This window comes from Vanellus vanellus (assembly GCF_965231255.1).
Source record: "Vanellus vanellus genome assembly, chromosome: 4".
In the NCBI taxonomy this organism is placed as follows: domain Eukaryota; kingdom Metazoa; phylum Chordata; class Aves; order Charadriiformes; family Charadriidae; genus Vanellus; species Vanellus vanellus.
This window is the reverse complement of record NC_138909.1, coordinates 43715084-43769970: the sequence shown is the minus strand read 5'-3', so window position 1 is coordinate 43769970 and position 54887 is coordinate 43715084. Positions and strand designations below refer to the sequence as shown.

General features: G+C 61.3%; 2 protein-coding genes across 3 annotated transcripts; one reads left to right on the top strand and one right to left on the bottom strand.

The window, feature by feature from the left end:
• Window positions 1–2439: 2439 nt before the first annotated feature.
• Window positions 2440–23378, bottom strand: SIGLEC1 (sialic acid binding Ig like lectin 1; the record flags this gene model as incomplete). Its single annotated transcript, XM_082483078.1, has 22 exons — window positions 2440–2973; window positions 3359–3431; window positions 3535–3634; window positions 4503–4799; window positions 5266–5520; window positions 5720–6019; window positions 6419–6670; window positions 7029–7334; window positions 8480–8734; window positions 9325–9627; window positions 10626–10880; window positions 12001–12300; window positions 13185–13439; window positions 14126–14428; window positions 15330–15584; window positions 16568–16867; window positions 17414–17668; window positions 19032–19295; window positions 19807–20103; window positions 20191–20547; window positions 21322–21481; window positions 23328–23378. 22 exons carry the CDS (start codon window positions 23376–23378, stop codon window positions 2956–2958), a joined length of 5211 nt encoding a protein of 1736 aa, XP_082339204.1. The 3' UTR covers window positions 2440–2955.
• Window positions 23379–40219: 16841 nt separating this feature from the next.
• Window positions 40220–53410, top strand: HSPA12B (heat shock protein family A (Hsp70) member 12B). 2 transcript variants are annotated; one of them, XM_082482113.1, is made up of 13 exons: window positions 40220–40326; window positions 40638–40699; window positions 43811–43911; window positions 45237–45361; window positions 46127–46313; window positions 46691–46795; window positions 46998–47105; window positions 47633–47804; window positions 49943–50029; window positions 50672–50776; window positions 51984–52242; window positions 52450–52553; window positions 52749–53410. In XM_082482113.1, the coding sequence occupies exons 1-13, from the start codon at window positions 40235–40237 to the stop codon at window positions 53390–53392; spliced, it is 2151 nt and encodes a 716-aa protein (XP_082338239.1). In that variant the 5' UTR covers window positions 40220–40234; the 3' UTR covers window positions 53393–53410. The 2 variants fall into 2 exon arrangements, with proteins under 2 accessions (XP_082338239.1, XP_082338238.1); XM_082482112.1 differs by having other exon boundaries at window positions 46989–47105.
• Window positions 53411–54887: the final 1477 nt, after the last annotated feature.

The following is a 54887-nucleotide window of genomic DNA, read 5'->3' as shown; positions in this document are numbered from 1 at the left end:
GAGGGGGATGCCTATTGCCACCACCATGCCTGCCACCCTGCCTGCCACCTGTGGTCCCATCCCATCCCATCCCATCCCAGTCCCCAGAGCACACACAGACACAAGCCGAGGCCAGGGGAGCAAAGCCAGCCCCTCACTCTGAGAGCCCGGGGCCTTGTGGAGCGCTCAGGGGAGTGCACCCAGCGGTCACTGTATAGGGCAGACCTCCCCCCCCCCCAAACTGGTGTGTCCATCTCCCGGTGCGGAAACTAGGCTGCATGAGCCCCTGGCTGGTGTAAACTGGTGTTGCGTGCCTGTGGTGGAGCAGGTACCTGCTGGCACAAATTGCTTTTGGAAAGCTTGTGCCAAATGCTCCCAAATGGCTGCTCCAAAGCCAGGGCACCTGGTCACCAACTGGGTCTCCAGCACTGTCTACTACAGCCACAATTGAGTCCCCAGCCAGTGCCAGCCCCTCAGCTCCCCATCCCAGTGCTGTGCGCAGGAGCAGCTCTGTTGGGGTTATTCCTGCCCGGCACCAGGTCTGAGCTCCTCCCCTAGTTCTGGTCCCCCCACCATCAGCATTGCCCCTCATCACAGGCCTGGCTCTGGGGAGGTTTTGGCTGCCTGGATGTGGAGATTTGGGGCCCTTCCAGCTCAGGAGAGCTCTGTGGCATTGTGCCCCGAGTCCCATCACCAGCCCAGGTTGTAACCTCGGGATCTCCCGAGGTCTCGGCTCCCACCCTCTGCTAGGTTTCAGATACCCCAGGGACAGAGGCAGCACAGCCTTTCCAGACCTCAGTTCCCATGTCAACAATACTCACAGTGAAGGGTTATTTTTCCTTATATCAAATCAGCCTTTTGATTTCTGCAGCTTGTGTCCTTTGCCCCCTGGTCCTGCCACTGTGCTCCCCAGGGAAGGGTTTGGCTCCATCTCCTCCCTAACCCACCTTCCCCCAGCTGCAGGCGGCAGAGACGTCCCCAACTGTCCCCATTGCTACTCAGCCCCCCTCTCCCAGCCCCTCCATCACCTTGTGGGCATTTATCTGGGGCTGGGACCCTCTGGTGGGACAGGGAGCTGTGAGGCCAGCCCCAGTGCTGGGCAGGGGGAGGCATCGCTGCCCTACACTGACATGGGAGACCCAGCCCCATGTCCCAGCCTTGTCCTGGAAGGGGCTCCCCTGGAGCTTCTCCTTCTGGGCTGCTGGAAGGGGTTCCTTGGCTGCTGGAAGGGGTTCCTCACATGTCCCCTCTGTGCCATGTCTGGCTGTCACCAGCCCTGGTCCTGCCACACCCCCCCCCCCCCCTTCCCAGGGACCGTGGGAGGGATAGGGATGGGGACAAGGATGGCAACAGGGACAGCATCTACACGCACAGCCCTCCTGCCAGCTAAGTGGAGCCCTGCTCTCACTTTGGGCACAGGCACAGGGGGATATTGTGCATCTGCTGGTGAAACTCCTTCCCTGGATTCCTGCTGTCCCACCAGCCCCGCACCCATGGGACCGTCCTGCCTGGCTGGCCCCGCTCACGCAGGGGAAGAGAAGTCACCAGGAGCACCGGGAGGATGCACCCGAGGAGAGTGAGGTCCTGTGCCATCCTGAGAGCTGAGCAAGAGGGAGATTAGCTAGAAGTATGGCTGGTAGCTCCGTAAGTTTGAGCGCGGGGAGGTGGGGGCATGGCTGGCGTGGGTGGGTGGTGGTTGTCTCTCCCACCGGAATGGCAGAACGCTGCTTTCGCGCGCTAACAGGAGCAGCAGAACAGGCAGATAAGGGAGGCTTAAGCTCCCGTGTGAGGGGAGCATCACCCCCGACCCCTCCCCGGCCGTGCTCGGGAAGCTCCAGCTCCATGCTCTGAAGCACCAGCCGCCTGTACACCCCTGGCCAAGACCCCGTCCGGCAGCGAGGCGGCCACAGAGTGACATCTAATGGCAGTGGGCAGGGAGGGGACAGGGTCCAGCAGCCGGCCTTCCTCGCTGGGCGCTGCGGCTTCTGCAAGCGAAGCCCTCCCGTGGCCCCCAACTCCTCTCCGGCAGCATGGAGCTGGCAGACAGGGGTCCTCCTCATCCCCCACCTCCTCTTCCCAGGCACCGAGGGGACATGTTTGGCCTGGGGGCAGACACCTCTGCCCTCTGTCCAACAGGCTGACAAGACAGATGGCAGGAAAATGGGGTGCTGTGACCACGGGCTGTCTCTGAGCATCACGTCCCCCATCTCCCACCTGCCCCACAGCCCTGTCCTCGGACCGAGCCATCGCTCCGCAGTGGCCGCAGACCAGCTTTGGGGGATAACGCGGAGGGGAGAGCAGGGAAGGAATCACACACCAACATGGGGGAGTCTCCAGGAGAATCAGCCCCTGCCCAGTCCCACAGCTGCCTGGTTCCTCCTGGCTCTCCACACCCCAAAGCAGGGCAATAAAATCCTTCCCAGCTCATCCCAAGAGACACAGGCTGCATGTTGCTCCGGGTTTTATTCAGAGGAATAGCAAAAGGGGATGCCTGACACAGGGGCTGCAGAGCACCGCACAGGCAGCACCCTGGGGTGGTGGCTTTGGAAGAGGGGGGGGGACACAGGAGGACGGTGGCGAAGGAGAGGCTACACCCAGGCTTGCACCGCCACTGGGAGATTATTTTTTCCTGGGATTTTGCTGCTGGACAGCAGCTCTGAGCCATCACAGCTTGCTGGTGCCTGGCACATGTGGCGCACCACACGTGGCAGCGAGCACAGACTGCCCGGCATGAGAACAACATCCACAGTGGGGAGACACAAGGGGCACAGCAGGGCAGGAGAGGGACAGAGGGGGCGGGGAGGGGATGGAGACAGGGCTGGGTTGTCCCCAGGGTGGTGGCTGCCAGCCCAGCTGTGGCTCTGCCTCCCTGGGGATGGGGAGTGACGGTGCGGGCTGCCTGGATCCAGCCAGGATGGGGCTGTGCGCTTCCAGCACCAGCTGCTACAGTTGCTCCTGGGCCAAAGAGCCACCGGCTTAAGATGCTCCATCCACCTGGAAAAGGTTGGGGGCTAATTGGGGAAACCCTGCCCACAGTGAGGCCTTCGGGGCCAGGGGAACAGCCAGACCATCTCCCAGAGGGGCCAGCACCCACGTGCGCTGTGAAGCCCCTCTGGGATGAGCCTGCAAGGGGTAATTTTGGTCCTCACGATGCTCTGCCCCTCCTGCCCTTTCCCTGGCTCTGGCAATGAGACACCAAGGCTGCGGTGGCAGCATGTGGCTGGGCTAGATCCTGGCCAGTGTGTGAGCCTGGACCCGCATCCCCCAGCCCCACACTGAGATGCTCTGCAGCACAGCGCACCCCATGGACCCTCCGTGGGGACCCCCCCGAGCTCAGGGTGGGGGAGGTCCTCAAAGCTGGCCCCACCGAGGTCCCTACCTGCACCTGCTCCTGTTTGCTCCTCAGCTCGAAGGTGTCCTCAGCACCGGAGCAGTCCCAAAACTTCCTCATCCTGGATGGGAGGATAGGAACCTGCCACTCCTGCTTCCCCCCATGGGCCAGCTCAGCCAGGGGTCCCTGTCCCCCCAACTCCCCATCCCAGCCAGGGACGTTACCTGGGCCACAGCTTCACAGCCAGGAGCACCAGGGCAGCCACAAAGATCACAGCCATGAGCAGCCCGGCCAGGACGGTGAAGGCCAGAAGGTGGGTGAGAGCTGCAGGCAGAGGGGAGCCAGGGCAGATCCCTGCCAGCACCAGGGCTGCCAGCTCAGGGAGACCGGAGGGGGCTCAAGGAGCCCGGCAGGGATGGAGCCCACCCCCTGGCCCTTTTCCCCATGGCTGCAGCCGCAGCACGGCCCTGGTGTGGGGTCAGTGTACATGGGACCCTCCCAGGTCTTGGGGTTCCCCATGAGGGGTGAAAGGGACCCTAGGGAGGTGGCTGTGACAGCCGGCTGCAGACGGGGGACACCCCTCGGCACCACTGCCAGGTCCCCAGGGCTGGGGACAGCTAGTCAGTGGGTCGAGGACACACTGGGGGCGGGGTGTCACAGGGTGGCATGGCACCCCACCGGGAGCCTGCTGGGACCAGGCAAGGACACCAGGTGCTCCTGGCTGCCTGTCCCCTGTACCAAGGCATGTTTCTATGTGTCACCGCAGGCTGGACGGTGTCCCATCCCTTGCCAGCACCTGGGGACAGGCAGGGAGCAGGCAGGGCAGGGGGAGTCACTTGGCACAGTGACACGAGCAGCAGCATTGTGTTTTGCCCTTTGTTGAACCCAAGCCAATTCCTCCTCATTTCTTTGATCATTCTGCAGCATTCAACTCAATTTTCTGTTTCTGTGGGCTTTTTTAACCCTTTCATAGAAACCACCCTGGGATGCTTTGGGAGAAAATCTCCTTGAAAGGAAATACCTAATTCTCCCAGTAAAACCTTCTCTCTTTTCCCATCCACCTAAAGACTCATGGCGGATTCCACCCCACTTCTGCTACTCTGAAATCACCTTTCTGGCACAGTTCCCCATTCCCCGCAGACCCCCCACTGCCTCCGGCACAGCAGCCCAGGGGGGAGGCAGCCCCACTCACTGTGTGTGTCAAAGTAGGCGCCGGCCGTGGCGTTGCCCAGGGGGTTGCTGGCCACGCAGGTGTACTCCCCCGAGTCCTCTGGCCCCATGGCCCCCAGCTCCACCCGGAGGGCATTGTGGGAGGGGGAGACACGGACCCCCGGCATGGTGGCTGCAGCCAGGCTGGAGGCCAGGAGCTGGCCACGGCGGTACAGGGAGATGGTGGAAGCCGGGTGGCTGTCAGCTGTGCACAGCACGATGCCCACCCGCCCGCTGCGGTTCTCCAGGAAAGTGCTGATGGAGACGTCTCGGGGAGGGTCTGCGTGATGGGGAGATGGGGCTGGCGGTGGGCCATGGCGTGGGACCCCCTCCCACGCTGGCCCAAACGCTCGTCAATTGCTGCTTAACGCATCCCTCCTCCAGTCTGGATCAGCTCCAGCCCACCCAGCCCGCGACCAGCAGTTTCACACCCTCTCCAGCCCTTCGCTTTCCCCCACCAGCTGGAGAGCCTCCCCCGGCTCCGAGCATCTTGGCTCCAAATGTGACTTCCAAGGAGTATCTGCAGCCACTGCTAGACAAAACCCTGACGTCCTCTTCCCCGGGTCCAAAGGGAGAGGAGCAGGGCTGGGGGAGGAGGAGGAAGAAGAGGAGGAAGGCCCCCTCACCGCAGCAGGACCATGCGGACGGGACACGTGTGATGCTGAGCTGGATGCACCCGGAGTGTCAGGGGCTCTACGCCCCATCCTGCCCCTTGGCTGGTCCCCGTGGGGCTGGGGGACACTCACAGAGCACGCTGAAGCTGAGTGTGGCTGAGGCGGCGCTGCCCCTCGTCCCGCTCGCCCGGCAGTGGTAGGAGCCGGTGTCGGTGCTGGAGACACGGGTGAGGATGAGGGAGCCAGCAGGTCCCTCCTGCAGCCACCGGCTGTTCTTGTACCACGTGTAGTTGGCCTCTTCCCCCACCCAAGGGATGGCCGAGCAGGTCATGGTGGCTGTGGTGCCTTCAGGGACTTCTGGCGAGGGCTCAACTGTGACTGTGACCCCTGAGGAGGAGGAGGAGGAGGAGGAGGGAGTTCAAAGAGTCAGGGGGTGCCCATGGCTTGGGTTTGCACAGGACAACACCATCCTCAACCCCCCCCCCCCCCCCCCCCGAAAGGCTTCTGAAACCCACAGTCCCATGGGAAGGCCCACCAGGACCCCGACACGGGGTTCACAGTGACCATGGCTCGGGGCTGCCCTCACCTCCCACGTCCAGGCGCAGGGACGAAGATGCAGTGCCGTAGCTGTTGTTGGCCGAGCAGATGTAGAGCCCTGCATCCCACAGCTCCAGCCCCCCCATCCCCACCCGCAGGGAGTTGGGGGCCACCTGGACAGTGACACGTGGGTCTGCCGAGCCCTGCGTGGAGGCCAGGGGCATGTGGCCGGGACCCCGGCTCAGGGTGATGTCGGAGGGTGGGAAGCTGTCGACGGTGCAGAGCAGGACGGCCTGCCGCCCCCCCCGGGGCTCCACCAAGGAGATGAAGGAAGGCTCCTGGGGTGCATCTACAACAGTAAGGACAGATTTTCCCAACCCCCCCGAAAACAACAGATCTGGTGGCACGGAACAAGCCAGTGGGGTTTGGGGGGTGACAGGTTAGCTGCTGGCCGAAGGGACGGGGGGGGGAAGGGGGGCGATGCGAGGCTAAGGAGTACCTGGGACAGCCCCCCCCACCCCCGGGCCGGGGGTTGGGCTGCCCGGCCGGCGGCGGGCTGTCGCGGGATATCACCAGGTGGCGACATAGACCGTCCTCCCAACCGCGGCCCCGCCACAGCGATATCCATCCCTCCCGGGCTACCCTGGGCTCCCTTTGCCCCTTAGGACCCGGTGTCTGCCACCCTCCTCCTCCATCCCACCCACCCACCCCCCACTCCCCCCGGGCAATGCAGCCGCCCCTCACTCACAGAGCACCCTCAGGGCGGCGGGGGGGGTCCGGCGGCGGCGCAGCCCCCTCCCCGCCTGGCAGGCGTAGGCTCCCGCATCCGTGCGGCGGGTACCGGGCAGGGGGAGGGAGGCATCGAGCCCCTCCGCCACCCACCGCCCGTTCTTGTACCAGCTGTAGACGGTGCCCGGGAGGGCCACCGCATCCCGGCAGGTCAGTGTCACGTCGGTCCCCTCGGGCACCTCGGCAGAGGGTCGCACCACCACCCTGAGGGCTGGGGAGAGCGAAGCCGAGCTGGCCCTCACTGCCGCACAGTTTGCCTTCCTCGGCTGCAGCTGGGGAAAACCTTTCCCGGCTCCAAAGCCCCCCCCCCCCTCATCCCTCTTCGGCGGGGTGCATGCGTGGGGTGGGTGCCCACCCAAGTGGGCAGCAGCACCTCACTGCCCTTTCACTAGCCCCACACCTTTCCTGACACACCCCCCACACCCCCACACGCCCCCCCCCCCCGATGCTCTGCTTCCCGATAGCAACGCTTATTTGGGCCATACCCCTCAATGCCCACACCAGCCCACTCGAGGGTCCCCAGCCAGAAGCTCCTTGTTCCGCCCATCCCGTGGTGAAGCCGGACTCACCTTGCACACGGAGGGGCAGGGATGCACGTGTGCTGCCGAGGAGGCTGCGTGCCTGGCACTCGTACTCGCCCTCATCCTCCTCAGAGGCTTCCCGGAGCTCCAGTCTCAGCACGTTGGGAGTGGGGGAGATGCGGCTGCTCTGCCTGGGGTGGTCACCTCCCACAGGGGGGCTGGAGGCCACCAGCTGCCCCCCCTTGAGCAGAGTGATCTTGGATAGGGGGTTGCTCTCCACAGTGCAGAGGATGATGACTGCCATCCCCTCACCGCTCTCCACGAAGGCCTTCATCTGCAGGTTCCTGGGGGGGTCTGCAGGAAGGAAAGGAGGGGATGGGGTGGAAGAGGTGGGCTGTAGGATCAGCAGCATCTCGGTGAGTCAGAGCATCCCCAGCCTGCCATGCTCAGGTCGGGTCGGATGCTCTCACGGTCTGGGCTGTGAGCTGGGGCGGTGATGCTCCGTCACCTGCAACGTAGGACCTGCTCAGGCAGCGCTGCCTCTTTCCTCAGTATCTGCGGTCCCTTTGAACCAAACCGACACTCAAAACATGGCACAGGGTCATTTGTTGAGCTCATTTCTAAACCTGCAGCTCCAGCCACACTGGCCAGGTTGTGGGAGCATGGCAGGGCATGTGACCTGTCCCTGCTCGGTGCTCCTCGTGCACCCTGGACTTGATAAAAAATACCCTTCACGCATCAGTGCATGGCAAACCCCAACAGCGAGGCTTGTGCAAAACCAGCACAACTGTGGGTGAAGCTCAGGCCCGTTAATGCCAAGATATTATTTTTTGCAGCGTCCATCCAAAATCAGGAGGAGGGAGAGAAGCAATAGATTTGTTGCTGGGGTCTCAGGCTCTCTGGAGGACATTTCCAGGAGTGCTCCTCAACACTCACGCCTCACAGCAGATTTATAAGTTAAAGCCGTCTTTTTCTAATAAAAAGGAATAAAAACCTTACATTCTGACTTGTAACTATTTTTTTTTTGCATGTTTTTTTTTAAACAAAGTCTGGTTTTCATTTTCCAAATCAGGGAAAAAAAAAAAATCCTGCAATGTTTCCCGAAAGCCAAAGATTTTTCTATTTCAGTTTGATGCAAAGCATAAGGACAAACTTGGGGCGCTTTGAGAAGCTTCACTGAAACCTTCTGCAGACGACGTGGGGCTGTTCGGGCAGGTCTGTTTGCCGGGGGTCTGACACAGGATGGGGGTATGAAGCTCAGCTTAGTTATCACCTGGGACAAAGGCTAATTTTTATTGAGCTCCCCAAACACTAAGGGAAGCCCCACTACCCCTAACACCCTACAGACCATGCCCCCAGGAGGGTTCCCAGCCAAGGGGACCGGCCAAGGGACAAGTGACACCCCAGGGACCTCACTGCGGCGCGGCTGGGTCCCTGCCCCAGGTGGACACAGGAGACCTCCCCCCATGGTGTGAAGCCCCCGGCCCATGGGGACTCACAGAGGACGTTGAGGGTGGTGGGGGCAGAGCTGCGGGTCCGTGCTGGGGTCTGCACCGCACAGTGGTAGGAGGCGGCGTCGGTGGCAGTGATGCTGGGGAAGGTGAGGACCGGTGCTGAGCCGCTGCTGAACCAGACCTTGTTCTTGTACCATGTGTAGCTCAGCACTTCCCCGCTGCTGCTCTCAACCGCACAGGTCAGGTTGACAGCATCGCCTTCTCGGACGTCCGGGGAGGGGGAGATCCAGACCTTGGCAGCTGCGGTGGAAGGGGAAGGCGGTGATGCTTGGGGAGATTAAGGTAGGCAAGAGGTGATGGAGGGGCACCTGGGCAGGAGGGTGGTGGGAAGCTTGGTGGGAGACTTGGTCCCGCCTGGTACTTCAGCTTGGGGCTCTTTTCCCATCATTCCAGAGAAGAAATGATGATGATGCCTCAGCCCCCTCCCTGCCAACCCCTCCTGGCCCCTGCGGTGGCCGTAGGACAGCCTGGGGTGATGCTGGCTCTGCAAGCACAGCCGGGATGGTGTCATGGATGGATATGGCAAAGCCAGCCCTTTGCATCACCTCCAAGAAGGAGCTGCAGTTCCTTCATGGCATGCGGGGGGATACATGCAGCTCTCTAGGAATATGCTCCATCCCCATAAACACACATCTTCCTCTGTTTCTCCTCTGTTTCTGTGCTGTCCATCCTACCCCAGCTTCTCTCCCCTTCCTTCTCCACAATCATCCTCCAGCAGTGCTTGCCGTCACCTCTTCACCATAACCCCCTGCCTCCACCACCCTCCCTGCTGCTCCAGCCCATCTCCATCCCCTGCCCGTCCCCGGCGGCAGCGCCAGCCCCGCACTCACTGCTCGCCGTGAAGTTCACCACGGTGCTGGCATTGCCATAGGTGTTGCTGGCGGAGCACACGTACTTCCCCTCGTCCTCCAGCAGCACGGGGCGGATGCTGACCCGCAGCACGTTGAAGGCCAAGGTGATGCTGAGCCGCGGCGGGGAGGTGGGCTGGGGCAGCGCCGTGGAGGCCACCAATGTCTGGTCCTTGAAGAGAGCCAGCTCTGCCCGCGGGCTGCTGTCCACTGTGCACTGCAAGATGCCGCGCTGCCCCTCGGGAGTCTCTAGGAAGGAGGTCACCACCGGCGCCCGTGGAGGATCTGCCCAGGCCAGATGTTACACAGAGGGTGAGCAAACCCTGAATCTGTACCCAGAGCCCACTAAGACCGGGTTGCCTGGGCTCTGGCCCAGGAGGTCTCATGTCCCCCTCAGGTCCTGGGTGGCATCATCCTCCCCAGGCTTCCCAGACACCCTAAGGTGTTTGTGGTGGCTCCTGGCACCTCTCAGCCAGCACCGGGGCAGCAGCCCATACATGCAGCAAAAGCGTAAGCCAGACTTTCTCTTTCCGGAATTTTCCCCTCCATCGCAGACAGACAACATTTATCCTAACTGAAGTCTTGAAAAATTTGGGTAATTTCAGGTTGATTGAAACATGTTGTTTTCACAGAACCAAAATATTTGTTCTTGCATTTTTTCCCCCTTTTTATGCAACACGGCAGGCAGGTGAGACACATGGTGGCCACACCGCTTCTCATTGGAAAGTTCTGCTTGAATGGGGATGTGACCGACCAGGGTGGATTTTATTCAGACTAAGGGTTTATCGAGGAGATATACTCCCATAAACTTTCAACTTTTAACTCTTTGGCATTTTCTAAGGGCAGAGGATGTTTTACTACAAAGTGTGCAGAGCTCTGGGTCAAGTCCTGTGCTTGGGACACATTGTTTGGGGACAGTGCCAGCAGCGAGGGTTGTGCAAGGCACCCCCTACATGCCAGCCATAGCCCTGCATGGCCAAACGGCCTTTCTCAGCATCCCATCCCATCCCATCCCCAGCATCATCCCATCCCCAGCAGTATCCCACCCCTGGCACCATCCCACTCCCAGCATCATCCTATCCCCAACACCATCCCATCCCTGACACCATCCCACCCCCAGCACCATCACACTCCTGGCGCCATCCCACCCCGACATCATCCCACCCCGGAATCCTCCCACCCCCAGCATCCTCCCACCCCAGCACCATCCCATCCCCAGCACCATCCCACCCCTGGCCCCCTACTCCCCCCTCCACCTCGATTCCCAGGAGGGTCCCACTCACAGGAGATGCGTAGGGCGACAGCTGGGGACACGCTGGTCCCCGCGGGGCTGCGGGCTCGGCAGTGGTAGGAGCCGGTGGCAGCACTGGTGACATGGGGGAGCGCAAGGACATTGTCGGGGCTCTCCTGGAGCCATTCACTGTTCTTGTACCAGGAGTAGACGGTGTCGTCCTGTGGCTCTCCCACCACTTGGCACGTCAGGGAGACATCGTCTCCTTCCCGCACCTCGTCGGACGGTGAGACGAGGACTCGGGCAGCTGGAGAGAGGACGGTGCCAGCTCAGAGGGCACCACAGCAGAGCTTGGCGCTGCCGGTCCCTGAGCATCCCCAACACAGCACGGAATGGAAACAAAACCCTCATCCCTTCCACAGCGTGCGTCACTGCGCTGCACGTTTCCGTGCTCTTGTTCTGAGCGGGGATGTGGTGGTCCCTGGCAGCCCTGGGGCTGGCACCAGATGTTTATTTTTAAGGAAACACGTTGCTCCCTGTCCCCGTTAGCTGACGCCCCCCAAACTCCATCCCCTGCGGTGCCCAGGGCTGCGGTGTTTGGGTACAGGTGCCCAGTGTGGGGGCAGTGGTGAGAGCCAGCGCCTCCAGAGTGGCAACCGGAGCCCAGGTGGGATCCAGCGGCACTGGGTGGAAGTGCAGACACCGGCTCCCATGTGGACACCTCCATGGAGACACATTTGGATCCAGCAGTCTGAGGGACAGATCCCAACCCAAAAAATGAATTCGGTCCAGGATTCCCGTTAACCCCCAGCCCCCCGGGTAACTCGGGTGCTGCCTCACTCCAGGGTCTGGGTGCAGAGGTGAGGGGGTCTGGGTGCTGGTTCGGCACTGATGCCCACCTACAGCATCCTACAGGTGATGCTCCTGCAGGTAACCTCCTCCTGGAGGACACCACTGGGTCCCAGCTTGTCACACTTGAACCCCTGCACAGGGAACCCACCCTAGCAGGGATGGGGATGCCCCCGTCCCACTCACTGGTGAGCCACTGGGGAAGCGGGTGGAGGAGCGGCCGAGCAAACCACACCGCAAAACAACGGGTGACGGCCACCGCCCTGCGCTGGCTTCTGCCTGACACACACGGTTCAGCACAAAGCGATGTCCCTGCTGTGGCCCGGGGGCAGGATCACACTCAGCCACCGCAGCTCGGTCACTTTGGGTCACCTGGCCGTAGCCCACGGTGGCTCAGTGACATTTCTCTGTCCCGCTGTCACCACGGGACAGCGCCGCAGCGTGCCCTCGCCCTGCCAGACCGCGTCACGCAGGCAGGGACCACACGGGAAAGGTCACATTTGGTGTCACCTCTCCCCCGCAATGTCACCCATCCCCACCAGCGGGGCCCGAGCACGGTGCGGGCACATGGTACTCACTCTGCACGCGGAAGTACAGGCGGCGCGAGGCGGTGCCGTACGCATTGGCGGCGGTGCAGCGGTAACTGCCTTCGTCCGCTGGCGTCACCTCCCGCATCTCCACCCGGAGGGCATTGGGGGCAGCCGAGGCGCTGACCCTTGGGCTGGGGCCGCTGCCCACCTCACTGGTGGCCACCAGCTCCTCACCCCGGTGCAGGGCCAGCCGGGCGGGAGGGTTGCTGGCCACCGAGCACTGGAAGATGGCCAGACGGCCTCTCTCTGTCTCCAGGAAGGCCGTCAGGCGGGGGTCCCGCGGGGGGTCTGCGCAGGGCAGAGAGTGGCGGGCGTGCATGGGACCCCCCCCAGAAAGATGCAGCTGCCCCCGGACCCCGGGAAGAAAGGGAAAAAGCTGCATCGCCTTCCAAATGGGGAAGGGAAGGGAAGGGAAGGGAAGGGAAGGGAAGGGAAGGGAAGGGAAGGGAAGGGAAGGGAAGGGAAGGGAAGGGAAGGGAAGGGAAGGGAAGGGAAGGGAAGGGAAGGGAAGGGAAGGGAAGGGAAGGGAAGGGAAGGGAAGGGAAGGGAAGGGAAGGGAAGGGAAGGGAAGGGAAGGGAAGGGAAGGGAAGGGAAGGGAAGGGAAGGGAAGGGAAGGGAAGGGAAGGGAAGGGAAGGGAAGGGAAGGGAAGGGAAGGGAAGGGAAGGGAAGGGAAGGGAAGGGAAGGGAAGGGAAGGGAAGGGAAGGGAAGGGAAGGGAAGAGGGAGGGGAAGGGAAGATATCTGCCAGACCAGGGGGGACCACACCATCCCCAGAGTGACCACAGTTTCCCCACCCACAGCAGCCACCCCCATGGGCTTTCCGGGGTGAGCTACACCACACCGTGGCCCTCAGACATATACAGGCTTTCCACCCGCATGATCGCATACACCCATGCAGATGTCGAGTGCATGCATGCTCAATAGGAAAGTAAAGATGCTGTAGGTGGTGGCATGGAAGGAGGGACGCCCACAGGAGGAAGCCCCAGGACATAGATATATTCTCAAAGACCCACACGTGCACCTACATCTGCTCTGCCCAAACCCTGGGTACAGCTGCAAGTGTGCACAGAGTTGGGCATGCTTGCATGGACATAAGCTACAAACCCTGGTATAATAATCATTATCATCATCATCACCAACAACTGAGGGTCCCCCTGCAGCCCGTACGTACACAGCACGTCCAGCGAAATGGTGGGGGAGCTCCGGCTGCTGCCGTCGGTGGTGGCTCTGCAGTGGTAGAGACCCGCATCCGTGCTGGCCACTTGCCGAATAACCAGGGAAGCGGCCGAGCCCTCAGAGAGCTGCTCCCCGTTTCGGTACCAGGTGAAGTTGGGCAGAGCCTGGGAGTCACTGCTCAGCCGGCAGGTCAAGTTGGCGGCGTGGCCTTCCAGTACACGGGAGGATGGAGCCACTGCGATACTGGCAGCTAGGGGCAGGGGCAGAGGTGGAAGGCAAAGAGGGTCCGGTATGAGCTCCGCCAGGATGGCCAGCACCGACTCAGTGGCATTAGGGTGAACAACCCCTCCCAAGGCCGGCCAGCTGGCAAGCGACTTTGAGTCTATTCCAGGAGAAGGCAAATGCTGGCTAATCCTGAGCAGCACCCACAGGACCCCAGCGATAGGGTGGCTGGTACCAGCTGAAGGATGATGTGCTGGCAGGAGGGGGCCCATGGGAACCCTCTCAGCAGCGTTTTGCTCAGCATCCCTGGTCCTGCATGGACAGGAGTCAGCAGGGGAATCCCCAGCAGGAGCTGGAGCCCTAGCGCTGGCCACGAGGGAACCCTCCAAACCCACCAGAAGGGGCTGGAGGAGCTGGCACCCCCACCCTGTAGCAGCCCCCACTTTAATCCCACTCAAGCTCCGCCCTGGCACTGGGTGACTTGTGCATGGCAGCTCTTTTGAGACAGATGCTGTTTGACACCCTGAATTTCATGGGCATGTGTCCTACTTCTGCTCATTCTGTCCTTCTGCCACCATCGCCCTTGATCTCCTGAGCTTGTCTCCTTCCCTGGCATTCCCTTCCCAGCCTCCCCTCTCCCAGGATTTTCCCAGGCGCTGCAGAGATGTGTGCCGTCTGGCTCTATCTTGCCCACCACCCCTTCACCACACTCACTCTCAGCCCTGAAGTCCATGTCTGCGCTGGCATTGCCCTGCAAATTCCTGGCCTGGCACATGTAGGTGCCCTCATCCTCCAGCACCACCTCCCGGATCTCCAACTTCAGGCTGTTGTAGGAGAAGGTGGCGTGGACCCTGGGGTTGGGGGCTGTGGGGCAGCCCCATGTGCAGGCTATGACTTCTTCTCCTCTCCATAGGGTCAGGTTGGCCTCTGGGTCACTCTCAACAGTGCACTGGATGATGCCCAGATGCCCGCTCTGGGTCTCCAGGAAGGAGCTCATCACCGGTTGCCTCGGTGGGACTGCAGGGTTAAAACACCTCTGGTGAGAATACTATGGATACCTGAGGTTGGGAGAACCCCAAAAACCTGAGGGGTTGTTGCTTTCCAGTGCCACCTGAGCAGCTCTTCAGCATCCCACAACCAGACCCCGGGGTCCCACTTCTGCTGGCTCTCTGCAAGGGACCTGCATGCCCCAGGCACCTCTGTTGTCACCTCGCCTGAGCTCAGGGTCCGAGTGCAGGTGCCAAGACCTACCCCAAACCCTGGAGCAGATCTGCAGAGACCCCAGGGGTTCAGGCATCTGCTGGGGTCCAGTTGTGACGCACATTTACTACCACAACTACAGAAAAATGCCATTTCGACTGAAAATTCCCAGTGTTTTTTTTTTCTCTTCCTGGTTTGGTATCATAGAATATTTTTATTTTACAGCACAGAAAATATTTGGAAGGAAAAATCCTACCAGAATGTATTTTTCACAGGGATCATTTATTGCTCTGAGAAATTGAATTTAATTTTATGGGACATTTTAACACTCTTTGATCCTTGGGAATTTTGGCTGGTCATGGCCTTGGGCAACCTGGTCTAGTGAGAGGTGTCCCTGCCTATCGCAGGGGGGTTGGAACTCAATGATCTTCAAGGTTCTTTCCAACCTAAACCATTCTAAGATTCTATGATTCTATGAATTTTGGCATTCTCCAAATTTCTCCTCCCACAAATTCACAGACCTACCTGCAAAAGGGAATTTTGCCTGCCCTCTCCGCATTTCTGCCCAAGAGCTCCTTGGCCGTGTTTGGCAGCAAGGGGGGAAATCTCGGAGTGGGAGCAGCAGAGGGGCTTCCCAGCAGGGCCACCCAGCCCAGACCCGGGACCCCCCCTTGCTGTCTTGGCCATTAGCGGGGGAATACCCCCTGGCATCACTTACAGAGCACACGGAGTGGGACGGCCGCCGACGTGTCGCTGCCGTTGCTGGTCTGGACCCTGCACTGGAAAGCGCCTGCGTCCTCACCACGGATGGAGGGGAAGCGCAGCGTCGGGGTTGAGCTCTCCCGCAGCCGCTTGCTGTTCCTGTACCAGGTGTAGAGGGTCTCCTCTGGCGCACCCCGAGCCCCCAGGCAGGTCAGGGTGACGGCTGCCCCTTCCTGCACCTCCGCCGAGGGCTGGACCAGGATGTCTGTAGCTGGAGGAGGGATGGCAGCCCTGTCAGGGAGGGAGGAGTAACCTCTGCCGCACACCTTCGCCCTTCCCCTGGCCCCGTCCAGCCAAAGCTTCGCGCTCAGCTTCCCTCTAAGGCAGGACCTGAGCAGCCCCCTCCCTCGCAGGAGCCCATTGTGTTGGTGGCTGCGTCTGGTGGGTGATGTTCCCTGGGGAAACTGGATGTGAGCTGGGATGTCTTCACCTGAGCCATTCACTGCCGCCAGCAGAGAGAGCAGGGTCTTTCCTGAGCCTTCACCTGCTCTCTCCAAGTGCCCATGTACAGCCGGGTGAACTGCTCCCAGGACAGGCTTGGTGCCCTCTGCCCGCTGGTGGGTGACAAGCTGAGCTAGAGGCATCTTGGCCAGCTTGAAATGGACCCCAGCTAACCACTATGGCACCCAAACTCAGGTTTATTTTCTCTGGAATTGACCCCTGAGATCCATTTTGGTTTCTTTTGACATCCTAAGGGAGGCTCCTCTTGGACATGGTTCTGGGGAGCTTTTCTCTCCTCCTTTTCCATTGCCACTGCCTCTGTCACCCCAAACCATCAAGGCTGGGGGAGCCACAAGGTGCAGAGGGTTAGGGGATGGAGCAGAAGGATCTGGTCCCCGCTGCGTGCCCAGATGCCATGCGCCACTGGGGGCTTGCGGGGACAGGGAAGAAACAGTTTGGACAAACTTTGCTACAGATTTTGCAGCACTTTGAAGAACAATACTCAGGAGCGCCTCCAGCTCTGCAAGCAGCTTTGACCGCCCAAGGTGGGGAAGGGCTGCACCGCCACCACACGGTCCCCAAGACACCGATGTCCCCTGGTGCCACACAGCTCCCAACAGCTCTCAGGGCTGCGTGTTCCCCCCTCCTCAGCCCTGCAGAAACAGCCCCAACAGCCCCGGGGGTTCATCAGCACCCGTGACCCGGGGCCAGGAGCTTGGCAGCCCCCTGGCACGGGGACCAGCCAGGACTCACCGCGGGCGACAAAGGTCTTGGCGGCGCTGGCGTTGCCGTAGGCATTGCTGGCCGTGCAGCGGTACTCCCCGCTGTCCCGCGGCCCCACGTCGCGGATCTCCAGCCGCAGGGCATTGCGGGTGGCGGTGACACCCAGCCGCTGGCGCGGAGCCGCCTGCGACCCACTGGCCACCAGCAAGGTGCCGTCGCGGTAAAGGGCCACAGCGGCTGGTGGGTGGCTGTCCACGGTGCAGAGGATGATGGCCAGCCTACCGCCCTGCGTCTCCTGGAAGAGGGTGATGGTGGGGGTCCGGGGGGGGTCTGCGGGAGAGGAGAGGATGCTGCAGCTCGGGAGGTCCCAGTGGTGCCATACAGCTGCGCGTGGGGCACGTCCAGCCCCAGCCCCCGCAGCTGCTCCTCCGAGCGGCTTTCCCCCTTACGTCAGCGAGTTATATTTACTCACAGAAATGTCAAAGCCAAACCCAGGGCTCTTTTATTTTTCCCCTGACTTGCAAAAGCTCCCGAGCTGTTATTATCATAGCTGGCTCCTCAGTTAGTAACCTCCCAGCGGTTTGTGGTGTGTAACAGATGAGTGGAGGAGTGGGAGATGCTGCAATGAAGGGATGGGTCCCTCCTGCCGCAAATACCGCTTAACGTTACTGTCAAATGCGGCTCGTGACCAGAAATTGTTGCATTTATAGCAACCTCTACCCAGGAGGACCAAAACCCGCCTTTCAACTGGACCCAAGGCGTTTGGGGCAGAGCCATTGCTTTGACTCAAGGGGTTTGTGCAGCCCCTGGCACGAGGTGACCCTTGTCTGGTGAGGACACCAGCCCCATCCCCTGGCAGGAGCCGTGGGCACTCACATGTCACGCTCAGGCTGATGGCCTGGGATGTGTCACTGCCCCGGTCACTCGTCACCTTGCAGGAGTAATAACCAGCATCACTGGCAGCCACGTGGTGGAAAAGCAGGGTGTGCGCCGTGCCCTCCTTGAGCCAGGCGCTGTTCTTGTACCAGGTGTAGTTGAGGTCCTGGCCCTCCCTGCCAGGGACATCACAGGACAAGGTGGTGGCTGTCCCCTCCTGCACCTCGGCCGCGGGGCTCACCGAGATCTCTGCAGCTGACGGAGATGGGAAGACATCCAGGATGGCCTCAGAGGCAGGAGAGCAGACCTACCCTGCCGAGCCCCCCGTGGCACAGGACGGAGTCTGGGGACAGGCAGGACCCCCTCTGCCCCCCAGGGATGACGATGTAGGTGGGAGGTGTTTGGATCAAGGGAGGTGATTCTTCCCCTCTACTCTACTCTGGTGAGACCCCACCTGGAGTACTGCGTCCAGCTCTGGAGCCTCCAACATAGGAAAGACATGGACCTGTTGGAGCGGGTCCAGAGGAGGGCCACAAAGATGATCAGTGGGATGGAGCACCTCTGCTATGAGGACAGGCTGAGAGACTTGGGGGTGTTCAGCCTGGAGAAGAGAAGGCTCCAGGGACACCTTATAGTGGCCTTCCAGTACCCAAAGGGGGCCTACAGGAGAGCTGGGGAAGGGCTTTTTACAAGGGCGGGTAGTGATAGGACGAGGGGGAATGTCTTCAAGTTGGAAGAAGGTACATTTAGATTAGGTACTAGGAAATAAATTTTCACTTTGAGGGTGGTGAGGCACTGGAACAGGTTGCCCAGAGAGGCTGTGTATGCCCCATCCCTGGAGGTGTTCAAGGCCAGGCTGGATGGGGCTTTGAGCAACCTGGTCTAGTGGGAGGTGTCCCTGCCCATGGCAGGGGGGTTGGAACCCCTGATGATCTTCAAGGTCCTTTCCAACCTAAAACATTCTATGATTCTATGATTTGTTCCCTGCCACCAGAACCTTGCCAGCTGGGGTTCAAGTTCTGACTTTAACTCAAAGCCCCAGGGCCAAATCTCATGGTGGTTGAGGCGGTGTCCTTCACCTCTCATGATCTGCTTGGGGGGTCTCTGGGGGGCGCAGACCAGCCCCACCTGCTCCAGGCTGGGGGGAGATGCTCCTTGTGGGGCTCCCTCACGGGCAGGCTCCTGGGTTGATGCGGTAGTCTGGGGCTTGTCTCTACTGCAGGATCTGATGGGGGACCCTGGCTCCCCCTCCCCACAGACCACCCTGGCTCCAAATCCCCATGAGCTCTGGCAACCTCCTTCCCAGCAGAGGCAGCAAAGCCTCACAGCCGGCTCGGCTCCCCGGGCTTGGCTGGAAATCCACCCCCCGCCCCATCTTTGGGGCTCACCACAGCCCTGTGCCCCAAAGGACAAAGGACACAGGCAGGACACGATGGAGGCATCACAGTCCTCCACCACAGACTCCCTGGCTCCTGGACCTCCAGCCAGTACTGTCCACCTCAGTGCCAGCCCCTGCTCAACCCAGTCCAGACTCGCTGGGTAAACCCCATCCCACTCCCACAGCCCCGCTGCTCCTCCAGCAGTGCCCCAGCCTCGGGCGAGCTCCCCTGCCACTCACAGATGACGTAGAGCGTCACGGCGGGTGCTGCACTGGCCCCGACGGCGTTCTCGGCTTCGCAGCGGTACTGCCCGTAGTCCTCGCGGCGAACGCCCCGGAGGGTCAGGATCTGCTCGCTGCCCACGGCCACCCCGTCCTTGTACCAGCGGTACGCTGAGATAGGGGGGTAGCTGCTGCTCACCTCGCAGGTGAGGGAGACAGTGTCGCCCATGAGGATGTTCTGAGCGGAGGGGTTGACCAACACCTGGGTGTCCTTAGGGGCATCTGCGGCGAGGACAGACAGACACGGTGGGCAGCGGTGAGGCTGGGCAGAACCCACGGGATGCTGCCCATAGCCCGTCCTGCTGTTTATTCATGAGGGTTTGGTGCAGGGAAAGGAGCAAAAGCCTCCCCCAGGCACAGGAGCCGGTGCAGGAACAGGGAGGGCATCTCCTCTCAGAGGAGAGCAGGGAAAGGGGGCAAAGCACACACAGCAGCAGAGAGGGGTGGGCGCAGCAGTGGGTGCCATGACGTGCCATGTAGTTGGAGCTGGCACTTCAGCAGCATTTATGGGACCGATGCCAGCCCTGGCCATGGAGAACCATGGGGGAACAAGAGAGGGAGGGAGGAGAAGGCTGAAACTCTGCTCTGGCTTTTTGCAAAGGACACCAGGATGGAGGCAGAGGGGGGCCATGATGGGTGACAGGAGGAGGACCTGGGCGGCGCGGCTGTGGCACAGGTGATGCTGTCCCCCTGCCCCACTCAACCAGCCCCCATGCAGAGCTGCCCCACATACGTCTCACCCGCAGGACAACCTCCCCGGTTGCCTTCCTGGAGCCGTAAGAAACTTCGCAGAACAGCTTTTTGGAGTGGTCCTTCCAGGACAAGGAGGTGGTGAGGGTCAGGTGGTGGCCAACCCCACTGGTGTCCAGCTGGACCCGGCCAGACAGCGTGGAGACCTGGGGGTTGTAGCCCTCCCAGCGCAGGGCAACATCGCCCGGTGGGCAGACATAGGGTGTGGAGCACTCCAAGGTGGTCGTTTGTCCCTCATTTTGCTCCTCGCTGGCAGCCGTGCTCGGGTGCTCGAGGGTGTCTGGAGATGGACAGCAGAGGGTGGGATGTCAGCATGGGGTGGGCAGGCAGGGGGGTTGGGGGGGTGGTGTCTCACCACCATACCCACCCGAAACACTCAGCATCACATCCCGCGCCGCCGACCACCGGTCGCCGTTGATGATCTCGAAGCGGAACCTGTAGGGCCCGCTGTCCTCCGGCGTCACCCCCCGCAGCAGCAGGGTACAGTTGTGGGCAGCGGGGTCCCCCAGGAGCTGGGCACGGCCCTTGAAGCGAGCATCCACCTCCTGGGCTGCCGAGTGGTACACCAGTGTCCTCTGGTTGTCGTAATCCTTGTACCAGATGGCCACGACGCCGTCGCTGGCTGCCACATTGGTGGGGTAGCTCAGGGTGCAGGGAACCACCACGCAGGAGCCGCTGACGCCCCGCAGGGACTCAGGGTAGGTGACCCCCCACGAACCAAGGGCTGTGTTGAAGGGAGGCAGCAGGAAGGGGGTGGTCAAGGGGTGAGCCATGACAGGGTCCGCCACAGGCTGCAGCCCCCTGCTCCCCTCCTGGCACTCACTGGAGCCACCACGCCACATCTCCTGAACTTCCTGAACACGCAGGGGATTGTGGAAGGCAGTGAGGGGCTCGGGGGGAGAGAGGTGGGAAAGGAGAATGGTGGGGGGGGAACAAAACAGCCCAGGGGAAAATTCTGAGGTGGAGAAGGGGGAAATGATGGGAAAAAGCTGGATCTGTGGGTGGTGCTTTCGGGCAGCACAAGACAACCATTGGGTTTGAAAAGTAAAGGCCTAAAAAACTAGTGAAAATAGGAATATTTGCCCTCCTGGCTCTCCAAAAGCTTGCTTCCTTGCCCCCCTTTCTGCCTCCTTGTCTCTTCTCTCATGCCCTGGCTGATCCCCCTGCTACCCCATGTCCACCCCATCCCGGAGCCCAGCCCCATCCCTGCCCATGGACGCCTGTCCGTCGGGAGGAGGGGGCACGGGCAGAGCTGCCATGTGGGCAATGTCCCCAGAGCATCTGCTGTGCGATGGCCTACGGGAGAGCCAGGACCAGCCTCAGGGTCCCCAGAGCCTGTCCTGCCCATCCCTCGGGTATCATGAATGGCTCCCGGCAGGGACAGGGCATCAGCACTCCCGCTCCCATCCCTCCTGGAGTAAAACAGGGCAACCAGCCCCTGCAAGGGACCGGACCATGCTGGTGGGGCAGAAGGCGGCATCTCTGGGTGGTACCGTACCTGGAGGGACGAGGCTGGCAAGGAGGACAAGCCACCGGGGCAGGCGCATGGCGGCACCCCAGGCACTGCTGAGGGTCCCTGAGGGCAGAGGCAGGGCAGGCTCACGCCGCAAGGGTGGGAGGTGGCCAGTTTTCGGGGTCGATGTTCGGCAGAGGGGACCCTGACAAGAAGAAGAGGTGGCTAAAAGCCTCGAAACGTGTTGCGTGTCAACAGGTTGTTGATCCATGCAGGATAAATCCTGCTCGCAGCAACACTGGCATCGCTCTGGATGCACGTTCCGGTGGGATGGGTTTAAATAGGGTTTTTAGTAGGTTTAATAGCTTTTTGCAGCTCTAGACCTAAGCAAACTGATGAATTTAGTTTTAAATTTAAAAAAAAATATTCTATCATAAACCAGATTTTTCTTCTGGAATTTCTTTTCATTATCATGAAAATCAATTAGTTGATTCACTTCAGTTTAGATCGTTATCAAACAACTTAGCAATGTTTCCATATTGAACGAGGCAGCTCTTTACTCCCCAAGCCAAGCTTTTCCTCCTTCAAACAATGATTTGCGACTTTGCTAACACCTTCTTTTCCAACATATGCTTTGAATTTGCTGGCTGCTAATTTGGTTTAGGGAGGTATTTTAAACTCCAAAGCGCTCGTGAGAGCTTCAGTTCTGCCCAGGATTTTTCCTGGCCAAACCAAAGAGCAAACGAAACCAGCCCTGTGAGGGGTTCCCACCACCCCGACCCTCCCAGCATGGTGGGGCTGGAGGGCTGCCCAGGGGCCGGGGGGAGATGAGGACCATGGATGGGCCAGAAATATCCCAGCCATGGGATCGGTGGTGGCCGCTGGGCTCGGGGCGAAGGAGGAAGGAAGCGCTGGCTCAGCGCCGGGGTCCGCTCCCCAGCCCCCTCCCTGCTCACACTGACACCGAGTTTCGTTTCTTCTCGTGGTTTCGGTTTCTGGACAGCATGGACCCTCGGCGCAGGATGGGGACCCCAACTCCCCTCCCCCCGCCCGCCCCGTGCTGCGGCTGGGGAACACGGCAGCCCGCGGTGGGGCCCTGCCGCTTGTTAGCTCAATGAAATTAAAATAAATGTTTCCGAAGATTTCTCGAGAAAAAGATTTGCACATGTACAACGCATGGGCAGCCTGGGCCGGGCACGCTGCACGCATCAGAGCCGCACAGGTTACGCGCTGTCAACTAATACTGACTAGGCAAGAATATTTAGGTGTCATCCACTGGAAAACGGGGTGGGGAAAGGCAATTATCTGGTGATTACTTAGTCTCCTCTGCACCCACAGTCAGGCTCAGCCTGAGCTGCCGCCGGCCCATCTGCGGGACGGCCAGCAAAATCCCCTCAAGGGCTCCCGTGTGTGTCAGCCGGGGCAAGGAAGATCTCTCACTTCTTCAGGTTTTGGCAAAAATCAGCTATTGCCATAAAAACGTGGGAAATGGGGCTGAGCACGAAGAGGGGAAACTTCTGTTGTTGGTGCCTCCAGCCTCCACCCTGCTTCGGTGCAGAGAGAGTGATGGAGATGGGGACCACGGGGCGGTCAGGGAGCGTACCCCGGGGACGAGGGGTGGAAGGGAACTCCCTGCTCTTGTCCCCCAGTGCTCCCGCCCACCACACGGCTCCTTGGGGCCAGGGAGCCCACCACCCTGCTGCCTGTCCCACCCCTCTGTCTGCGAGACCCAGCGAGGGCAGCGCTGGCAGCAGGGAGGGAAGGGGGCAGCCCCGTACCCCAGCCCCACTCCGACGCTGCCTGCTGTGCGCCCACCCTGGAACTGGTCCTGCCCCGGTCCCAGAGGCCAGGAGAGCGCTCTCTGCATGGGCTGGGAGGCTGCGCAGTCCCACACCACCCTCTCACTGCCATCACCGTGGCTTCACCAATCTGTCACTCAAGGACCTGCACCCTTGTCTCCAAACCCAGCCTTGATCCTGGACCCGGCACCTCTGAGATGTCTGGGCAACTTCCCTGGCCCCAGCAGAAGACAAGACCAGACTCAACCCCACAGAGATGCTCTCACCACTATCTGCCTTCACCTCCACAGCCATCCACCCCATGGCGAGGTGCCACCACCCCCCCCAGTCCCTCACAGCATCATGTGGGCACCTCATCCCAGCCCAGCGTGGTGAACCCCAGAGGCAGTCTCTGCCCCACATGTCCCCATCCCACCACATTCCCCAAGAGCAGCCGCATTACCTGGGAGTGCCTGTGCCCGCGGTGGTGTGGGGTCCCGAGCTGTGGCATCGGGGACGGCGCCTGCCCCTCACCGCTCGGGGAGAGCTATTTATCTGCTGTGGGGGGTGAAGAGCCCAAAACCGCATCACTTCCCCGTTCAGGGGCTTGTGCCTGCCGCTGCTTTTGGGAAGTGGCTGACTTCGTCAGCTATTTCTTGCCTTTTACTAATTCGGGGCTGTTGCGGGGCAGGGGCTGTGGCGGTTCCCACAGGAGGTTTTTGCAGCATCCCAGCACCCCAGATTACAAAGGACGTGGCGGGGGATGCATTTCCTTTACACCACTGCAGCCCGAGCAGCATCGCTCTCCTGGCACCCCCAGAGCCCCTCGGGGCATCCTTGGCACTGTGCTGTGCCAGAGCCAGAGCCAGAGCAGGGCCATACCCTATCCACCCACCCAGAGGCTGTAGCCGAGGTCCCACCTGCCCAAGTCCTCCCTGGGGCAACCCGTCCCCCAGAAACTTTATTCTCGCTGTTAATTAGTGGGTTTTCACTGCAGCATGCCCGAAACGAGGAGAGATGACTCTGCCAGCCCTCCCAAAGCGGGGTCCCAGCTGGGCACGGAGGCCATGCCAGGACAAGGGGTGATGCAGATGCTGCTGGGGACGCCTGGCCGAGCTGCGGGGTTTGCACTGAGGCCGGGACACCATCCGCTTGGGTTTTCAGGAGGAGGCTCCAGAGGAACCTGCACAAGGAGCAACCAGGAGCAAATCACCTGCCCTGGTTTGAGCGTGGCTGCAGCATCACCTTCAAGACAGGGGCTGAGCTGCTGTTTGGTCGGTTCGGGACAGGATCCAGATCCCGCCTCTGGCCGCAGGTGCCGGTACCTAAAGTAAAGGAACCCGGCGCTGCGGCACGAGCCCGTCTGCACAACCAGGCAAAGCTGGCCCTCAGGTTTGGTGGCTCAGGGTCAACGCTCGACCTTGTGTAAGTGGACTGGGAGTGTGGGAAACTGCCCTCCAGGACCTTGTGCCGCTCTGCAGCGCCCGGCTGTCCCCTCCCCAGCCACCCCGTGCCGGGCTTGACCCAGCTGGATTGGGTGCTGAGCCAGCAGGGCAGGAGCAGCAGCTCCCCACAGCCCCATCGGGCTATGCCATCCACCACCAAGAAGTGCTGCTGGAAAACTGATCCCAGACCTCGACAGAGAGCCGGGAGCGGGGCTGCCAGTGCAGGGGAGACTGTGCCAAACCTGTACCCCCGCCTGTGGCGGGGGGCACCAGCTCGGTTCGGGAAGGAGCTGAGCTGCGTTTCCTGAGGCAGTGCCAAGCGAAGAAACCCTGACTGAGGCAAACGCGGCCATATGGCATCTGGGCTCCGGCTGGTTGGTGCCAGGGCTTCTGCAAAGAGCCAGAGTGGCCATCTGGCCCTGAGGCAGCTTGACCCAGCTCCAGCCCTTATTCTGCATCAGCTTCCTCAGCCTCTGCTTCCCTTTTGGTCCCTCTGCACCGCATTCGCCGGAGCAGATGCCGTCTCTGCTGTGCCCTTGCACAGGACAGTGCTGAGCGCTGCCCTTCCCCAAGCAAGTTCTGGGTGCTGCCATGCCTGGATGTGACCCTTTGCTCTGCAGGGACTCTCTCTGCAGCCCTGGTGCGAACGCATCCCTGTGGTGGGCAGCAGCGTGACCCAGAAGGTGTGAGGTTGGGGATAGAGCAGCCGGCCCTGATCCACAACGTGGCAAGCTCTGCCTGAGCAGAGCCTGCTCCTGCCAGGTCCGAGCAGGATTCTCCCCTGGGGGTCTGGGGAAGGATGGAGTCAGGTTGGGCTTGCGAGCAGAGCTGGGGAACTCTCCTGAAGTCTGGTGACCCTGCCCAGGCTTGCCAGTGCCCAAGGACGATGGGTCCTGTCGAGGCCCTTTCAAAGAGCCGTTGGAAACTTGCACCCATCTCCAGAACAACCAGGCTGGGAGTCTTGTCCCATGTCCTCAGGGTCAACAGCCCACCTTGCCCCCAGCTCCCCAAGCCCTGCAGAGGCTCAGGAGCCCATCAGACATGTCTGAAACGAGGTGATGGCAGTGGCTCCCACACTCGCTCAGCATCCCCTCCCTGGCTCAGAGCTTCCACCCCTCCTACCCCCAGCCAGCCAAGTCACAGGGACCCACAGGCTTCCCCAAATCGATGACATGGGCAGCGGCAGAGCTGGCTGTCCCTGCTGGATCAGCCACCCGCGTGGTGCCAGGCACGCAGAGGCTGCCTGCCTCCGGCGCCCTCTGCCCCCAGCCTCCGTGTGGGCAGTGGGCAGCATCGAGGGCAGAGCCCCATCCAGTTCCTCTTTCCAGGTCCCGAGACGAGTTCCCCCAGGGTGGTGGCCATCTGCAAAGGGGAACCTTCTGGGGAAGCTGAAACAAATGAAGAAAATCAGGGAAATCAGTGAAAGTGTGCAATGTGCCAACAAAGCCCATGCCCTGTGCCCAGGGAGGGAGGGGTGGCCGTCCCTGCAGCCTGGGGATCAGCACCTTCTTGGGGAAAAAGTTCTCCCCGTGGGGTTCCCCCCATGACATCTTCTGGCGTGGCATCTGAGCACACTGCGTGTCCAGCTGCGCTTTCCAGGGCTGGTGGAGGGACAGGCGCTGTGACTCAAGGAGGAGATGTGGGAGGCAGCTTGCTCCTTGCCCAGGAGGAATGTGGGCTGGTCGGCATACCACACTGATAAGGGGCTGCCTGGGGGCATCCCAGGAATTTGAGGTGTGGGCTGTCAGGAGGAAGAGGAGAGGAAAACATTGACGAGAATAGCCAGCATAAATCAGCCGTCCCACCCCGGCCGGCCGGCAGGGATGTGCCAGGAGCCCACCCCACGGACACCACCCACCCCCGTTTGCTGCAGTCCCCACTGGCTGAGGGCACCCCAAATCCATCTCCGCAGCGGGAATGGGTACAAAACCCTGTTTCCCCTCTCCTGCAAAATTTTTGTCTTTCTGTCAGTGGGACATCGCTGGAAGCTGGAGGAAGCAGGCGGGAGAGGTGGCGGCGCTGGAGGATGGGGCCAAATCTCCCTGGAGCCCACCCTCCCCCTCGCCCCGAAGCCTCACCTTAACCTTCCTGGGGTGAAAGGCTGAGAGAAAAGGACAAATAAAATAAATAGCCGCTCCGCTGGAAGACAGGCTGTAAAACTGCGGCCAAACCCCAGCTTCGCCACGCTCAGCGCTGGCACCTGAGTCAACAGAGACTATTTTTCTTTGGGAGGGGAGATTTGGAAGAACAGGGTGGGAGGGGGACGGGGATATGACTGCCGGGGGGTCGGGGGCCGGCTGGGGCTGCTCTTGGGGGCAGTGGGGCAGCTCTTAGGACTCTATTGCTTTGCTTGGAGTCAGACAGATGTCGGGGACCTCCTGGGCGGTGGTCTGGGCGCACACCCCAACACCTCTCCAAGACCCCCACATCACACCAAACACAGACTCCCCCAGCGGCACCAGTGCACTCCGCAGCCGCCCAGGCACCGGCAGAGCCAGGCACATATGGATCCCCTCTGTCAGGAATGTGCTGGGGGATGCCGAGGGGGCTGGCAGGTATTTAACTCTTCCCCTCCAGCCCCACGGAGCTGCTTCAGGCTTGCAGTGAGAGTCGGCTTCCCGACGTGTGTGTCCCCCCCTCTTTTCGCCCCAAGTCCCCAGCACCGGCGGGCCGCCAAGGGTCACCCAGCCCTGGGAACCCAGCCCAGCTCATTTCAGCGCTGGGTAAATATTTTCTTTGGCAGCGGGTCAGGTGTGAGGCCCCCGGTGTGCCCGGGAGGCCCCCGGGCTCCCCTCGGGGCTCTGGCCGCAGGCTGGGCTCTGCAGAGCTGGTGGGACAGGACGGGATGGGATGGGACAGGACGGGACAGGGGGGATTGCACCACAGGGGTGTGAGACAGTAAGGGGGTCCACGGCATGGCATCCCGTCCTGGGGACTGGTGTTCCCCACTGTATCTATCTGAGGTGTCTAATCCTCACCCCAACAGTGAGGGAAGAGAGGAGGGAGCAGAGCAGGGGGGATGAGCCCTCACCCAGGGGGCTGGTTCAGGGCCCTCTGCGATGGGACTGGATGGGATGGGACGGGATGGGATGGGATGGCATGGCATGGCATGGCATGGCATGGCATGGCATGGCATGGGATGAGATGATAGCATGGCATGGCATGAGATAGATGGGATGGGATGGGATGGGATGGGATGGCATGGCATGGCATGGCATGGCATGGCATGGCATGGGGTGGGATGGGAAGAGATGAGATGACATGGCATGGCATGGATGGGATGAGATTGAGATGAGATGAGATGAGATGAGATGAGATGAGATGAGATGAGATGAGATGAGATGAGATGAGATGAGATGAGATGGGATGGGATGGGATGGGATAGGATGGGATGGGATGGGATGAGATGGCATGGCATGGCATGGCATGGCATGGCATGGCACCAAATGGCATGGCGTGGGGGCTGCTGGTGGGGTGCAGAGCAGTGGATGAGGGGCTGCGGGGCTCAGGCAGCAGCAGCTGGGGGGGGGCAGCAGCCAGAGGGGCAGCACAAGAAGGGCAGGAGAGACCTGCCAGGGTGAGGGGACGCTGCGGGGCTGATGACAGGATTGTGCCACAGGTTCAAGCCTTTCCTCGTGCCTACAGGCAGAGCGTTGCCCACCTGGCCCCTGTTAAGTCCGGGTGTGCACAAGCATCTGGCTAAAATAAAAAGCCATGGCTTGGGATGGCCTTGGAAGGTACTGCTGATTTCTGTGCTTATGAGAGCAGAAGTTTCAGGCTGAGCTGTCGCTTGACTCAAAGAAAATGTTTTGGGTTGGATTCAACATCTCCAGGAGATTTTAACATTCACATATGTAGAAGCAAAGTAAGCTTTCAAGTGAAAAATCAATTTCAAATGCACAAATCTGACTTTTAAATTTAGGAAATGCTGGTCTGAAGTGTTTTAAGCATTTCGAGTCACTGATCCCAGACGCTTCATTAGTTCAAGAGCCAGACAAGGTTTTCTACAGTCCCAGATGAGAAAAGCGACTTAAATTATTCCTGTGACACAATGAGCAATAAAGTACAATGTAATGTGATATGACATGGCAATGCTCGTGCTGCGCTGCCGGGGAGATGCACCCGCAGCTGTCGCTTGTCCCCGCTGCTGCCGGGCAGCGGTGGAGCCATCATGAGATGGGCCACGAGCCATCACAGCCCTGAGCTCAGGTGAGGGACCCCCTAGGGACTGCAGGTTACCTGCAGCATCACTCCCACCGTGGTGGCTGCCACAGCCCACCCAAGTGGTCCTCACGAGATCGGACCCAAAGCCCAGCTCAGCCTACACCCGCGGGTTTGCTTTTCCTGAACAAAGTGCCCGGGTGCTTTCCTCTCCCTGAGGGACCAAAGATACCCCTGTCTGAAGCTATGACAGCCCCATCCTGACTCGGGGCGACGCTCCATCCCTGCCGACAGCACACGTGGTGTGGGCAGCGACCAGCATAGCAGCACTGTCCCACAGGCAGCTGAGATGCTCCGAGAGCATTCTGGTCCAAGCACTGCTCCCAGGGAAACTGGGTCCCACCAGCCCATGCGGTGCAGCAGCATTCAAGGAGCTTCTGAATACCCCACCAGGTCCCACGCTGTGTGGCAAAGGGACTTGGGAGTTTCATACTCCAAGTTCTGGGGTCGGCTGCATCCTCACTTCGTCCCCATGGGCAGGACCCGGCTCCTCCAAGCTTGAGGGGCTGGATGGGACCGGGGATGTGCTGGCTGTGCGCAAAGGAACCAGCTCCAACATGCCAAGGTCCCAACTAGTCCACAGCTGCCCCACGCTGCAGGGTTTGTGCACGCATGTGCACACAGGGCTGGTGATGGGGAGAGGAATCCCCCCAGCACCCCTTTGCTGCAGCGCCGGGCAGAGGATGGGCTGCAGAGCTCCTCTGTGGAGGCAGGAGCTGCTTCTCAAGCCCCTGGAGATGCTCCTGGGGGCTGTCAGCTCCACACAGAAGAAGGAAATCAAATTGTGCCACCACTGCTGCAGCCTCCCATGGTGGGTGGATGAGGTCTGGCTCAGCTCTCACCTCACCTCCCTCTTCCAGAGGGCTCGAGCATCCCCCAGGCCACGGGTGATGAGATGAGAGGACACGGATGCTTGAGCATGCCTCAGGACAGCGCAAAGCCGCGGAGGTGCTGAGCCACCCTCGCCCCATTGCAGCCAGGATCCCGAGGTTGCTTTTGCCTTCCTGGGAATGGGTGCCAGGCCAGCCCCGTGTCTTTTGCTGGCAACTCCACAAAAGACGCAGAGACTGGCACCGGGCAGACCCAGCCACAGGGACAGGGATTCAACCCTCAGTCCCCAGTTCCTCCAGCCACAGGCAGCCATTCCCACGTGCTGGGGCCACCTTCTCACACCCAGAGGATGCCCGGCACCCCCGGTATGAACAAAATGCCCCCTAACTCCCATCTGCGGCAATGCTGGGATGGGCTGAAAGCATTTTCCCGGTGGCAGATCCAGAGAGGGTTTCACGGCTGTGAGCTGAAGCCTCACCTGCCCCCAGCTCAGGGACGGGGGGGGGGGGGGGGAGGGTGTAGCCCCACTAATATGCCTGCGGTCCCCGTGTCCCAAGCTAAAAGCTTTCTTGTCCACGGCGGATGAGGAGCCCTGATCGCTGTCAGCACCGGAGTCGCTGCACTCCTGAAGGGCTGTAACATGGGGGGCGGGGGGAGGGAGGGGGGGACAGACGCCACCGGTCCCACAGGGACACGGGGCTGGGGAGGGGGTTGATGAGCGGGCAGCAGCCGGGAAGGATCTGAAATGATGGAGGGAGCATCAGCGCTGCTCCTGCCCTCCTCTCCCGGAGCAGATGCAATCCCCCATGGCTGAGGCTGCAAGTCTCCTTCCTTGGGTTGTGCTCCACAAGTCCCCCTTCTGTTACACCTATTTTTAAGACGAAAAATACACTTGGCTCTCCATCCTACCATTAGCCATTGCTTTTCAGGAGCTATCCCACAAAGAGCCATCCCACAACGAGCCGGCCCTGCCACGGCTATCCAGGGAACAAGCGGGACCCATCTCCCCCAGAGCTGTGGCGGTGTCCCTCCCTCCCATCCCCTCGCCACCCCCCTGGGCCCCTGGGAGCTGCTCAGGCTCTGCGGGATGAGCCCCTTGGTGCCGGCAGATCCCACTGCCTGTGATGCCAGCGGGCAAGGGACAGAGCGGTGCCTGTCGAGAGAGCTGCTGCAGGGAGAGAAACGGCTTTCCCATTCACGAGAGGTTTTGTGAAGAACAACAGCAGCAGCTTTGGATGGAAATACTCCGATTTGGGGTTTCTCCTTGGTTTTCTGGCAGAGAAAAGGCAGTTTCTGCCAAAAACTGCTGGTAGTAAAATGTCGGCTTGAAAATCCAAATGCTTTCAGGGGGAGTTAAGAGAAAGCAGCTTCTTAGGAAATTTTTAAGGTGTCCTCCCATGACACGGTTTCCCCATGAAGGGTGCCCTCACCCCGCTGCTGCCCATCCCCAGGGCATTGAGGGGCCAAACTGGGATGCTCTGGGGCCATCACCACCTGGGAGACAGGGAACCCCCATCTGGGCACCTTTTTCCCCCCATAAAGCCCCGTCCAGCCCCAGCGCTTGAAGCCGAACCGACGGGGCCACACTTGGCTGCTGTGGGGGTACGAGGCACCCCCAACCCACTCCCATCCATCCCTCCCGCCGCGCACGGGGCAGGATGCTGAGCCCAAAGTGAAGGACATGTTTAAAAGCACTCAGGGACGGCCGCTGTCAAGGCAATGTCCCCAACACGGCTCTCACCTGCATCACATTACTAACAGCTGCCGAGATTGCGGGGAAGAGGCAAAAGATCCTTCCTACACCACTCAGCTCCCTTGTTCCCGGCTGCGGCCACTTTGCTACATCATTTTGCATTTTGCTCATCCTTTTTTCACCGCTCACGGTTATCAGGACCTGAAACATCAGTCTTGGGAGCTGTAGCTGGAGGCCCGCGGGAGCTCCCCTTTCCAACCGTGCTGCCAGGGCTTCTGGGTCCGTGCGGAGCAGGGCCAGGACACGGTGTGTCCCACGACACAGGAGGGTGGAAAGGTCCATTTTGGTTTCAAATCGTCCGTTTTCCTGCCCAGGGAGCGCAGCGATGGCCCAGACAGCTGAGGATGCCCAGGGGAAGCAGCTCTGTGGTGACTTCTCCTCCCCTGGTCCTGGGCAGCCAGCTGGGAGCTGGGCATGACATCCCGGGGGAATTCAGAGCAGCCCAAATGCCTCTGGCCTCACCCAGCAGCGCCACTTAAGGGGATCCACAGCAGTGGGGTGCCTTTGATCTGCCCCAGCTGTGCCCTGCCCACCCCAGGCAGAGGGTGGGAGAGGCAGGCGACCACCCGAAATGGCCTTGGCAGCACCCATGGGTGCTCCAGGGAGAGTGCAGGGCTGGGCTGAGCAGCTGCGGTAGGAGCAGCCCCCTCTTGCCATCAGTCTGCTGGCCCTGGTCCGAATCATCAGCTCTACCTAGGTTTCCAGCCCTGCCATGGGGCACGGCACGGCACCCACCTGCAGGGTGGGTTAGTGGAGGACGGGGTCTCCCCCGGGATGTCAGAGAGCTGGGAAACCCGGGCAGCGGCCAGGCAGGCTCGGCACGGGTGATGCCATGGTGGGGTGATGCTGCAATGGGGTGATGTCATGGTGGGGCGATGCCGTGGCAGGGCTCTGTGCAGGTCTCACAGAGAACGAGAGAGAAATGTTTCCCCCCTGCAAACTTTCTTGGTTTAAGCCCCCCCAAGCCCCAAGGGGTGGCAAAAATCCCAGGGAAATGGCAGCTCCCTGCTGCAGCCCCTGTGCCAGGCAGCTGTCCTGGCTCCTTCGTCCCCACGTGCCAGCGGCCACCGGCTCCGGGTGCCTACAGAGGAAACCGAGTCTCAGATGAGGGTCCCTGCAGAGAGACGGGGGACAGGCAGTCCCAAATGCAGAGCCCCATGGTGGCTTTACCGGCAAATTAGGGGGTCCTAGATGGTGACCATGACTAGGGAGCGATGGAGGCAGAGGCAAGGGCACAGCTGGGCACAGCTGGACACCAGGAGGGGACCCAGGGGTCCTGACCCCTCCCCCCCCGTATGGGATGCTGCAGAGGTCCCCAAGGCAGAGCTGCACTCTTGTCCTCCTCCAGCCCTGTGCCCCCATCCGGGCCCTCTCGCCGGGTTTATTTTCCTTTCCCGGAGAACTCCAGCTGACCCAGTTCAGGAAATATTCGCTGACTGGTGGCAGGAGCCGTGGGGAGCGGGGGGGAGCGCAGCGCCGGCTCCTCTCTGCATGCCTCCCAGCCCGGAGCAGCACTCACGTCCTCTCCTCGTTAGTGGCTAACGCACCAGCCCGGCTGGCTAATGCTTTCCAGACAGACAGACAGCGGGGGCTGGGGGCTGGGACAGGCAGCGTGCGGGTGTAACGCACCACCACACACCCTGTATCGGCTCGCTCCGGTGCTGCCTCCTCATGCATCCTCCTCCTCCTCCATCACGACAGGGACCCTTAGGACTGGGACCAGGACCCCGGGGGTCTGCCTGGGTCGGCGGGTGGGACCCCACTGGGTGTTTGGTTTCGGCTGTGCCGGCAGCCGGGGCCGGGCAGGGGAAGGGGAGAGGCCGGGAAGGAAGCTGGCATGGCCGCGGGCCGGGGGACAATGCCGGGCCCGGGGAGATGAAAGGTCCGGTGAGGACTGCGAGGGCACTGTGTGCTGCCGCGGTTTCCTGGGGAAGTTGGGGGGCACGTGTGCACGCGCGTGTGCGTACGCGCATGCGTGTGCAGGACATGTTTGGCAGGAAAAGGCAGTTGTGCAGGGCTGTGGTTCACTTTCTGTGTGTGTGTGTGTGCAAGGGTGCACGTGGGGCTGCCCCTCTCCCAGCATCACCCCCATGCCGGGGAGCCGGGTGGATCATAGAATCATAGAATGGTTTAGGTTGGAAAGGACCTTGAAGATCATTGAGTTCCACCTCCCTGCCATAGGCAGGGACACTTCTCACTAGACCAGGTTGCCCAAGGCCACGGCCAGCCTGGCCTTGAACACCTCCAGGGATGGGGTCTCAACAACCTCTCTGGGCAACCTGTTCCAGTGCCTTACCACCCTCAAAGTGAAAAATTCCTTCCTATCATGGACAAATGGGTCACAGCTGGACCAGTGGATCACAACTGTGGGAGTCACGGCTGGACCAGTGGATCACACCTTAAGGGGTTCACAGCCCCCCATCATTTCCTTAAGACCAAACCTGCAGGGTTCCCAGCGTTCTCAGGGAGGGCAGATGGGACATTAGCACTTTGGGACCCGACCCAGCGGGTAGGCACGGTGATGGCACATTGGCTGGCGGTTGTCTAGGCACCCAAGAAAATACCAGAGCCGCGAACCGGCTCATCCCTGCCTGCACCCCAAAACCCACTCAGCAGCCCCTACAGCCCCCAGCAGGCAGGCAGGGGTGTTTGGGGGGCAGTCGCGGGCAACTTCGTGGGGCTTCGCTGCTGAGAGCTGGGTCTCTGCACCCCCTGCCCAGTGTGTCCTTCCCCGACACCTCCTGCACGAGGACGATAGGGACAGCGAGGCACGGGCTGTTTGCCGACAGCTGTTTGCTGACAGCCTGTCCCAAACCATGTGCAAAACAACCACAGATGGCCCCTGCGCTCCGGTGCTTTCCGTCTCCCCGCGGTTTCCGTGGGAAGCTGGAGCGGGGGCTGCCAACCCAAAAAGTCACCCTGGGGCAGCGCTCAGCCACCGCAGCGCGGTACGAGAGCACGGGTGAGATGGGGCGCGGGGGGATGCTGTGGGACTGCTCCGTCTCAGATTCCTACCCAAAACAGCCCAAGGTGGGGGGGGGGGCGGCTCTGCGAGGAAGAGCGGGGCTGGACGGGATGGCCAACAATGGGAGATTTCGTAAATTGGCTCGTACCCACCTCGCTTGGCCGTCACCGCCGTGGCTCTGCCCCCAGCACGGGCTGTGCTGTGAGAAGGAAGCGAGCTGGACCTTCCCAGGCTGGGTGTGCTCCCTCCCGGCTCCCAGTGTGCCGGCACAGGGAGGGAGGGAGGGAAAGGGGGGGGGGGGGCATGGGCGACAGCACCCCATTCCCCATGGGATCCCAATGGCATCAAAGCCACCAAGACTTTGGACTGGTTCCCAGCACATTCCTTTGCCCCTCTGTACCAGCTCCATCCCGCTCCCCCAGCCCCATGCAGGGATGCCTGGCAATGGGAGGTGGTGATGATGATGATGATGATGGTGATGAAGAAGAAGAAGAAGAAGAAGAAGAAGAAGAAGAAGAAGAAGAAGAAGAAGAAGAAGAAGAAGAAGAAGAAGAAGAAGAAGAAGATTGCCCTCCTCATACTGAAGGTCCTGGCACAGGAAGGGCCAGCTCTCCGCTTTGCTCCCCCCCAGGAGACACTGCCTGCCTTTGGAGGAGCAAACTGGGTGAACTGGGCAGGAGGGGACTGGATGCCTGCACTCTCTCAGGGGTATGGCCACCTGGTGGCTGCCCCGGCTCCCAGGAAGAGGGCACGGATGCCGGCCCCGGGAGCAGCATGGAGTGCCCAAGGCGGGGGGGGGGGATGCCCCAGCCTGGCCCATTCCCGGGTTTGTTTCCCTCTCCCCTTGGCCAAGCACAGGCTTTGCCCCCCAGCCAGGGACCGGCGCTTGCTTCCCAGCTCCGGTTCTCCGTTCTCCTCCCGGGCTTCCTGTCTCAGCGAGGCATTTCCATGGGCCTTGCCTCAATTACCGGAAAGCGCTACCTCATCTCTTGACGAGGCGCCAGGGAAGAAAACACAGGCGTAGCCCCCTCCGCCCCTCTCTTCCCCTCCTCCTCCCCTCCCTCCAGAAGCTTTCCCGGCTCCGGGGCAGAGATGCAGCAGGGCAGGACTCCAGGGGGGGAACTGAGACCTCCCTGCTCCGGCCACCCAGCTGGTCACCTCGACCCCCACCAGCCCTGGTACAGCCCCGGTACAGCCCCAGTACTGTCGGGCACCTGCTGCCCCACGGTGCCCTGGAAAACGGCTTTTTCCATCCAGCCGGTGCAGGAACCGGGGTGCGACGCATGTGTGCATGTATGTGCACGTGTGTGTGTGAGCCTGCACAGTATGTGTGCACGCACAGCCCACTCAGGAGCCCACGGCCACTCGTCCTAACTCCGTGCTTTGCCCAGCTCCTGCCTGACCTGCCTGCAGGAGCTGCCTGCTCAACCCCCTGCCAGCCCAGCACACATCCAAGCACCTTCTAGGTTCTTCCCAGTTCCCAGACTGGGACCAGTGACTCAGGCACCACTACAGCCAGAGGAGGAGGGATCAGGCAGCAAACGGGCAGATACGTGTGGGCAGGAGGGTTGCACGGGTATAGGTAGGCGGGAGACGGATAGATGTGCATGTGCATTGTTAGGTGTGCAAGGACAGACGGACAGACAACCAGTGCATCACAAGCACCCCTGGCACACCAGCCTTTCTCCACATCCATGAGGAAAAGTCCCCTAACACCCTCCCAGGGCACAGCCCAGGGAGGCAAGTGTGGAGCGTGGCCCTCAGGCGGTGCTCGCCCTGTGGGGTCCATCACCGGGGCATCTGGGCTGCCCAGCCCAGGGAGAAGAGCCAAGGTCCAGCAACTTCTCCTCCACTTCAGAGACCTGAGCCCCCAGAAGGGACTCAGGCTCCACGCAAAGAGCTCAGCTCCTCACCACTGCTTCAGCATTCACTCTCCTGCCCTCTTTGGTGTTTGGATGTCCCCGTGGCAGGGCAGGTGGTGGCACAGGACGGTGCCGCTGCAATAGCCCCTCTGCTCCTGCCCATGCGTTCCCCACCAGCATCTGCCTGTTGCTCGCAGCCCATCACCCGGCATGTCCTCCTCCAGGCCACCGCACCCCCAGCCGATGACCATTCCCAGCCATGGGGCTTTCCGTGCCCATCCTTTGATCGCACCTGGCTTGTACACCGTTCTGCCCAAGGTCCTGCTGGGCCCCTGCAGCTTCATGCTCCTTGGGGAATGTCCCAGCAACCACACCAAGGTTTCTCCTGGTACGACTCCAGCAGCATGAAGCCTCCACTCCCCATGACACTCCTAGATAATCCCTTTGGGACCCAGTTTATGTGTACTGTTTTAATTTTATATACCTTAATTTGATATACCTTTGCAGGTTTTTGATAAGACCACCCCTCTGCCCTGCAGCAATTTTCAGGTCAGGGGCTTCTTGATCTCAAGGTGTGATCCCAGTGATCTCAATGATCCCAATGATCTCAAGGATCCAAATAATCCCAATGACCTCAAGGATCCCAAAGATCCCAATGATCCAAATAATCCCAATGATCATTGATGTGCTTGTCTTCCATGGATGGTTTCTTCTTGGCACAGAGACCTTTGGGAGCCGCGGGACGGAGCCCTTACCTGCCTCCCACTCTCAGGAAACCCTGGCACTGCTTCCCTGGCACAGCCCAAGCCGGGAGCCCCATCCGGAGAGCAGCATGGCTCAGGGGGGGCTGTGGGGCTGGGAGAAACAGGGCTCTGAAGTCAGGAGGTGGCTGGATGTCTGGACAGATGGACAGACAGATAGGACAGACAGATGGGCAGAGAGCCAGTGGTAGGTAAAGACAGGCGCAGAGAGCCGTGGGGGTACGTCTGATGTGTCAGCCAGCATGAAGAGTGTGACAAAAACTGGGAGAGAAACATGCATGGGGACGGAGAAAAGACAAATTAACAGTGTGACAGCACCAGCAGAGGTGGAGGATTGTTGGTGTCTCTGCCCCCAGCATCCCCATCCCTGGCAGTTTAGGGAGCCTCATCCCCCTCGGGGGTCCATCCCCCGCCTCAGCAGCCTGCGGACCCCCGTCTCGGGGCGGCTGCGACGAGCCCCGGGGGCCGAGCGAGGAGTTTAGGTTTCATTCCCGGTGGCGCTGGCCCTGCCTCCTCCTCCCGCTCCCACATCTGCAGCTGGAATTGCAATTTGAGGCGCTGGCTGGGCCGGGCGCCGGCCGGGAGTGGGAGTGGGAGGAAGGCGCTGGGGGAAGCCAGAGGAAGCCGGAGAGCGGGGGTCTGCGCGGCGGGGCCGGCTGGGCGGGCAGGCCGGGGACAGAGCCGCTGGGCATCGCCGGCAGCCGCGGGCAGGAGGGCATCGCCGCCGGCGGCAGGAGCCAGCAACCAGCGGCGGGTGGACCGAGGGGTCCCCAACTTGTCCCCAACCCCACCCCCCTCCGCAGAGGTAAGCGGCTGTGGGGCTTCGTGGGAGCTGGGGAACAGCAGAGGCACCACCGAGGCGTGGGGACAGCGGGGACCTTGGCTGGGTGAGGGTGTCACCACTGTGGCTTGCCGTGAGCAAGGACGCTGGCACTGGGAGGGGGGTGAGGGGTGTCAGGGTTCCAGGGGACTCCCCCAGCGAGGACGGGGGCTGTGGACACGGGTGGGAGTGGGGATTGCTGCATTGAGCCCCTCCTGAGGTCTCATGGGCTCCATCCCCTGGGCACCCCATGCCGGGGGGGGATACTGCTGTGACCGGTGGGGGTACCACCACGAAGTACGGGGACAGTGCCACGATGTGCCAGCACCATGCAGGGGCTGTGGCAAGCGCTGTGGCAGCCCGCGCTGGGGGCAAGCTGCGCTGGGAATATCCCGCTGGCTCCTGTCTCCCAGCCATGGCCAAGCGATGGCAGCGGGAAGGGGAAGAACTTCCACAAACGGCCACGGAAACCCGACAGCCTTCAAGGGAGGATTTGGGGTCTCCCCAGCCCCGCAGACGTGCTCGGTCCCTGTACAAAAGGCTTATGGGGACGAACACCTCCTCCTGCTCCCTGCACATCTGGAGCCCATCCCCACAGCTGCTCCAAGCTCCCCCCCCTCACCCCCCAGCCAAACTGGGGCAGCCCGAGCCATGGAGGCACCGTGCCGGCGTCCCCATGCCATGCTCGGTGAGGCTGTGCCGAGGCCCCGGTGCCCTGCCTGGCTTGGCTGCCCTGAAGCCGCCCCAAACTTGTTTCCTTTCCCCATTTCCGTGTGCCCCTGCAGAGGCGGAAATGGTGGAAAGTCCTCAAAAACGCTGCTCCTGCACAAGCTGCCGGAGCGAGTGCCTGGAGCCGTCGGGACCCTCTCCCCGACAGCGTGGCAGGGTCTCCCCCCCCACCCTTCCCAGAGCCGGGGGCTTCATTTCGTGTCCCTCTGTGGGGCCGTGGGTGCACGGCAGCTTCGTGTGCAGGCGTAGGGATGGTGGTGGAGGACACAAGGGCTCAAGGCAGGCGTGTGCCCTGCTCACACCCACGCGTGTACGTGGGAAGCGGGGGACCAGCTTGCGCCCACTGGCTGGGATTGCAGGGGTTCTGGGCTCACTGGGTACCCCAAAGCTTCCCCTTGCAGGGGCCGGGTCTCCAGCGCTGCATGAGGAGGGGCACGGCTGGATGAAACCCCTCGGGGGGTGCTGGAGGACACCTTGGTGTACTGCCACCAGCTGCCAGGGTGGGCTGAGCCCACTCACCTTCCTCGCCGGGACCCCAGGCAGGGACTCAGCAGCTTGAGGATGAAGGTGGCCACCAGATAACCCCCCCACCAGCAAGACCTGCTGTCAGTTTGGTTTGCTGGGACGGAGGATTTCAGCCACCCCGGACCCTGAGGGTCCGCAACAGGTTCTGGACCATCTGGCCAGACCATCCCAGGGCCATGGAGGGGCAGGGAACGAAACCGTGTAGTCACCAGACCCCAAGGTCTTGCTGCTCCCTCCCGCTCAGGCCGACAGCTCCGTGCATCAGCAGGACACGGGTGGCCTCCCCCAGGAGCTCAGACACTGGGGACGAGGATGCAGAGGATGTCCCTGCACAGCTCCCATCAGGTTGGGCTCCGGGGTGACAGACTCAGGGTTACCCCCAACCTGGCCCTAGTGCAGCATGAGGGGTGTCTGACCCGCAGCCAGGACTAACAGACACCAAAAATGCAAGCTAAGCACCCAGGCAGGGTTTCTGCCAGGGACACAAATTCCCAGCATTGGAGAGGTCATCCCATGAGCACACCCTTGCAGGGCACTCTCACACCCTCATGGAAAGTCCAGTTTTGGTGGAGAAGCCCATCCGACAGCCTCAGCCTGTCAGATACCCTCCCCAGGACCACCAGCACCACCTTCCCCAACTGCGGTGTGACCCACAGCATTGGCTGCAGCTCCACCTCGCTCAGCCCCTCGCCGCCCCCTCCGGTGGGGTGGCCAGAGCAGAAACCCCCCCAGCTCCGGGGAAAAGCTCAGCCACCTGCCATTATTAGCACAAGGCTTTTTCTCGGGAGGTTGCTGCAGAGCAGAATCTGGCCGCTGGGCCGGCAGCATGTGGGTGGGTTTGGCTTGGAGCAAAGCTGCTCTCCCCGATGATCTCAGCCTTGTCCTGAGCCCCCAACTCCGCAGGATGAAAGCAGCCGGTGAGGGGCAGGCAACCTCAGAGGCGATGGGATGCTCTCGCATCAGGCAGAGAGCCAGGAGCCGATTTATCAGCTGGGGAAGGAGTTTTGGAACTGGCCAACACTCGGTCACAGACCGTAGGACAGGCAGGGACGCCTTCGGCTGTTCCTGCTCCTGCCAGCACGGCCACCATGCTGCAGGGAGCTCTGGCCCTGGGCAGTGACAGCTTTGATTAAGAAAATAACTTTAAAGGATCACCTGCCCTCAGTTTCTTTCTTTGGTCAAGCCTAAAAAGCTGCAGTGTGGACTCCACGCTGGTGGAACGGCATTTTGCACGCATCTGTATCACACACATCTGCCTGACCTCCCTAATGAAAGGAACCCCATTCCCCCCCTCCTGTAGAGGCTGTGCCAGTGCCGATCGGGTGCGCGCTGAACTGGGACAGCCCCCCGCCACGGGCAGGTGAGTACAGGCTGAGCCCCCACCCCCCTGCACCCTATTGCAACATGAGCCCCCCAGCTTTGGGGTCTCCCACCTGCAGCCCCTGCTCCTGCGGGGTCCCGGGGGATGCCGGGTCACAGCCAGCCCTGTGTCCCTGCCGGATCTTTGAGGGGGGTCTTGAGCCTGGGATCATCCAGTAACGCTCAAGGGGGTGAGGGAACCGTGTGGACACCTCAATCCATGGCACGCTGTGCACCCCACTGCCGAGGGGGCAGTCAGCGTGTCCGGGCACACCGACACTCATCCCATCGTCCCTCCTCCTTCTCTTGCAGCTGGGAAGGCGAGGCCACCATGGCGATGCTCCTGGAGCCCGGGATGCAGAGTCTCCGGATGGGTAAGGCTGCTCCCCAGGGAGGGTGCCTGGTGGGAACAGCAGTGGGTGGGGGATCCCCTGTCCCTCCCCCTCATCTCCCCACCAGCAGGTACAAGTTCTCTGCGAGCGTGACACTGTGGGCCCCTCTCCCTTCGCCTCCCTGTGCCTGCCAGTGTCCCCCCAAACTCCCCCAGCCGTCTGTCCCCTCCGCAGTCATCCCCCCTGTCTGCGGCACGGAGGAGCCCCCGACACTGCTCCTGCGCTGGAGTAACCAGAACCAGCTGCGGCTGAGGAAACTCGACCCTGTGAGCGAACACAAGCCGGGGAGCAGCCTGAGCAGAGAGGCCATTGCAAGAATTAACCCCCTGCAGGTCGTCCCGTCCCCCCCCACAGCACCCCCAGATCACTGGGAGCCCCGTGCCCACACACTGGCAGGTGCCATCTCCGGCTCAGGAACCGCAGGAAAGATGCTTCGTGTGCGTGGCCCCGGGATGGGTCTACGGAGCCGCAGGCTCGAAGCCCAGCTGAGCTGCCGGCTCCCTGCCCAGCCTGGGTGATGCTTTTTACCCCCCCATGGTCGGGGGACACCACCAGCCTCCCACACACACACACACACACACACACTGTGGGGCTCTGCCGACACGCAGAGATGCCCGGAGGGACGTTCCTGTTTGTCGGGGATCAAATATTCATGGCACAGACATGGGATACAGCGAAAGGCACTTACGGAGCAAGTGTGAAGGGACCAGAGCTGCATCGCAGCAGGGAACAGCCGAGCCACCAGCACAGCTCCCAGGGGCGCGCAGCACCGGCACAGCACCATCCCTGGCACGGCGGCACCACGGCACTGAGTGCGGGGCGAGCGATGTGCCGGCGGCTCGGCTCTCAGCCGGCCAAGGGGATAAAGCATTGGCGATCAGCTAGGACCCTCACTGCCAGGCCGGGGTGGGGGGGCTCTGGAGCTCCCAAGCTGCCAGGAGGATTTAGGCAGCTGCCCCTTGGCTGACCTGGTGCAAACTGGTCACAGCGGGAGCAGGGGTGGATTCTCCTGGATGCGGACACCAGCTGCCAGCACCCTCTGGCAAAAGGGGAGCTGGAGTTTTATGCTTCCCCGAGGAAAGACCAAGGAGCCTCCACCAGCCACAAACCTCACCGTAGTCCAGCTGGGAGCGGGTGCTGCTTGTCCCTGCTCCCATGGGTCCAGATCCCAGCAGGGTCCTGGCACAGAGCCGCAAGCCCAAAGCATGGGTCTCGACAGAGCCCGTGGGGTGGACAGTCAGTCCCTTGGCCTTCCCGGTGTCACCGTCGGGACCCCACATCCCATTCCCAGCACGGCTGTACCCCGACCAGAGCCAGGGCTGGCCAAACCCTTGGGAAAGGTGGCCCCGCTCCATCAGCTGCCCCAGCCCCTTCCTGGCTGTCCCTGGCCTACAGCTGGAGCCCGTCCACCAGCTCATGCTTTTGCAGGGTGGACGATTAATCCCCTCTGCTAATTGGAGCCATGTGGCAGGAGGAGTGCAGGCAGCAGGCAGCCCTCGCACCGCGGGCATGCGGGACAGCCCCAGGGCTCACTCCGTCCCCACACTGGTTTGGCTGAGGTCCAGGGGTCCCACCGGGGCTTCCACAGTGGCCCCAGCCTGGGCTGACAGACTGGGATTAACGGGGATCCCTGGGACAAGGCTTCTGCTGCGGGAGGAGCTGTTGGAGAGGTTCACCCAAGAAGATGCAGAGCTGGCTGTCACCTCGAGGAGGAGGAAGAAAAGGAGGAGGAAAGCCCCACTGGGCCATGAGCTGCAGACCAAGGTGCCTGTCCCCGTGTCTCGCTGCAGTGCAAGGCAGCACGATCCTCCCAAGTTCCTCGTGCAGGCAAAACCTCCGTGTCTCGGAGTTATCACAGGTTCACACAGGAGTTACCGGGTCTCCACCAAGCTGGGTTGTTCTGCAGGATGGGCACGGGTCTGAGGTGGGCACACCTCCCCTCGCCAAGGGCAGAGGAGCCGGGTCTCCATGGCCTCAAGCTGCAGACGCCTCCTCTGCCTCAGTAGCTCACCAGCGTCTCTTTCCCAAGTTTTCCCCCCCGTTCCTGCTGGATACAAGCTTTTCAGCTGCTTGCCCAGAGCAGACTCTGGCATCCTTTGCAGTTGTCCCTGCCAGCAGTTGCCAAGCTGAACTAGCATGTATTTATGTGACGATGGCTGTCTTGATTTAAAAATAGGCAGCTCTGGAGAACCACCACATCCCTTACTGCTGCAAGCACGTCATGGGCTTTTAGTCCTGACTCTTCTGTCATCAGCTGCAAGGAATTAGATCCGGCTGCTCCTTTGCTGGTTGAAGACCACTGCAGTTCCACTTCTCTGGTCCCCTTCAGATGTGCAAGGCAGGATCCATCCCACCTCAGCTTGCTCACCTACAGGGGAAGTGTCTCCATCTGCAGCCACCCCCAAAGAGTCTCCATAGAGTCAATGGGAAGAAACTGGGCTTGCAGGCTCACCTGACTTATTTTAGATACTGGCTTCAGGACCAGACAACTCTTCCTCCGTGTGCAAGTTTCTCTCCAGAGATGGAGAAGACCTTGAACCTGTGTCTTATCACCAAAGCCTGCCCACACCAGTGAGCTGAACCCTCCCTGAAACACCATGACCAACTCACCCTGACCCATCTTCTTGCTGAGCAAGAGTTGACATCCCCCAGCCCTGGAGAAGAAGGTCCCTTAGTCCTGCAGCTCTTCTCTGGCCACTGTCCCCATCTTCTGCATGGCTTCAAGCCCCATACCCAAGAGGAAGGGATCCCTGTGAGCTCACCAATGCTAACACCAGGTGCAATTGGTTCCTGCACCTTCTTATGACACCTCCAAGGGGTTCCTCATTTGCTAATTAAATCCGTGCTGATTAGATCCTTCCATACACGTGGCTGAAAAAAAAACGTGTGGGAAGCCTCCTGAGCCCAAAGTGGCCCATGCAGAGCCCACCAGGAGCAGCCCCTGCAGCAACTCTGACTCCACCACTGCCAAACCTGCATCCACACTGGCTGCGTCTTCATCGGGATATCAAGTGTTGCCCTCATCTTGGGGAAGGGTCTTCAGGAGAGGTTGGGGCCCATTCCCATCCAAGTCTTACCCTGCTGTGTCCCCAGGTGCCAATGGCGAGCGGTGCCCCACGCCGTCCCCTCCCGGCTCCCCAGGAACACCCCATGACAGCTGCAGCATCGCCCCACTGACGCCCTCCCAGTCACCGGTAAGGGAGTTGTGGGGTCCCCTGGGGCTGCCAGGGTCTGACTCCCCCGTATTGTCCCCTCTGATCCTCCCCTGATTGGTGGTCACCCCCCGTTGCCTCCCCTCCTGGTCTGGTTGCCATCCCTACCACACACCCTGGTATTGGCTGAAGGAGGGGTCAGTCTACCACCAGGGCTCAAATCCCCCCCTTAGCTGTGAGATTTATGGGATGGAGGTTTTTTCCAGTGCAGGAGGTGGGAGAGGAGCCAGAGGAAAGACCAGCGGAAGTTTAACTCCTTGCAGAACTCCTGGTCTCCTACCTGAATGTCCCAAGGGACTGCCTGGTGTGGAAGGACGCAGGCAGGGAGCGTGCCGGAGCCAGTTCCTCCCCGGTGCTCGTGCTCGCTGTCCTGGCAGCTCCCTGAACATGCACATTTCTGAGACAACCACTTCACCCATGCTAATCGCTGGCTTTTTTTTTTTTTTTTTTTCCTTTCTCACAGCTAGCTAATGCCTGCACTTATCAAATCTGGATACGTTAAAAGTTAATGAGGGCTTTTAGCTTTCCGTGTCTGCCCCGCGTGCTGGGAGGCTGCGGCAGCGCAGGGCGGTGACAGGGGCACGGGGCTCGCTGCGTCTTCACGGCTCCTTTGGCACCACAGCTTCCATGCCACCTCCGTCTGCTGTTGTGGACACCAGCCGGGAGGCGAGGGATAGGGGCGCGAAGGCAGGACCAGAGAAGCATCGGCTGTGGGACGCAGCAGGGAGAACCCCTTAAAGCACTGGGGCCAGGAAGGTTTTCAGTTGGGTCACCCATGGGGACACCTGGGATGAGGTGCCTTGGAGCGAGATCGGGAGCAGGGAAGGTTTTGGGGTATCTCAGCTAAAATTTGCCAGGGTTCGAGTGCAGAGGGCTCAGCGCCGCCCTAACCGGGGAAGAAATGGAGACCCCGACCACCACCCCAGGCAGCTCTTGTGGGCAGAGGCTGCAGGCACCCATCCCTCCCCGGGGCTTCCCAAATCCCCTTGTCCCATAAGCCTCTTTGGGAACAGCCACAGGGACCTCCCAGAGCCCAACACAGGCAGTCCCTCTTCTCGGTGATTTGGAGCTGTGTAAGAGGAGGAATTACCCCATGTTGTCACCATCACCACAGAGGAAACCTCAGCATCACTGTGTCTCCTGCCCAGGCAGAAATCACGGTTCCTGTGGGCCTGATCCAGGAAAAATTAACCCTTTCGCTGACTCTTTTTTTTTTCTTTTGCCCCTTTTCTGGAAGCAGCCAGCTCCGCTTCCATGCTCGCCCTCAGGGCAGAGCCCGTCCCTAACAGCCGCCCTTGCCTTTCCAGAGGAGCGAGGCTCGCTCCCAGCAAACCGCCTCCTTCGCCGTGGTGGTGGCCATCGACTTCGGCACCACCTCCAGCGGCTACGCCTTCAGCTTCTCCAGCGACCCCGAGGCCATCCACATGATGAGGTGAGGAGCAGCCAGAGGCCCGAGAGCTGCTCCCAGGGCTGTTAAAGGACTTTTTGCCCAAAGCAGCTGGAAGTTGGCGTGCTGGGTGGGAAAGAGGGAGGGAGGGAGGGAGGGATGGAGCCGGGCTGGGCAATGAACATCCACACCATCACGGCTGAGGGATGCTGCCTGGGAGCAGCTGGTGGAAGGAGCCTGTGAAGATCCTTCCAGTACCTAAAGGGGGCCATCAGAAGAGCTGGGGAAGGACTTTTTACAAGGGCATATTGTGATAGGATGAGGGGGAATGGCTTCAAACTGGAAGAGCGTAGATTTAGATTAGATATTAGGAAAAAAAATTTCACTGTGAGGGGGGTGGAAGCACTGGAACAGGTTTCCCAGGGGAGTTCTGGATGCTCCATCCCTGGAGGTGTTGAAGGCCAGGCTGGATGGGGCTTTGAGCAACCTGGACTAGTGGGAGGTGTTGGAATGAGATGATCTTCAAGGTCCTTTCCAACCTAAACCTATGATTCTATGAAATGGGTCTCGCACGGAGCAGGGCAATGGGGTGAGAGCACCTCTTCGTTAGTCCTCTGTTATAAAAATCTGCATGGGTGCAGAAGAGCCCTGCAGGGGTTCCACGGGGAGTAAAGCATCCTCAGGGACATTGGTCCCTTCTTTGTCCCTCTTTAAGGTGCTTGAGGTTGTGTCCGTACACATAAATGAAGCGGGGCAGGACCTGTCCTCTGGCCTTGAGGTTCACGGGCTGCTGCCGGCTCCTGTTTGCAGGAAATGGGAAGGAGGGGACCCAGGGGTGGCCAACCAGAAGACCCCCACCAGCCTCCTGCTGACGCCGGAGGGCGTCTTCCACAGCTTTGGCTACACCGCCAGGGACTACTACCATGACCTGGACCCCGAGGAAGCCCGCGACTGGCTCTACTTCGAGAAGTTTAAGATGAAGATTCACAGCACCAGCGTAAGTCCCTGCTCCCGGCCCCACCTCCCCAGCATGGCCTGCGGGGACCTTGGCCGGGCTGGAGGTGAGCTGAGCTGGCCCCAGGGATTCATCCCACCCAGCTCCCTATTTGCTTTACACACATTTTGCGCATCACAACGTTTTAGCCCTTTGCGGGGGGGTGAGGTTTTGGTGTCCCCCCCCATCTAAGCTGCTTTGGGGCAGGTGGATGCAGCTGCAGAGCGACACTTTGAGTGCCCGTACCCCAGCCGGGCTGTTTGGCATAGAGGGGGATGATCACCCTGCCCGAGGCTTGCCTGATGGGAGCCGGGATGGGATGCCAGCCGCGTCTCAGCACCCTGCATGATCTTTTTGCCTCTTACTGCTCTTCCCGGCAGGACCTCACCATGCAAACTGAACTAGAAGCCGTCAACGGGAAGAAAATGCAAGCGCTGGAGGTGTTCGCCCACGCGCTCCGCTTCTTCAAGCAGCACGCCGTGCAGGTAGGGCACGCTGGCACCCGAGACCAGGTGTCCCTGCGCCATCGCGCAGCCCTCCTCTCCCTCCCCAAAACGGGGTACAAGTCGTGTGTGTCATCCTCTCCACATGTTGCTTCCTTGGCCCTTCGCCCAGAGCCCTGATGCTCCTGCCAGGGGTGGGGGGGTCACCTGTCACCTGCTGCTTCTTGCCTGGCAGGAGCTGAAGGACCAGTGCCCGTCCCTGCCTGAGAGAGATGCCATCCGCTGGGTGATCACCGTGCCCGCCATCTGGAAGCAGCCGGCCAAGCAGTTCATGCGGGAGGCTGCCTACAAGGTGAGGGGACACCACAGGGAAGGACTGTTCCACGTGGTGACCCTCACAGGACGGTATCTGGGGAGGGGAGGGGGGGCACCTCCTTCTCCCCCTCTCCCTGTGGCTGCTGCCTGCATCACGATGGGTCTCTGGCTTGTCCCAGTAGCCCAAGGAATAGGAGCTGGCCTCTGGCTGATGGGCATGGGCTGGCTTTGAAACCTGGCATTGGTGGGGTGGAAGGATTTCGGAGCTGGGCGTGCAGCAATGGGGAAGACTGGGGACGGGGACATGTGCTCCCTCAGGGATGGAGGGGTGCTCTGAGGGTGCACGGTGCCACCACCACCCCTGGGTCCCACCCCTACAGCACGGGTGATGCACCACTGTCATATGTAGGATGTCTGTGCAATGCATGGTGCCTATACCGGCACAAAGGCCGGGGATGGGAAATCCCTGCCGGAGCACATCCATGAGACCATGGCGTGCAGGGACGCCCTGGTGCACCGGCACCTTCTCTGCCCTGACCACCCCCCCCCCCGTCTTCCCTGCAGGCTGGTCTGGTGTCCCCGGAGAACCCGGAGCAGCTGCTGATCGCGCTGGAGCCCGAAGCCGCCTCCATTTATTGCAGGAAGCTTCGCCTCCACCAGCTGATCGACCTGAGCTGCAAACCCGCGGCCAACGGGCTGGCACCGGACCACTCCATCGACTCCAGCTTTCGGCAGGGTGAGCGGCCGCAGGGGACGGGCACCAGCAGAGGGCCCTGGCAGGGCGTGGGGCTGGAATAGCAGGAGACAGAGCAGGCAGGGATCCGGCCCTGCGTGCCGGGTCTTGAGGGTCCATCAGCAGCTCCGGGGCACAGCTCAGCCTGGGCTGCAGCCGTGGGGTCCCTGGGCTGAGCACCACCGATAACCACGGAGCGGGGTGCCGGGGAGCTGGCTGGAGAGGGGCCGGGATGCAGACTCAGAGAGCTCTCACACCCCCATCCCAAGCTCCAGCTTCTGCCCAGGGAGCAGAGGGGCTCTGGGAGCAGCCCCCACCCAGGGGGTCCCATTCTTATGGGACTCCAGTGGGTCCCCACCAGCCCTGGCAGGGAGCTGGTTGGAATTATGGTCCCCGGCACGTGCCTCTCCTTTGGCTTTAGGGACGGAGCAAAACCACAGCTAGCAAAGGAGCAATTAGTCCAGGGGCTTTTATTGGGGAGCTGCTGCTGCTTCCCAGGCTGGCTCTGCCCCCATGAGCAGGGGGTACACAGGCAGCCCCCCGCCGGGGCTCTCCAGCGTGGGTATTTCTCCCCAGAGACCCCCCCCGTGCTCCCCTCTGGGGTCCGACACAGGCACCTCGGCCCCTTCTGCTGTGGCCCCTTGCCCCGAGGAGCCGACTCCCTCCTGTCCTCCTCTGCTCCCAGCTCTTTTCCACTTTCCCACCCCCTTCCCTATAATTTTCCCATCTCTGATACTTTAGTGATACTTTAGCAAACGAGACCGCTTCTGGCAAAAGCCGTTTGGGTTTCTGCGCAGCACTGGTGTGCACTGGGGTGACTCCAAGGAGGGTGTAAAGCGAGCACAGCAATCCTGCACCCCCCCCCCCCAAATGTGAGGACAGAGCAGGGCTGGTTCCACTCCCACAGGGACCGCCAGCCCGCGGCACCGAGTAGCGATGGGGGAAACTGAGGCAGAGGTGAGCGGATCACCGTGCCATGGCTGCTCCCCCCTCTGTCAGCCCCGGGGAGCCCCGCTCCCCTCTTAGCCACCCCATTCCGCCCTCCCCAAGCCCACAGGGCCAGGGCAGGCGATGGCTACTTTCCCAGGAAGCATCCAAGCTGTGTGTCCCCCATGGGCTGAGCCCCTTTCATCTGCCCAGCCCGCCCTTGACATCTGCCCGCACCACCCCAGGTCCCTGGGCCGCCTCTCCCCTTCCCTCTCCCCGCGTTTCCAGCTGGAGCCATTTCTGCTGGCTCAGCTGAAGCCATCCTGGATTCTTCCCAGCAGCTCCGCTCGGCCTCGGCCACCCCAGCTCCTCGCCGTCCCTTTCCCCCAGCCTGGCCCCCCTCCATATGGGCCGAGCCCTCAGGCTTCCCAATCCCGCATCAGCCTCCCTGGTCGATGCCATAAGCGTAACCCCGAGATGGGGAGAGGATCCGCCCGCTGCTTCAGGGATGATAGACCCTCCGCTGAGCTGCCTGTGGGGATGCTCCCCCCATGCACGGGAGCCTGAGCATCGCCTCCACTCCAGCCACAGAGCCGGGGCTTTACCGGAGTAGGTCCAGTTTGCCCAGCTGGGACCAAGCCCTGAAGCTGGGGTCTGCCAGTGTCTGCAGCCCGTCTTGCGTGTGGCCGGAGAGCTGGGATCACGTCCGGATTTACGGAGGGGCTTGAACTGCATCCTGGGGCTGAAGCTAATTAAATTAGTGTGCTGTATCCACCTCAGCATGACAAAAATAGGCCAGGATAACCCCACCTTCTCCAAACAGCTCCCTGCCCTTCCGGGCTGCTTTGATGTTCCCTACCCCGGGAACAGGGGGAGCAGAGGAAACCCCACCCAGGCTGGGGAGAACAGGGGAAGAGGCGGCATCGCCCAGGGACACCTCTGAGCCCAGGGCACCACAGGCTGGACCCAGTGAGGTGGGATCCCGTGGGATCCTGCAGGATCCTGGGCAGAGCAGCAGGATGGCTGGACCAGCTCCTCCATGGTGGAGCTGGGGCCATGTCAGGTGGGGAGCAGAGTGGGCAAGCAGTGCTCCCACTGCGGCCCCAGCAGCCCACCCACAGTGTTGCCCACCTGCTGGGGGGAGGGGAACCTAGGGATGCTCCTGACCCTCCTGTCCCCCAGCCTGATGCTGGCCCCTCCACTCTGTCCCACAGCCCGAGAGCAGCTACGGAGGTCCCGCCACAGCCGCACCTTCCTGGTGGAGTCAGGAGTGGGGGAGCTCTGGTCGGAAATGCAGGCAGGTAGGAGGGGTGATGGGCAGTGTCCCCCCCACCCCAGCAGACCCCCAGCCCCCACAAGAGGGTTCACAGGGTGGGGGGGATAAGCAGGAGTCCCCACTGGTGCTGCCTGGCCACCAGCATCACCCAGGGTCAATTTAGGGACTGGACGTCCCCTCTGCACCCCCCAGAGAGCCCGAGCGTGGCCCTACCAGCACCAGGGAAGGGTCCTGCCATGGGGGTGACACGGCTACGGTGTGTCACTTGGTCTTGAGACCCCAGATGATGCCAGTGAGGACAGGGTCTGCCTGCCACCTTCTCGTTCCATCATCTGCTTCCTTCCAAGCAAACACCTCAACACCCACCTCCTGCCCTCCAAAACTTCTTCAGCTGTTTTTTGGGGTGGGGAGAGAAGAAAAAAAAAAAAGAAAGAAAAAACAAAACAAACCAAACAAACAAACAAACACACACCAAAGCCCCGTATTTTGGTTAAAACTTTGTTTTTCGTGGCGAGAGCGCCACCCAGGGGCTGTGTCCCAGTAGCTGCTCCGAGCCCACAGGACGGGTGGGTGTCCCGGGGGGGGGGAGGTCATCCCCGGCGCGGTGCAGCTGGTGATGGTGGGGGGGGACCCGGGACCCCGACTCGTCCACTGTCCTTGCCCGCAGGTGACCGCTACATCGTGGCGGACTGCGGCGGTGGCACGGTGGACCTCACGGTGCACCAGATCGAGAAGCCGCAGGGGACACTGAAGGAGCTGTACAAAGCCTCAGGTGGGCTGCGGCCCCCAGACCCATCCTGCCAACCCCCTTAGCGACCCCCTTCTGTGCTGCCGTCCCTTCCCTGTCCCCTGGAGGGTCGTGTCTGAGCCTGTGGCACCACCTGGTGTCAGCAGGGAGCAGGGCAGGGGCTCGGGGGGGGGGGGGGCAAAGTGGGGTGGGAGCGATGGGCTGGGGGGGTCGGTGGGACAGGGGTGCTGGATTGTGGGGTGACAGAAAGACAGAAGTGCTGGGTTGGAGGGGCACAAGGTGGGACAGGGGTGCTGGGCTGGGGGTGCTGGCTTAGAGGGGCTCAGGAGGGACGGGGGTGGTGGGTTGTGGGGTGACAGAGGGGCAGAGAAGCTGGGATGGGGGGCTCAGGCGGGACAGAAGTGCCAGTGGGATGGGAGTTTTGGGATGCGGGGGGCTCAGGTGGGACAGGGGTGCTGGGTTGGGGGGGTGCCTGTTGGACAGGAATGTAGGTGGGAGAGGGTCAGTATGCAGAGTGGGACAGGGGCAGAAGCTGAGGCACCCTGTTTTGGGGACATGAAATCCCACCGGTGTCCCCGTCTGCTGTGGATTCCAGCCTCCAGTGCCACCCAGGCACACAGGGAAGGCGCACGGTGACTTAGGGCCATGATGTGTCCTGGCCCATGGCCACAGGTTTCCCACCCTGCTTCCTGGGGACACGCAAAGCCCCCAGCCTCAGCCCACCCCAGGGGTGTGATTTTGGCACATGACGGTCGTGTACCCTGGAGAAATGGGGGCTCGTGAGTGACAGCCACCAGCCTGGGCTTCCCCACAGAGCTGGGCATGTGGCTGGAAAGCCCCAGCACTGCATGGTGGAGCCACACCATGGGGGGAAGCACCAAGCCCCCCGAGCATCACCCAGGGACCCCCTGACAAGGTCCCCTTTGTCCAGGAGGCTGCTGTCCCTGCAGCCACACTACCTGCCCTCTCCCTACTCCTGGGGGACGTTTCCATGCTCCCCTGCCAGTGCAGGACCTGTCCCTGTCCCCTGTCCCAGCCTGGGGGGGGGGGGGGGGGGGGGGCACCCTGATCCCCCTGCAGAAGAGCCACAGTGGGGCTGGGGGGGGCCACAATCTTAAATAGAAAGTGCCCCAGGCTTTGCTAGGTGATGCTGGGGGGACACTGGGCACATGGTGATGGGGGACACGTGTGCTGTGGGGACACTGCCTGACCCAGCCTACCTGGTCCCCAGGGGGTCCCTACGGGGCTGTGGGGGTGGACCTGGCCTTCGAGAAGCTGCTGTGCCACATTTTCGGAGAGGATTTCATCGCCACCTTCAAGGCCAAGCGCCCTGCCGCCTGGGTGGACCTGACCATCGCCTTCGAAGCCCGCAAGCGGGCAGCAGCCCCCTCCCGTGCCAGCCCCCTCAACATCTCCCTGCCCTTCTCCTTCATCGACTTCTACCGCAAGCACCGGGGCCAGAATGTGGAGACAGCCCTCAAGAAGAGCAAGTGAGACCCCAGCTCAGGGGGGACAACAGGGCCTGGGGACCACTCAGGGGCACGTGGCCCCAGAGGGACCTAAACTGGGAGGAGGGAGAGGGCAAGGGCAGGTGGGGTGCTCCTTGTCCAGGGTCTGCTGGGCTGGGGGATCCTCAAGGCAGGACAATGGGGGAGCCTTTGGCAAGGGGCAGCCCCAGACCCTCTCTTCTTCCCCAGCGTCAACTTTGTGAAGTGGTCGTCCCAAGGGATGCTGCGGATGTCCTCGGAGGCCATGAGCGAGCTCTTCCAGCCCACCATCAGCCAGATCATCAAACACATCGGTAGGTCCTGGGCTGGGAGCAGGCCGGCTGCCAGAGCCCCTGCTCCCCCCTGCAAGAAGGGACTCCCCTCTCCCCAGGGCCCTGGCACACCACAGTGGCACCCCGATACATGGCCAGTGCCTGCCCTCGCCGGGGCAGGGGTAGAGGATCATGGGCAGCCCCCAGCCCTGCCCAACACCCCTCCTCCCTCCCCAGATGACCTCCTGAAGAAGCCGGAGGTCCAAGGCATCAAGTTCCTCTTCCTGGTGGGGGGCTTCGCAGAGTCGGCCATGCTGCAGCGTGCCGTCCAGGCAGCCTTCGGCTCCACCTGCCGTGTCATTATCCCCCAAGACGTGGGGCTGACCATCCTCAAAGGGGCCGTGCTCTTCGGCCTCGACCCCACCATCGTCCGCGTCCGCCGCTCCCCCCTGACCTACGGCGTGGGGGTGCTCAACAAGTTTGTGGAGGGGAAGCACCCACGGGAGAAGCTGCTGGTGAAGGAGGGCAAGAACTGGTGCACTGACATCTTTGAGAAGTTTGTCTCCGTGGACCAGTCTGTGGCACTGGGGGAGGTGGTCCAGCGCAGCTACTGCCCTGCCCGGCCGGGCCAGCGCAAGACCATCATCAACATCTACTGCTGCGCCACCGACGACGTGGTCTACATCACTGACCCTGGCGTGCGCAAGTGTGGCACCATCAGCCTAGAGCTGGAGGCGTTGGGCGATGCCGGCAGCCCACCACGCGGCCGCCGTGAGATCCGCGCCAGCATGCAGTTTGGGGACACGGAGATCAAGGTCACCGCCATGGACATCCGCACCTCCAAGACAGTCCGAGCCACCATTGATTTCCTCTCCAACTGAGCTCCTCCCTCCATGGGGCTGTGTGGGAAGGGATGGGGACCCTGAGAACCTCCCAACTGCTCCAGACCCCCACCAGCACCCGCTTTGGGCTCGAGCCTCGTGGGACTCCCATGGGTGTGAGGAGATGGGCAGAGGAACAAGCGGGTCACTGCCCTGGCTGAGCTGCAAGGCTACCACCAGACCCTGCTGCAACCATGCTGGTGGCCCCCCTTCTCATGGGACACCCCAAAGATGGTCCCCATGTGCTGCCAGACAGCACTGACCCAGGGCCCACATCTCCCACAAAAATGGGTTGGGGTCTGACTGTCAGAAAAGGTGACTGCACTCCCGGCATCACTCAGCGGGACAGGGGCAGCGCTGCTCAGCCAAGTGGGGGCCAGGGGGCTCAGGCTGCCCCACAAGTACAGCCAGCAATGGAGCCTGCAGCACCATCAGCTCCCAAAAATACCAATGCACATGCATTCTGTAAACCCACATTTCTATTTTGTACATATATTGCACGTCGCCCTCGCAGCTGGCATCCCCCGAGCAGCAGAGCTTGACACGGCCAGCGCCACCCAGCGAGGACAGGGACAGTGGCACAGAAGGAGGAGGACAGCAGCCCACCCTCACCCTCCCCTGGACCCCTTTTAACTTGAGGTCGGGTCAGTCTGCAGCACGAAGCCACTCACCCAAAGGGTCCAGCTGGGCTTATCCGTGTCCACAGGGACAGTCTGACACAGCCCCCCGACACCCCGGGGTGCACAAATAAATGGACATGACCCCTCCCCTCCCTCCATGCCAGCCCCAGGAATCTGAAATAGCACAGGGCTGCAGGGCATGGCTGGCTTAGTACCCCCCGGGGTGTCCCCTGTCCCCCCAGGGTGTCCCTGTCTGCCCGGTGGTGTCCAGTCTGCCCTCCCCCCCTCTGTGGGTTTTCATCAGGTTGCAGCCACCAGCTCCAGTGCTCCCAGGGGGGTTTAATAGGGGTGAACTGAGCTCCAGCCCTCACTCAGCTGAAGTTTATTATTTACCTCTAGATTTTTGTACCTAAAAAAACCCACACATACACACAGACGTGTATATATATCTATATATTTTATATATATATATATATAGGCACATAAAGCCTCCTGTTGCTTTCAAAACTGAGCCACTTCTCCTGGTCCTTATACCATGTCTTGCCAGGGAAAAAAGAAAGAAAAATTAAAAAAAGGAAAAATGGAAGGATGCTAAGGCAATGGCTGCAACATGAGGTGGATGGGCACTGCCACAGGGACACTGGCATTAGCCCCGGAGCCACCAGGTATCCTGCTTCCCAGCCTCCCTCCCACTGCTGGATCATGCCCTGGCCCATGGCCCAGCTCCGCTCCATATCCCAGGAGGCAAAATTTCACCCCGGGGTGACCTCAGCTGGAGCTCCGCCATCCCCAAATGCCACCTCTCCTGGTAAGGACAGGGGAGAAAAGCGAGGGGAAAGCAGCAGCAGCTGGAGGCAGCAGGCAGGATCCCTCCC

Excerpts from the sequence above, each read along its gene's own strand:
- HSPA12B (XM_082482112.1), top strand. The coding sequence starts at position 40,235 with ATGAAAGGAACCCCATTCCCCCCCTCCTGTAGAGGCTGTGCCAGTGCC. Across the intron at positions 46,796-46,988 it reads TCAAGCAGCACGCCGTGCAG|GAGCTGAAGGACCAGTGCCC; the intron begins GTAGGGCACGCT and ends CTTGCCTGGCAG. Across the intron at positions 52,554-52,748 it reads CCAGATCATCAAACACATCG|ATGACCTCCTGAAGAAGCCG; the intron begins GTAGGTCCTGGG and ends CTCCCTCCCCAG.